Source organism: Lytechinus pictus, chromosome 4, assembly GCF_037042905.1.
Source record: "Lytechinus pictus isolate F3 Inbred chromosome 4, Lp3.0, whole genome shotgun sequence".
Taxonomy (NCBI): Eukaryota; Metazoa; Echinodermata; class Echinoidea; order Temnopleuroida; family Toxopneustidae; genus Lytechinus; species Lytechinus pictus.
In genome coordinates, this window is record NC_087248.1 from 32,342,995 (window position 1) to 32,415,083 (window position 72,089).

Genomic DNA, 72,089 nt, shown 5'->3' on the forward strand with positions numbered 1-72,089 from the left:
CTTGAGGAGAAAGTGTTTAAATTATTTAAAAAAGAAAGTCTCACAATTCACAAGATATTGCAGGGATATGAATTCAGCCACGAGAGGATTTGGATAAATCTTGCTCAATTGCTCATTAGCATAGGGACCTGCAGACTGACTGGAAAGCAAATTAGCTACAAAGGTTTCAAAGATAGAAAGCAAGCTTGACAGCTTTGCTTAGTCCTTAAACTTCCTTTGTAAAGAGATTGAAGAAGTGAAAAAGGTAGAAATACACAGAATCCAAAATAAATTGGAAGAGGAAAGACTGAATCGTGAAAAGGAGAATTTCATCTTATATTACGTTTGCAGGGAGGATCTTGTAACAATGGGGATCCTGGAGCTCAAAGAGAAGGAGGATACAGACAAAGTGGTCAGAGAATTCTATCGAAGAAGCCTGAAAATAGAAGGAGTGATACAAGAAATAGAGCATCAGAGAGTGCATCGAGTACCTGCTGTGACAAAGCCACGCCCTATCAAAGTGCGCTTTTGTACGTTATAGTGATTAAGTGAAAGTTCAACAGAATGGCCGTCAACTGAAAGGCACATCTTTCTACATCTTGGATGAACTTCCAAAGAGAGTCTGCCTGGAGCGTAGCCGCCAACTCCCAGCTCTTCGAGCCGCTAAAGAAGAAGAAAAAATTGTGTTTTTCTCATGAGCATAACCGTGGAAGCTGGTCATCATCGAGAGGGAAGACGAGGGAAGGAAAGTGACGGGAGATACAAGTAGAAATACCAACGCGAAAAAGGAGTCTGGAGATAATCGAGCAATTGGTAATGTTAAGCACTTAACGGAGGAAGGATTAAAAGCAACAACAAAAATTTGGCAAATGTGAATATGAATCATATCGCAGAGGAAAATCAAGGGAAGAAAATAATGTTATGTTAGTTTTTTTCTTTTCAGTTAACACAGGCCTCTCGAGTATAGACAAGAAGAATGTTTGTTTTAAGTTGTTTATACAGGTTTTGGAAAAAAAAGGATGAGAAGAATCAATTCTGTCGGGGTATCTGAGAGTATTTTAATCTGTTTGGAAGGTTATTAGTGTTTATTTAAAACAGCTTTAACAACAAAAAAGATCATTATTTCAAGCGATGATGAAATTAGGAAATGAGTATTTTGAATATCTGTTGGCAATGAGAAGTTATTTTGCAAAATCTCCCTGAAGAGAATGATAGTAGAGTTGATAACTTTTAAAAAGGAGAGAAGTGCATGTTTTAAAGATTGTTGATTAATTTGCAAACCAAAAAGAAACAAAGAGGAATATCAGGAGTATGTTCAAAATATTGATCTATGTAAAATCATTTCAGATATTACAGGCTTTTCAAGTATAAACAATAAGAATGTTTGTTTATACTGGTTTTGAAGAATAAAAGATTTGAATCATTATTTGAGTGATGATGAAATAAGGATATGACCAGAATTACCAACATTCCAAAGGTTTGAACACTAAGGGCAGCTTTTTTAAACTTGAAGTGAAAAAAAAGGTTTATCAGAGAAAGCCTTGTTTATTTGTTTTTGTTAGTGTGCATACACTAATACTTATTAGTACTTATATGAGATGTTACTTTTGGATTAACTCAAACCAGAATAAATTTATGATAACCTTCTGTTGACGATTTGAGAATTTAATAATATCTTGTAATGATCTAGATTAACGAAATATCATCAGTGAAAACTTTGACAAAAATGGATGTTTAAGTAAAACTTACAAAAGATTGCTATCATTGTGCAGTGAACATGTGTACTGAGTAACAAGAAATAGCTTAAGTTTGTGGATTCTTGAAATATTGGCATGTTTGGTTTTTTTTCTGCATATTCTGATTATACATGTAGATGCGAAGAAAGTGCTTTTATGATACAAATCTTCAAGGAAATTTCATATCACAACAGGATGTTAGGTTATCTTTGGAAAAAAAAAACATTTTTTAAAATCTCATATTTATGGAATGCACAGGACTTTATGAAAATCAATTTATGAACATGCTGAAAATGGGTATACACAAACATCTGAATATTGGGAGGGTTGACATGCCCTAATTTTCTTTGATATATGCAAAGTAGATATGAATAGGAGGTGGAGTCAACCATTTTTTTTTCTTTGTCCAAGTTAAAAGAAACAATTTGTTCTTTGACATGTTTTGGACACCTACCTTGCATATAGTTCAACGTCCCCATCATTCATTGTTTAACGAGCCATAGAAATTACATTCACTGAATTAATTTGAAATTACCAATTGGTATGTTAAGGAGGCCTTGGTGAGAATCAACCTTGCAATAGTGACCTTGACTTAGTTTGCATGTCTCTATACATGAAAGTTGCATTGAATTTTAACGTAATTAACAAACTGGGCGTGGTAACTTTTCCCAGAATAGATTTAGACAATGCATCACGTCTATTAGGGGTGATTCATCATTCTCTTTTCTTTCCAAAGAACCGAAAATATCTTGGATTTCTGTGTGTATGTCTATTTCGTCTTCCTCTTGTTGATTGGTTGATCTTTTTTTTCTTTTTAATCAATACATGGTCTGTTTCCAGTGATTCATGTATGTAGCGCACTAATAAATTGCAAGAATCATTTGCATAAATGATCGGTTGCGGGTTCTTTAGATGATCAAGTTTTTTTTCCCCTCTCTTTCTCTTTCCGGCTCTCTCATTCTGTTTTTTTGTCTTTTGGAGAGCAATCAAAGCATTGACATTTTTTCGAAAAGATATTCATCGTTGTACAGAAGATGTTGCAACAATCATGTCCAATGCTATTGGCAATTTGAAAGGATTTTTCTTTTTTTAATGGTTTTGGCTGCTGTGAAGTAAGTATTTTTTTTCCAGAAAATAATCTATTTCTTGTTCATATCTATTTCATTATGCCTTTTTTATTAAGGCAGATAAGAATGAATCAGGTTTATTGTATTCATGGTCAATAACCAAGAGCATTGGGTGTTAAGGTATAGGGAGGGTGGGCATTATACAATTTAGAGTGTCCAATATGTTTGAGTGAGGTACGTCTTTTTGTGGTCACTTTTCCTCTGCGTCGTTTTTCTTTTTTATTGTCATCAAGACCTAAAAAACAATGAATACAAATCTAGACAAAACACAGTACACTGTAGGCCAGAGTCGGGCAAAATGATTACACATGCAGGCTCGCACTGACATACTACCTTCAGTGAATGGGGATGATACTAGTAAAATGTCAGAAATTGTTAAATAAATCCCCTGAAACAACGGTTATTCCTGTCTAGCGCTAGCCATGCATGGAGCGGCTTCTAACTTAGCTATATGTAGTGAGTTGTGAAGCCATACGTACGTAACGTGCATCTCTCACATGTGGTGCTCTCGCTTGACAATTTTGGCGCGGCTGGGGAACTGAAATGTCTCGTAACAGGGGTCTTGCGAGTGGGGCTGGGCGGCTTCTAAACTGAACTTTTGTCATTCAGAGTATCTAGAGAACTGAAAATTAGGTATGAAAAGGGGGACATCAAAGCGACACGTCACTGTACCACCAATATATGTGAGTGCCCCCTCCCCTAGGACTTTAAGCAACTGCATGCAAGAGGGACTGCAGGGTTAAGAACTCAGGCAGCGCCAATTTTTCTTTACCGGTGCCGATTTATAACCAGATGGCGCTGATTATTCTTGCCCGGCGCCGATTTAGATTTATGTGGAGCTGATTATTCTTGATCGGCGCCGGTTTAGCCTCTGGCAGCGCCGATTTATAACCAGATGGCGCTGATTATTCTTGTCCGGCGCCGATTTAGATTTAGGTGGCGCTGATTATCCTTGATCAGCGCCGATTTTTCTTGACTGGCGCCGATTTTTCTTGATTGGCGCCAGTTATATGCAGGCAGCGCACTGCTACCGGCGAAGTTGTTGGGAAAAAAGTAGTTAAAAGAAAAGATAACGAAGATGATATGATTGTGCTTTGCTGGGGGATAGTCTTTCCTTTACTGTTGCTAATGTTATATCAGTGTATATTTTCTTTTAAGCGGCGCCTTTTCTTTTCTTTTATTTTTATTTTTATTTTATTAGGGGGGGCGCGCGCCCCCTGTGCCCCCCCCTGGATCCGCCGATGTACGCCGACAAGATTTAAACATGATAGCTGTCGCCAAGCGGAAGACAAAGAAATCAAGATGGCGACGTAAACACGGCCGTAAGCTCTTTTCATAACATTTTTCTCGTTTTTTTTATTGAATTCTTCTTTAAAAACGAAAACGATATTGCAGAAATGTTGGAAATGAAGTTGAACCCCAAGGGCCCATGTACATGTTTTGGGGCTAGATCTTTTAGAGGGAAAGTAGAAATCTCGGGGAGTCAGGGGCGAAAGTTTCAGGTTTTGTGGCCGTACGTGCCTGAATATACCTTGGTGTCCCAGGTGTCAGTGGGGAGTAAGCCTACGTAGATGACTTTTACTCCCCAGACGCCTCCTCCAGACTAGGTCATGCATGATACATTTAACTTTATTTTTTTATTTATACATAGAGATCTATTTGGAACATCATGGGCATGGCCTTGCCTTGCAAGGGCCTAGTCTGGTAAGACTGGTATTGGTAACAAATAGTTGTCTAGAAAGTTTAGAACCCTAATGGCGTAAATTCAAATGAAAAAAAATCACCTCTTCTTGATTTGCCTTCTCCAACATTGTCTGATAAATACGGTATACTCTCATGTCTGACAGGAATTTCAACTTCAGTATTTTGGCGATAACTATCTGCAATGAAATCATGAAGCGTTGGTCCGCTCCTCTGTGTTTGCAGCTTTCGTTTGACTTTGACCTGCTGGTCTAATGTAGAGCTAGCACCACCGAGGGTATCCGTCACTCCACAATCCTTACCGCCGGAATTGAGGGGCAGTCCAGACGCAGACTCCGTACAAACATTTTGACGCGGAGTACCATAATCATATGGTACAAATGAATGTTGTCGCAGTAAATGCTGAGTTCTGGAATGTCTCGAAATATCAGAAACTTTAAACAGATTTGATAGGTCTTGTTTGCGATTACAAAGACGGCAAGAATTACCCCGATGAATGATTAAATTACAAATACTACTAGTAGTTCTCAACGCCATGCCCATAGTCGACAGCAAGCTATACACCTATAATACCGGTACTTAAAGGAGAATGAAACCCTTGAAACCTATGAGGCGCCGAATGTACCAATATTATATAGAACAATTATTTGTTATATAATCATTATTTATTAAATAATAACTATTGTTTATATATAATTTACATTTTATTTGTAAATAACTACTATTATATAAAATATCATTTCTAATTATTTATATATAATTCCAAGTAATACTTCATTATTTGTAAATAATAATAGTTCGACATTCCATTATTTATAAATAATGATTATTTGTTTTTCATTATTTATAAATAATGATTATTTGTTTTTCATTATTTATAAATAATGATTATTTGTTTTTCATTATTTACAAATAATGATTATTTGTTTTTCATTATTTATAAATAATGATTATTTGTTTTTCATTATTTATAAATAATGATTATTTGTTTTTCATTATTTACAAATAATGATTATTTGTTTTTCATTATTTATAAATAATGATAATTGGTTTTTCATTATTTATAAATAATGATTATTTGTTTTTCATTATTTACAAATAATGATTATTTGTTTTTCATTATTTATAAATAATGATTATTTGTTTTTCATTATTTATAAATAATTTGTTGAGTTTTCCATTATTTATAAATAATGATTATTTGTTAAATAATGAAAACGTCTACTTCATTATTTATAAATAATTTTTTCGAGTGCACCATTATTCTCATTATTTATAAATAATCATTATTTAATGTTCGAGTTTTCCATTATTTATAAATAAAGATTATTTGTTAAATAATGAAATATCTACTTCATTATTTATAAATAATAATTTTGTTTCAATATCCCATTAATCATTATTTATAAACAATTTTTACAGTTTGCCATTATATACAAATAATCATTATTTATATACAAATAACCATTATTTATTAAATAATGCCATTATTTATTAAATAATGCCATTATTTATTAAATAATGGAAAACTCGCTATAACATGCAAATGTGGGACCGCCCATGATATGAATATTCATGATGCGATTTCCTTTTTCGTGATTTTTCTTCACAAATTTTTGTCCATTTCCTCTTCATAATGACATTTCTTGAAGCAATTTTCTAGGGATATGGTCTGATTGTAATATTCTTCATTTTCTATATAACTTCGTCTTCGTAGAAATATCAAAAAGTGTAATTTTATACGATTTTTCCTACAGTTCACAATCCCCATAGGCGCGCGTGTACGGTAGGGACAACCGGTGAATCGACGGAGTGCTCTTCATCGAAATACTACGTTGGTTGGTCCCCGGAAGTGGCGGGCGGAATTTAGCCCGAATCCTCGATGGAAGTCGATCAAGTGCATATGAGCTGAGAGAGTGAAATATCAGTGTACTTGTACAGGCCCTTCTACTTTTTATAAATATTTCTTGTTGCTTTTTTTGTTAAGTTAATTTTTCCTGGTGTAGAGATAAGTTTCAGTTCTAATAATGCACTTCAAATACATTTTGGAGTGTCTGTTTGAGGCGTTTGGGGCGATTTCACCCTGGCCCCAAAATGCTCGCAACGACAATACGGGGGCATGATGACCCCTAAATTTTTAAAAACTTATTTTTCTATTGAAAATTATCACAAAATTCACCAAAAGTGTGCACGAAAGCCTTCGTATTTCACTTTTAAAACTCCAAAAAGTGCCCAAATGACAAGCTTGGTCGCTTCGCTGTGTCGCTTTCAACTTGAGAAAGTTTACGCGTCTGCTTCCCCCCCCCCCCCTCCTCCGAAAGAAATTATGTATACGGCCATGCTCTAAAGAGCCTGGCACATTGATTTATGTATACTTTCATTTTCATTATTTTTATCTCATTATCAACATGGCCTTACGCAGAATTTTTTCCAGGGGGGCCGGGGCCGGAGCATGACGCGCGTAAACTTTCTCAAAAAAATCTTGAAAGCAAAACAGCCACGGGACCAAGCCCAAATGACAAGCTTGGTCGCTTCGCGCTGTCTCGCTTTCAACTTGAGAACGTTTACGCGCGTCTGCCCCCACCCCCCGAAATAAATTCTGTGAACGGCCATGCTCAAAAGAGCATATGGCACATTGATTTATATGTACTTTTCATTTTCATTATTTTTATCACATTATCATCATGGCCTTACACAGAATTTTTACGGGGGGGGGGGGGGGGGAGCAGCTAGGACGCGCGTAAAGTTTCTCAAAAAAATCTTGAAAGCGAGACAGCGACGCGACCAAGCTCAAATGACAAGCTTGGTCGCTTCGCTTTTTCAAGATTTTTATGAGAAAGTTTACGCGCGTCCTGCTCCCCCCACCCCCCCCCCCCCCCGGAAAAAATTATGCGTAAGGCCATGATGATAATGAGATAAAAATAATGAAAATGAAGTATACATAAATCAATGTGCCAGGCTCTTTAGAGCATGGCCGTATACATAATTTCTTTCGGAGGAGGGGGGGGGGAAGCAGACGCGTAAACTTTCTCAAGTTGAAAGCGACACAGCGAAGCGACCAAGCTTGTCATTTGGGCACTTTTTGGAGTTTTAAAAGTGAAATACGAAGGCTTTCGTGCACACTTTTGGTGAATTTTGTGATAATTTTCAATAGAAAAATAAGTTTTTAAAAATTTAGGGGTCATCATGCCCCCGTATTGTCGTTACGAGCATTTTGGGGCCAGGGTGAAATCGCCCCAAACGCCTCAAACAGACACTCCAAAATGTATTTGAAGTGCATTATTAGAACTGAAACTTATCTCTACACCAGGAAAAATTAACTTAACAAAAAAAGCAACAAGAAATATTTATAAAAAGTAGAAGGGCCTGTACAAGTACACTGATATTTCACTCTCTCAGCTCATATGCACTTGATCGACTTCCATCGAGGATTCGGGCTAAATTCCGCCCGCCACTTCCGGGGACCAACCAACGTAGTATTTCGATGAAGAGCACTCCGTCGATTCACCGGTTGTCCCTACCGTACACGCGCGCCTATGGGGATTGTGAACTGTAGGAAAAATCGTATAAAATTACACTTTTTGATATTTCTACGAAGACGAAGTTATATAGAAAATGAAGAATATTACAATCAGACCATATCCCTAGAAAATTGCTTCAAGAAATGTCATTATGAAGAGGAAATGGACAAAAATTTGTGAAGAAAAATCACGAAAAAGGAAATCGCATCATGAATATTCATATCATGGGCGGTCCCACATTTGCATGTTATAGCGAGTTTTCCATTATTTAATAAATAATGGCATTATTTAATAAATAATGGCATTATTTAATAAATAATGGTTATTTGTATATAAATAATGATTATTTGTATATAATGGCAAACTGTAAAAATTGTTTATAAATAATGATTAATGGGATATTGAAACAAAATTATTATTTATAAATAATGAAGTAGATATTTCATTATTTAACAAATAATCTTTATTTATAAATAATGGAAAACTCGAACATTAAATAATGATTATTTATAAATAATGAGAATAATGGTGCACTCGAAAAAATTATTTATAAATAATGAAGTAGACGTTTTCATTATTTAACAAATAATCATTATTTATAAATAATGGAAAACTCAACAAATTATTTATAAATAATGAAAAACAAATAATCATTATTTATAAATAATGAAAAACAAATAATCATTATTTGTAAATAATGAAAAACAAATAATCATTATTTATAAATAATGAAAAACCAATTATCATTATTTATAAATAATGAAAAACAAATAATCATTATTTGTAAATAATGAAAAACAAATAATCATTATTTATAAATAATGAAAAACAAATAATCATTATTTATAAATAATGAAAAACAAATAATCATTATTTGTAAATAATGAAAAACAAATAATCATTATTTATAAATAATGAAAAACAAATAATCATTATTTATAAATAATGAAAAACAAATAATCATTATTTATAAATAATGAAAAACAAATAATCATTATTTATAAATAATGGAATGTCGAACTATTATTATTTACAAATAATGAAGTATTACTTGGAATTATATATAAATAATTAGAAATGATATTTTATATAATAGTAGTTATTTACAAATAAAATGTAAATTATATATAAATAATAGTTATTATTTAATAAATAATGATTATATAACAAATAATTGTTCTATATAATATTGGTACATTCGGCGCCTCATAGAAACCAGCTGAATCCATATCAAAGAGAAAAATAAAAGGAACACATTGTTGAAAGTTTGAGGAAGATTGAATGAATAATAAGAAAGTTATGAGCATTTGAATATTGAGATCACTAGTGCCATGTAGATCCTCCCATCGACAATGCGACCAAGATCTGTGATATCCACACACGTACAACTCCCTCATTACTTTAGTACTTATTTCACTTATATTCTCACTTCCCAGAAGGAAAAACCAGTTCCACTGGACCAGTTAGACCAGTACAATTTTTACTGGTAACTCTGGAAATTGGAACATCGGTTTAATGGTCTAACTGGTCATACTGGTCCAGTTAAAATTTTACTGGTCCAGTTAAAAATTAAACTGGTCTTGAATTACTGGAATTTTATACTGGTCTTGTTTCTGGTGGTTGTTGTTACTGGTCTCACTTGTCTCCAATTCAAGCTGGTCTTTACTGGTATTTTCTACTGGTCTGACTGGTCCTCGAACTGATCGAACTGGTCATCGTATTGGTCTTAACTGGATCAATTTATTACATGCATGTGGTTTGTTATATACCATGGTCAGTGAAATGTGATAGAAAAGATGGTTAGTAAATTAATCTTTCAGCTGTTATTTTAAATGTGATATATAAAATTACACATTTTCATTGTGAATTAGTTCACACACTTATTTGGAAAGTTTTTAAACAACAATGAGTGCCATTGCAAGGATATTCCATTCTAAATCCTGATTTTTTTTTTAAAATAGGAAATATGCAAATGAGGAAAGCCACGTGATCAGCATCATCAGAATTACTGGTATTACTGGTCTTGACCAGTTCAATTTCAAACAATGAATTACTTTAGACCAGTTGACTATATCAGAGGAATACATCTTGCTTTGATCATAATCATGATTAAAGGAAATAATTATTTTAATGATAATGTTAATACTTGATAATCATGATAATATTAATAACAATAATTACAATATCAATAACAATGATAACAGTAATAAGAATGATAACAACAATGATCATAATAATCACGATAATTATAAGAAGAATGATGATAACAATAATAACGATAATAACTTTCTCTAAATTGCAAGATTCATTTTCCATAATTCGTCAAATGATCTGACTTGAAATAAAGTCATTATTTATTGGACCAGTAACACCAGTTTGATGAAAAACAATTTAACTGGTATTACTAATTTGCTTCAACTGGAATGCAATTGTTGGAACTGGTCTCCAGATGATTTTTAATGGTCCAGTTAAAAATCAACTGGTCCAGTAAACATATACTGGAAACCATTTATTGGACCAGAAACACCAGTTTGATGAAAAACAATTTAACTGGTATTACTACTTTGCTTCAACTGGAATGCAATTGTTGGAACTGGTCTCCAGATGATTTTTACTGGTCCAGTTAAACATATACTGGCCCAGTTAAAATATACTGGAAACCAGTAAAATTATACTGGAAACCAGTAAAAATTCTTACTGGTCTTACTGGTTTTTCCTTCTGGGTTTTATAGAGTCTATCACAAGGTGAGGTGTTCTCTTTATGAGATGACAAGTACAGAGGTTTCACAACATTATATCATTGATGAATCGTTTGTCATATGATTAGAATGAGCAAAAAGAAATGTTTTGGGGTATATTTTCAGTGTCCAAATGGGAGAGTTGTACGTGTGTGACATCACATATCTTGGTCGCATTGCCAATGGGAGGATCTCCATAGCATTAGTGATCTCGACATTCAAATGCTCATAACTCTTTTATTGCTAGTCCTATTTTACTCAAACTTTTGTTGATCTTATTTTTTGATTTTTCTGCTTTCACAAAAGCTAACTTGCTCCAAGAGTTTCATTCTCCTTTAAGTACACGTACGGTACGTACGCGTAGTACCGGTACACGCACGTGTGGAATTGATTGATTGATTGATTGATTTTATTTGGCAAGTCACCATAACATATATACAGTAGCATTAAAACAACAGGCTTGCACAGGATGACCCACGAAAGCTCGAAAGCTTATTTCCAGTGGGGTCCTCAATATACAGAATTAAGATAATAAAATGTTAAAATTATACTATTTACATATTAAAAATGAAGAAAAAAAATCAGAATTTACTATTACCAATAAATAAGATATATAGACAATAAATAAGATATATACAAGAATATAACGAAGAAGAAGAAGAAAAGAAGGAGAAGGAAGAGGAGGAACAGAAGAAGAGAGGGGACGAGGAGTAGAAGGAGACGGAAGAAACTGATAACGAAGGGAAATAAATAAGGAGAAGAACAACAGCATAAACGTGACGACAATAACAACAAGAAGAGGAGAATAGGAAGAAATAAAAGAAATAGAAAGAATAGAAGAAAGGACATATCGAAGCTTCAATCAAACTATGTAAAATACATAATAATACCTAGTAGAGAAGAGAAAAGAACTAGGTCAGTATTCAGGCTAAATCAACCGTACAACATATCATTTGCATCTTCTTTTTGACTCTCAAGTGAAAGATATTCTTTCAATTTCCTCTTAAAATGCAAAAAGTTTCCTATTTCCTTTATATCATTGGGAAGGGAATTCCAATGTTTTATAGCATTGTAATAAAATGAGTTACCAATACTACCTACCCTTTCTGGTAAGCAAAAATTGAAATGGCTGTTTCTTGTATTATAGTTATGTATTTCGGTAACTAGATTAAAGTTTGATCCAATGTAATGATTCGATCTATTGTGATAGATTTTATGCACGTGGTGCAAAATAAGCTGTTTTGATCTTTTGTTGACTTCAAGAAAACCTGCTCCAGAGAGTTCGGTGTAGCCAACATGGGTTCTGGGACCAGAACAGCTAATGAATCTAATCATTTTATTCTGTATAATTTTCAACTTCTTTTTATCGAGTTCGCTTATGTCTCTATGAAGGGGAATCACCCACTGATCTTAGTGGAGAGATCAGTGGAATCACCTCGCCTCACCCGATCGAGCTCAATTCAAGTGCAAGTGCAGCGCCCGCTTTGCGCTTCCTTTTGATGGACATAATAAATGTAAGCTTCAGTTCAGCTCATCTCAGCGTTGGTTAAATGCTTTTTTTTTATCTAAAAGAATATGTCAAGTGAGGATCCAGTACCATGCACATGTCTGTACAGCAAAACGTTGAGATGGGAATAATGCAAGGGAGTGTTATAAGTCCTTTATTATTCAACTTTATGATTAATGATCTGCATAAAATACAAGACATATCTAGATTTCAGTTTTTGCAGACGATATTATGTTTATGGTTTTCCCACACGAACCCCTCTTTCATTATACAGAAACTGCAGACAGCAATTATTAATACAGGAATGGTGTAAAACATGGGGGATGCATATTTCCTCCTCCAAATAAGTAGCAGTTTTCTTTTGGTAGGAAAAAAAGATTTCAAATTTGACCTAAGAATCAATAATGAAAAAAATCCAATAAATAAAGAACACATGCAGGTTCTTAGGCAGTGGCGTACCTAGGATTTTCCACAGGGGGGGGGGGGCAAAATCGGCCGCCAAAAAATTTGACAAGCAAAAAAAAAAAAAAAAAAAAAAAAAAAAAGGTCTTCAATAAAAAAAAAAGGTTTTCGTACCAGAAAAAAATTTGACAAGCAAAAAAAAAAAAAAAAAAAAAAAAAAAAAAGGGTCTTCAACCTCGTCAGGGGGGGGGGGCAATAAAGGTCTTCAAGCTCGTCAGGGGGGCAAAAAAGGTCTTTTAAGCTCGTCAAGGGGGGCAGGTATATGTCTTTTGTATGGGTTGTGGCTCGTCAGGGGGGCAGAGTGCCCCCCCTGCCCCCCCCCCCCCCCGTAGGTACGCTAGTGTTCTTAGGAGTATGGTTTTGACTCGAAACTGACTTGGTCAAAACAATAAACGAAGTAGTAGTAAAATATAAAAAAGACTCAATCTTTTAAAATGTATAGCTGGCACCGATTGGGGCCAAAAATCTGACATCTTATTTTTGGTGGATAAATGAAGGTTTAATTAGATCAGTAATGGACTACGGCCTATGACGGAGCTTGTGGTAATCTGAAAATGAAATTTAGACTGTATTCAATATCAAGCCTTAAAAATTATCACGGGAGCAGCAGCATGCACACCAAACATCTCATGTTTAAGTGGAATGCAATTAAATTTCAATACAGGCGCGAAGAAGTAGGCCTATGCTTATAGATAAGTATAATTATTACCTAAAGGCGGCAAAAGAAACGCATCACACAAAAAGAATATTATTGCCATGTTGGCAGTACGAATTATACAGGAAAAACAGGAGAATGTCCGTTTGTCAAAAGGGAATTATACAGGAAAAACAGGAGAATGTCCGTTTGTCAAAAGGATAAGAAATCAAATAAATGATGATATTGAAAAACAGGTAGACTGTGCTACAAAAACACCTTTTCGGCACTACAAAACACCAAATGTTTCTACGATTATCAAAGAACATATTGATAAGAAATTCACATCACCGATAGAGTCTAAAACACATTATGCTAATCAGTGGCGTACCTAGGATTTTCTACAGGGGGGGCAAATTCGTCCGCCAAAAAATTTGACAAGCAAAAAAAAAAAAAGTCTTCAACCACAAATGGATTTCCTACCAAAAACAAAAATTTGACAAGCAAAAAAAAAAGTCTTCAAGTTCAAGACTTCAAGGGCAGGGATATGTCCCTTGCATTGGATTGTGACTCGTTAGGGGGCAGTCCGCCCCCCCCCCCCGTAGGTACGCTAGTGATGCTAATGAAATAATTACTAAGATATGGTCTCATGTCCTCAGAATCGAGATGCTTCTATTTAGGTTACAAGATGGAAGAACGGGTTCAGCTTTTTACATACCGAAGCTACAATAAGAAAGAAGTTCAGATATGCAAAGTAAATATTATGAGAGCTGAATGGCAGCGATTATCATGGATAGAGGAATATCCCCCAATAGCAGTAGTAATTTTATCTGACTCAAGTTCTGCATTAGAAGCCATAAAAATTTCCAGGAAAGTAGTATGATAGTTGAAACTATAAATTATGAAAAATGAATGATGATGTATGTACAGATTTGGAATAGAAGTGAATTTCGAATGGATACCAGCAAACTGTGGCCTAGCAGGCAATGAGGAATTCACAGTAAAAAAAAAACACGTTGTTTAAGCCTGTCACTCTAACAACAGGTTGTTTAAACTTTTTTGTAATTGATTAAACTTTTTAAACAACTTGTTTAAAAAGTTTAAACAGCTGTTAAAAAAGTTTAAACAGCAGTTGTTAGAGTGACAGGCTTAAACAACGTGCTTATGATTTTAAGCAGCGCTTTTACAGTGACGCTTTAGTAAAACAAGCGGCTTCAAAAAATAACATTGATGTTTACATTAACAAAAATAAACAAGCATACTTGAGTGAAAGAGTTCATGGGAAAACACGGAGAAAGGCAGGCACCTTTTTAACATACAACCAGAGGTGAAATATAAATGTATTATGAAAGGTTTTTGCAGGAAAGATGAACGAATCTTAAATCAATTCCGTCTTGCAATGGTAATTGCAGATTAAATCATTATAATTATAAAATTAATAAACACGATACAGGACTTTGTAATAATTGTCAAACTCATGAAACCATAGAGCATTTCATGTTATTATGTCCTTTATAATTATGCAAGACAAAGGGATCGACTTTATCGCAAATTGAAAGTTACGAACCCGAACCTAACGACGTTATTCGCCAAAGAAAAAAAATCCGGCCATTTTAGCCTTTATAAAAGGCAGCGGAAAATACAAAACAACTGTAGGGAATGAATAAAAATAATATGAATTGAATTGAATTTATTAGAACTTCACTGGCAATTGCCAGCATTTTGTTCATAACAAGAAGTACAAAATGATACAAGACAAATATACAATGCAAGGAATATAAGCAAATAAACAAAACCAAAATAGTATTTCGTCAAAAAGAAAAAAAAAGAAAAAAGAAACAACTTGTAAATTATATACAAATATACACAATAAACATAGGAATCATTCGGATAGATATTTTGACAATGGATATAGAGACTGATATCCAAGAAAAGATAAAGAAAACATAAAGAAAGTGAGAGAGGAAAGGGAAATAAAGAGGGAAGAAGTTCGAAAATGGAGAGAGCTGGAAAGAGAGGAAGAATGAGAAGAATGGCATTACATGTAAATTCATTGTGTAAAAATATTGCGAATATATTACTTCAAAGTGTTTACCGGTTGATATTTTTAGTACTTAGAAATCACCCCTAATAGCAATTATGTTTTGGATAAAAGAACAAAACAATTTAATCAAGGCTTCAGTTTCCAATTTCATGATGTAGATAAATTTTTCCTGGCACTCCATTTCAGTAAACCTAATATTGAAGGTAATTATCTTTTCAAAAAAAATCTTTACGCAAATCTTTATATTTGTTACATTTCATTATAATGTGGAACTCATCCCCGACAAAATTCAAATTACAATCTTTACAAAATCTCAGGTTAGGTGGTATCTTCTCCGATCTTTTGTACCTTCCTGTTTCTATTGGTAGATTATGAGCGCTCAGTCGGAGCTTGGTTATATTTTTTCTCAAATTGACATTGTGTATTGAATATAAATAATTTTCTTGTCTTATATTGAATTTGAATTGCCTAAAAGTTCTTAGTTTATTTCCTTCGTCCCTGTCGTTAAATAAATCCAATTCAAATTGTTCGTCAAATCTTCTTTCCAATGATGTTTTGCATATTGTAATAAATTCTTTTTGGGAAATTGGTATATTTTCTGGATCAAGTATGGGGGTGTCATTTTTCCGACAAATATCTAGTATGTTAAAAATATCCTGAATTGTGTATACCTAAGGCTGGTTACTTACTATTTAGTTGTTGTGTGAATTTTATATTCAGGCTTATTTATCAGGCTGATTTTGTAGTTGTTTGTCGCATTATAGACCTATGTATATTATGTTAATCGGGAGGAAAAAAGAGTAAAAAAGGACAAGCATTTATATATCTGGAGATTCTATTGGAAATTTCATGTAGATACCATTTTCTTTCTTCTTCTACTTTATATTTTTTACACGGGTTTTTAATAAACCGAAGATATGGAGTAAGGAGCACTTATAAATGCTTTCAAAAGACACATTATTTAAACCAATTAAATAACACCCACATCCATGAAAGGAAAACACAAGCACGAGTAATAATCTAACAAACGATGTTTATTAAACAAAATACTCAAAAGATTTTAATACTCCACAACGCCTTTCCTCAGTGAATCTACTCAGTGCAATTAATTTAGCAAAATCGAATGACGAGAGCGGACACAGGGGAGGGTGGAATCCCTCTCGCTTAGCCTGGCGAAAATCATCGGATATCGATGGATAGCGCCACCTCCACACTAAACTCAACCAACCAACAATCTCAGTCTCTGGCGCGCGCCCGCCCGGCGCCTGCTAAACTTTATAGCCAAGCCGAAGGGTTCCAGTATTTTCATGATTTTGCATTGCAACAACAGGCCTGCTCAACAATTAAGGGGAACGGTACAGACCTAGCAGCACATAAAAACTCCCTCATCAAATATTAAAATTAAATGCAGTTTCACTCGACAGCTTCAAAAATCACATGCAAAAACCACTCTGAAAATACAGTACCGCGGTAGGCCTATACCTTTCACTCCTCAGCTCATTCATACTATAGCTCATAAAGTTTGTTTTCATCTTCGAGATAGGCTTCATGCAGAGAGCCCTTTGAAGATTGCAGAAGAAGACCAATTGCGGAAGAAAGACTGATTAATGGTGATACGGTAAGAACTCCTACTGACTTTTATGCTTTATATATAGCTCTAATCAGATTCAATTCAATTTTCCTAGGGATTCATCATGTGATGGGGAATTTATCCAGGACTTCGGGCTCAGTTTTTATTTTTGTCTTGTATTGCCTTTCTGTTGATGCCCACAATCACGGTGTTGATTATTATATGCCAAAGTTGACTTGACCTAGTGTGATATAGATTTACTGTGTGGTTGAAATTTTCTTACTGCAAGATAAAATATACATTTTTGAGTAATTAATGGAATCATCATAATCGGCAGCATAATAGAATTAGCAAAGACCTAATGAGCTAATTAGCATCTAGATCTATAAGTGTTATAACAGACCTATTTGTGAATGAATATCTAGAGACCCCCGATAAAACTTACATAGATGATAGATCTGATACAAGATATCTATGACGAAAATTTCATTTATGACACTAGATTTCCCGTTTAACCAATGTAAACGTCGTAATTAGCATATAGTAATATGCATAATGATCTAAACATACAGTGCGTCTAAAAAAACATAGACACTCTTGAAATGGCTGCCAAACAAAACATATATGACTTGGGGGGGGGGGTTTAAATATAGAAAGCCAATATAAAGTCAACTTTCGAATGATACCAAAAAGTTTGAAAACTATTCATGCTTGAGTGAGCACTGCCCACTTTTTAGATAAAGGATACGAAAATTAGGCTGGGCATGAATTAGCCTATCAATTTCTGTCAGTTTTTGAGAGGCAAGTCCTGCTGAATTTGCAAATTTGATGGTGTTGTGATATATTAATGATCACTCAATTGTTTTAGCAAATTTCACGAGTTATTAAATTGAAATTTGATGCATGAGTGAACATGAAATGCAATGCATTTTAACTTTTTACGTGGATCTCTGCAGTGTGTTCATGGGAGTCAGGAGAAAAGGGGTGAGATAATGACTTTAGTATTTGAAGTAGGTTGATGGGATAAAGGTCAACAGAATATCCCACCGTCTCCCCTCCTGAGTGACTGCATGACAGGAATAAGCCTTCCATTTTTTGAGAGGTGAGTCCTTTGAAACTTGCACAGTGAATGGTGCTAATTAATGATCAGTCGAGATCAGTTTTGGTTTCTTGAGAAAATTTAATGAGTTACTAAATTGAAATTTAATGCATGAGTGAACAGGAATTGTATTTTTATTGTAACACAATAGCTCCATTCTTACGCAACCTCCACACAACTTCTTCATGAATGCAACTTATAGCCTTCAATGAATTGCGGCCCTTCCAACTGTGCCGTTGATCTCCGACCTTAGAAAACAGGGAGAGAGAGATTAGGCCTATGTTTTTTGGTTTACATGAAGTTAATTATAACTATTGATGAAATTTCACTTTCCCCGTTCGTTTTAAACATGGACAAAATAATGTCCCGTACGTCTCATGGGGGACATCCCGATAGACCGCGGGTCCGATAGTCCGCGGGTCCGATAGACCGCGGGTCCGATAGTCCGCAGTGCGTGTAAAATTATGATCAGATATATCAAATGTCATCGAGAGGTCCAAAGATCAAATGATACGAGACCATGGGGTTCTATCAGGTGCGGATCCATGGGGGGGGGGGGCCGAGGGGGAACTGCCTCACCCCCACCCCCAGCTCAAAAAAAGAGGGAGGAAGATGGGAAAAGAAGAGAATAGAAAAGAGAGTAAGAGGGAGAAAGGAAGAGAAGAAAAAAAAGAGAAGAAAAAGGGGGAAAGGAAAGACATAGAAAAAGGGAGAAGAAAAGGGGGAAAGAGAAGAGAAAAAAGAGAGGAGGGAAAATGAAGAGAAGAAAAGAAAGGAGAAAGGAAAAGGAGGAAAAAGAAGAAGAAAAAAAGAAGGAAGAGGAGAATATTTAAATAGAGAGGAAGATGGGAAGAAAGATAAGAACAAAAGAGAGAGAGAGAGAGGAAGAGGGGAAAAGAAGAGAAGAAAAAGAGAGAGGGGGAAGGAGAGGGAGAGAAGAAAAAAAGATAAAAAGGGGGAAAGGAAAGAAAAAGAAAATGGGGGAAAGAGAAAAAAGAGGAAGAGGGAAAAGAAATGAGAAAGAAAAGGGGAAGGAAGATAATAATATTTAAAATGAGAGGAAGATGGGAAGAAAGATAAGAAAAGAGAGAGAGAGGGGAATAGGGGAAAAGAGAAGAAAAAAGAGAGAGTAAGGGGGAAGGAAGAGAAGGAAAAAGAGAAAAGAGAGAGGAAAAGAGAGAAAGAAAAGACGGAAAAAATAGAAGAAAAGTGGGAAAGAAAAGATGGGGGAAAGAGAAGAAAAGGGAGAAAGGAAGACAAGAAAAAAGAGAAGAAAAGGGGAAAATAAAGAGAAGAAAAAGAGAGAGAGAGGAGGAAGGAAAAGAAGAGAAGAAGAAAAGGGGAGAGGAAGAGGGAGAAAGAAAGAGAGAAAGAAAGAGAAAGGAAGGAAGGGGAATGAGGATAAGAGAAAGAAAAAAAAAGAAAGAAAAGGAAAAGGGAAACGAAAGAGAGAGATGTTGACCCGGACGTCGATTTGATAGTCGAACTAGGCGGCGCCAAAATGACATTCGAACTATGGGGCGCCGAACTGATGTTTGAACGGGGAGGGGGGCGCCAAATTGATGTTCGAACTATAGGGGAGCGCCAATTTGAATTTTGACCATAATGCGACAAATACATGTTTCAGAGGGGGGGGGGGGCAAAGTATTATTTCACATGGGGGCGCCAAGTTTATGTTCAACCGAGGGCGCCAAATTGACCTTGAACTTAGGGGGCTTCATGCAAATTCTTTTTTGACCGGGGGCGCAACATTGCTCGAATTGCCTGTTTATAGTGAAATATATGTCCTGCCCAAAAAGCTTAAATTAATGCGGGTGAATTAAAATATCCCGTTTTTACGATAATAGACAAAAACAATGTTTTCGAGTTTTAAGTTTGTTTAGCGAGATAGATATCCTGTTCTGGGTCACAAAAAGGGTTATTATCAAATTCAGCTCGCGCTACGCGCTCGCAATATTTCATCAATGAGGTATCCATCCGCTGCATCAATCCTACATGTAAGTGTTAGTGTTTTTCAAGTCAACATACATAGGCCGCTCCAAGGGGCAAAGATTTTGCCCTCCCCCCCCCCCCTCATGGTGGCGCAAAAAAGGGGTAAGAAACAGAAAAAAGAAGAGAAAAAAGGACAAGCAATTAGAATAGGAATTATACCTTAGTCCTTCTTAAGTCAGTATATAGAAAAAATTGAGCTCGCGCTTCGCGCTGGCATCAATAAATTGTTTAGTTATATACGCATCCCGACCTCACGGTTTTTTTATGCGAACGAGAAGCACAAGCTGAAAATATTTGATATTCTAACCTGACAACTTTTCATTTCATCATTATAAAAGTTTTCAGCTAGCTCTTCGGGCTCGCATTCATTTCTTAATAGATATGCATCGTGTTCTTTATTACACCTACTAACATAGGCGAATCCAGGGGGCCCGGGGGCCCCTCCCCCTATTGACGGAGCAAATAAATTGGGGAAAACGGGGAAAGAAAGAAAAAAAGAAGACGAAACATAAAAGGAGGAAGACGAGTGAATAAAATAAGGTCAGGGAGAAGACTTGGAAAATATTTTTTGAAAATATTTAATGTCACTATATTAAAATTTCGCTCGCGCATCACGCTCGCATTGCCTGTTCGATGAAATACATATCTCGGTTAATATAGGCTGATATATAATTCAAAATATCAAGTCAATATACAAAACATAATCCAGCTCGGACATCGATCTTTCATTTTTTTTTTATTTGCCAATTTATTTTTTTAAGTTCTCTGGAAAATGTCCGTTTTATGCTGTAAATCAACATTTGCAACATTTTGTGCGCTCGCATTATTTTCTATGTAGGCCTACCTATTGCCTTTTTGTATTTCATATAAGATTATCTAAATATTCCTTTTCAGGTGTCTCGATTCTAAACAAAAATGAAGGCCTATGCTAACGCTGTGCTCTCGCATTTGGTGAGTTATGTACACCTATATATTAATTCTATAACAAACTACTTAAATTCCCCCCATTTAAAAATTTCGGATCGCGATTTGCGCTCGCGTTATTTGCTAAAAATATATCAACCAATGAATCCTATTCATGATTATAAAAATACTTAAAATTTTCAGTTTTCAGGCCTCATATACAGTCAACAAATTTCACACACTCATTAGGCTTATTAAATTAATAAATATGAAATAAAATTGTTATGAATTCATAATAACTAAATTGTCCCTTTTTCATAAATAAATATCGACACGTTTTAGGAAAAGAAATAGAAGATAGTCATCATTCTTATATGATGACAAAATATCCTTAGGCCTAAAATGTCTCGATCCTAGCTTAAAATAATAATACAATATCAGCTCACGCTTCGCGCTCGCATCATTTATTTAGTGCTATCCACATCGACGTCACAATTTCCCTATATACACAGTGCTGTAAATAGTGCTTAAATTGACTCATTTCATATCGGAATTTCAAATATTATTTTCAACTCGCGCTCTGCGCTCGCATTATTGATTTTCATTATGAAAAATGAAATGTATTCAGAAGCAGATTCTGTCTAACTCTAAAACACGCGCACGCATGTTTGTTTAAATACGCAGCTTGATCTTATTCAAAACGTACTAAAATTATCCAGTTTCAGATCAGAATATCAAAAAATTTCTGCTCGCGCTTTGCGCTCGCTTTATGAAGACACCAAAAATTACCCATCCTTTTTCATGATTGACAAAACATGACTCGAGTGTCCGTTGGGGGTTTGAAATCTCTTCTTTTTAGGTTGGAATATCAAAAATGTTCAGCTCGCGCTTCGCGCTCACATTATTTAATCGTTAAAATATGTATCGTCTTAATGGCTAACTGCAAAACGTCCTTAACAGGTCCCTTTTCGACTAGGCCAGAATGCATATTTAAAGGTCAAGTCCACCCCCAAAAAATGTTGATTTGAATAAATAGAGAAAAATCAAACATGAATAACGCTGAAACATCAAAATCAGATGTAAAATAGGTTATGACATTTTAAAGTTTCGCTTATTTTTCAAAAAAAAAAAACAGTTCTATGCTCGACTCAGTGTTATGCAAATGAGAGAGTCGATGATGTCACTCACTCACTATTTCTTTTGTTTTTTATTGTTTGAATAATACAATATTTCAATTTCTATGAATTCGACAATTAGGACCCCCTTGCTTGAACCACAAAATGTTAAAATAATTGAATTACATGTGTTCAGGGAGGAATGAAACTTTGTTTCACATGACAATGACGAGAAAATCAAAACATTTCATATTTCACATAACAAAATACAAAGAAATAGTGAGTGGGTGATGTCATCGGTCCCCTCATTTGCATACCGACCAGGATGTGCATATAAATGTTTTGAAAAATGAAGCAAAAATTTAAAATGTTATAACTTTCTTATTTTACATGCGATTTTGATGAAATTTTCAGTGTTATGTTTGTTTAATTGTTCACTTTCTATTCAAAGCAACTTTTTGTTGGGGTGGACTTGTCCTTTAACACTTCTGATCGCGCTTCGCGCTCGTGGTAATTATCTAGTTACATAACGCGTTCTGTTCAGGTTCACAAACATTGCCCAGAATTTTCAATTTTCAGGACAAAATACATGAAATTTCATTTTTTTTTAGCTTGCATAGGGCTTATGAGATTATTACACATTTGTGTTGTTTATAAAGTAAAGCTAGGAAATGACTGTTAGGACATGGGCGTTTTGCCCCCCCCCCCCCCAAAAAAAATAAATAAATAAAATAAAATAAATAAATAAATAAAAGAAAAAAGAATCACGACCAAGAAAAAAAGAGAGAAAAGTAAAGGGATTAGGATGAAATATATTATTTTCCAAATATTATGTCAAAATCTATCACAACCTTGTATTTTTGTAATAAAAATGTCAGCATATTTGCTTGCTTGCTTCGCTCACTGGAAACTTCTTATTAATTTTATGCGATACGCCATATCGAGCCCCCTCAAAATTGTTTGCTCATTACGCCACTGGAACAACCCCTTCAAAGAAACCAAACAAACAAAATCAACATTGAGCGGCCGATCGGGGAAAATATGGGTGAAAAAATTCGCCCCCTCCTTATTTGCGGAAGCTGGGTCCGCCCCCGGAATTAGGCTTTCATGATAAAATACATGAAAAAAAAAAAAAAAATCAGATCGCGCTTCGCGTTCTCATTATTTATTTAGGCCTTGTGAAATACCTCAATGTGTTATCTTGGTGCCCTCTACAAAAGTCCAACAAGACCCCCCACCCCCCGTGTACCCATGCTGAATAAATACGCCACTAATGAGGAGAATGAGTCGATTGCTTCGAGATTACATTATTCCCAAGAAGCTATCATTAATATTATTGAAGGCTATTCTAAAACAACTAGTAAAGAAACTACAGCTCCGTTTCACACACAATATTCTAGTAGGGCCTACTCTGGTGAGAAGTTAAACCAAATTGAAACCCCCCAAAATCGCTCGCGCTTCGCGCTCCCATTGATATTTCATTATTATATTCATGGATTTTTTTAAAGAACACATTAAAAGGGTGGTCTTTAATTGCCTTTTTTTAATGTGATTATAAGATAATTCAAAATCCATTTAAGGCACTTAAGTTTGCCTGGCTGGGAGGGAGTGGGCGCAATTTTTCGAAAAGTACACATGGGCGCCAAGAATCAGGTCAAATTTGCCTTGGGCCCCCCTTCTCACGAAATCCTGGATCCGCGCCTGGGTTCTATAAAAACTACCAAATTAGGGCAATCATCCCCTGACAACTACTTCAAGGAAAATATGATCCCCATATTTTTACCGCCGGGGACTGTTACCCCCAGAAATTTACCCTCGAGACAATTACCCCGGATAATCACCCTTAGTACGGAGCCTTTAAAATGCCATCGACGTGACGACATAGCGTGATACTTTATCTTGCCATGTATAATTAATGAGCTTATTATTTCGACATGGCGATATATTCTATCTTGTCAAGTCAATATGTCGACATGGCGAGATCTGAAGTGTACAAGTCCCGCCCAGAATCCCGATATATCGCCATGTTGACATATAACTTGTTACAAGTCGACTTGGCAAGATAAAATATCTCTTCATGTTGACGTATAACTTTTTATATGTGGACTTGGCAGGATAACGTATCTCGCCATGCGGACATAATAAGCTTATTTAGTCGACATGGCAAGATAAAGTATCTCGCCATGTCGTCAAGTCAATGTCATTTGAAAGGCTCCGTACTAGGGGTAATTGGCGTCTAGAGGGTAAATTTCCGGGGGGGGGGGGGTAACAGTCCCCGAAGATAAAAATATGGGGATAATATTTTCCTTGAAGTAGTTGTCAGGGGGCGATTGTCCTTTCGGTCATCGTTATAGAACCCCATGGACTCGTATCATTGACCGTTTGACCTCTCGATGACATTAGATCTCACTATATCCTGATAATAATTTTACACACACCGCGGACTATCGGACCCGCGGTCTATCGGACCCGGGGTCTATCGGACCCGCGGACTATCGGACCCGCGGTCTATCGGACCCGCGGTCTATTAGGCTGTAACCGTCTCATGTCCCGCCGGCGCCGCCGTATACGTCACAGCGCGGATGTTTATATTTTGAGCTATTACATAATAACAATGAGTGCTATCACTTCATTCATGGCAGAATGAAACTTGAAACAAGATGAAAATATGATGAGAGATTTCCAGCTTATTCTAATTCACAGAGTTTTAAAGGCAACCTTTTTTTTTTTATCAGCTTTTGTCTGGTCCCGCATGTCACAGCGCATATGATTAACATATTACATCGTTAATGGACTCGTAGATCACTAGTTTTTTTTCCTGAATAAAGAGGGCACAACTGGCCTTCCAAATTCCATAAAGGATTCTCTGTTGTGCATTTATTTTTTATGTTACAACTTTAAAGTCTTTAAATGTCCCATACGTCACTAGCTTGGACCTGCCCTGTATTATCCATGCTTCGGAATTTCTGGATATGCATTCACAAATGGGTATATTATATTGCACTTGCTAATGTGCTCATTATACTTATTTTGCTGATTATGATGATTGCATTACTAAAAAAAAAAAAACTGGGGTCCTGAATGAATTCCTCATCACAGGAACCCCTAGAAAAAAATGGTATACAAAACATAGCAAAAAAGCATGAGTGCGATGGTGCGAGATTTCACATGAGGCGTTAGCCGAGTTGAATAGAGCGTCTCTTTCTTTCAATGCAAAATCTCACACCATTGCACGAATAAGAATATTCGCTATTTTTTGTTGTACAATTGAAGCCTCGGATTTTAGCGAAAAAATGAAGAAAAAAAAATTTCCCTGCAGTAATCTATGGAAAGGCGCAAAAATATTGGAAGCGAAAAGTAAAATCCCACAAGCGCATAATGACCCTGGGCAGTATTGCGTATTTAGCCAGCAGGCTTTTATGCAGATTTCACCTTCCATTTTTTACTGAGCGCACTGAATTGAATCGTATTGTTATACGTCACCTAAAGCCGTGCAACGGTACATTTTGGATGGCACGTCGTGTGCTACGGTACGAAAGTTTGACATTCAGGGGCCCGTTTCTCAACACATGGACAAGTTAGTCATATCTTTATCCACCAACCACGAATCTTACTAAACCTGTTTCTCGAAAGGCTTCCTAACTAGAATACCTAGATATCGATACTATCGGTAAAAAGAGCAGACGAGACGTAGCCTTAGTCACAAAATAGCATAATTTTCATCAATTTTAATAAACTACGAAAGTAAACCATAACGGTTTTCTTTGTAAAATGATGATAATTATACGGACTTTTACGATTCCAAACGTCATCAAAATATAGTTTAACGAAACATTTTAATCATTGATACCAAAAGATACGACATTGGACAAATTATATGCATAAATTAGAGATAGAATTCATCCAACTGTTAATAGGGGTCTGAAAACAACAAATAGTACGAGTTCAGTTATGGATGGCCTGACGTGGTAGAATCTTTATCGATTAAATCATTTTACTATTTCAAAATGAATGGCGTTTACTAACAGTTTTTATAGTTTCTTTGTATTACAATTATCATTGAATGTGTTGGGGCCGAAGTCGGCCGCAACCATTCACTCATCAAGGGCGACAAGAGGACAGATGAGAGCGAAGGGACAGGCAGATGTGTTGTGTAGTGTTTATTAATCATAAACAGAAGAAAAAACGGAAAAACGGGAAAACCCCCTAGTATAATAAGGTCCCAGGAATATATGTCTCCATGGTCAGCAGCCATGAACACTCAACAGCCTCTATATCAGCGGCTGGTAAATAACAACTGCAAACCTATAGTCAAAAGCTAATGTGCAGCTTCTAAAAGGGTCAACAAGCCGCGACGACTTCGTTTTGAGTTGTGCGCGGGATAATGTCACTGCCCAGCTACCGGGCCTTGCCTAATATATCTCCGCATTTAGATATTAATGACGTCACACTCTAATGCATCAAAATATTGGTATGCTAGTGAATATTAATTTAAATCGACATTAATGTGTAATATATATATGCATATTTATATTCATGCATCTATGTCCAACAATTGTATTATAATACATGTTTTTAAAAATAATAAAGGGGAGGACTATTTTTCCTCGGCGGGATGACACTAGACCCACGTGACCCAAAAGTGATTAGGTTTCGCGGTCTGTGATAAAATTTTACCACACCCGAATTGGTCGTAGGGTGGTCAAAAATAGATAAATCAAACAAAAAAAAATAAGAAATTAGTTTGGTCACTACAAATGCATTAACCCACTTGTTTTGTGATGTAATTTCAACCTCTATGATTGAGAACGTAAGATTATAATTTTAAAATTTCTAGGCACTTTCGCATGTCATAGTCTACCCACGTGATGCCACACGTCATTAAGAAAGAAGTTATGACAGGTTCGGAGGTGTCATAAATATTTAGTGAGGTTGTTGTACCCGATCTTGGTAAAGAGGGCTTCGTGAAACGGTTAGCGGACAAGTAGCTCACTATCTCCGATTTAGTCAAGAAGTTAGACTTATGACGGTGTTGAGAAACGGGCCCCAGTCTTCCATTTGCTCGCGTACAACAAGCTAAGTAGGCGTTGTACAATATTATTTACCGGGGGGGGGGGGGCAGTCAAATATATTGCTGTACACACGCGTGACCAAAAAAAAAACGCGTTTAAAGGGGTGTTTTTTTCAGTTTTGGACGCGGTCCGCGCGTGGACTCGTTAAGGGTAGGTTTAAAAAACACCGATTTTCAAGAAAAAAAGGGTGGTTTTAAAAGACTGGTCAATGGTCAATCGCGGGTCAAACGTATTTAGGGTATGATTTTTCCCAAGCTTTTTCACCGAGGTCATATTTTGGCGACAAATTGTTTAGGGGCCAAAATGTGTAAATAAAGCCCGCGAAAAACTTGTTTAGGGGGTGTTTGGAAATTCCTTGGTCACGCGTGTGTACAGCAAAATATTTGACTGCCCCCCGGGATTGTTTATGTTTTCAATCTTTCTGGTTTAAGATTTAGCATTTACATATTTTAGATATGTACTTGTTTTTTGTGTAGTTGTAGCCACCTAGTGACCTAGTTGAGGGGACCAACAAAGCACTGCTTTTTTGTAGTAGGCCTACCTGTTTAAAAATAAAAGCATAGACAGGAATAACCATCTTCTCTGGGGATTTAATTTTTTTAACAATTAAAAAACCATTAAAAATATATATTATTCTGATTAAAGTAAATGAATCAAAGCAAAATACGGATCATTTTAAAAAGTGATTTGGATACTCACATTATTGTGTTAGGTTTGTGTAGAAAAATAACATCATAAATGATGTGAATTTTTCCCCCTAGATTCTGTTGAGTCCAGAGGCGTCGATCCTGGGTGGCAGGGGGGCGATCGTCCCACCAATGAAAATATGGAGGGAGCAAACATATCGTTTTGCCCCCCCCCCCCCCAATAATTCCGGATGTGCAATAATTAAATAAGATTGTAATGTTACACAGAATCAGCAAGCGAGATTGAGATACACAACTCGTTCTTTATTTAAAATCGTGCTCAAAATGTCCGCTTTTCAGAATAGAATATAAAAATTTTCAGCTCGCGCTTCGCGCTCGCGTCATTTCTTTAGCAAAAAATCCATACTTTTCATGATTAGATAGGTGAATAGTGTTCCGTTTTCAGTTGTAAACCTCGAAAGAACTCCCGCTTCGATTTGCAATAATCGTTTATTGGATATATATCTTGTTTTCTTTTTTAAATACGTCCTTCAAACTGAATTTCGAAATATCAAAATTTTCTCTACGGTTGTTTCATTCTCCTTGTATTTTGCTTATATATATATATATAGCTGTTCTACATGTATAACTTCACAAATTTTGTATACTCTCTCCCATACGTGTTCTGTATAAAAGCAATACCTTTGATCCAGCTGAGGCATGGCGGCTTGTCATTGTTCAAAACCCACCTTCACCCGACAAAGGAAATTATAATTGGTATAGTGTCGAAAATCTGTCTATCTGACGGTCAATCGGATCGGGGTCGCCCTATATAGCCACTAACCCGTCTCTGTGGTCTAGTGGTTAAGGCACCGGCGTTCAAAGCTGGGGGCCCGGGTTCGATTCCCGGCAGACGTATTTTCGGCATCACCAATTTTTCCAAAAGGGTAGATAGCTCTGGGGAACCTTGATTTAAGCTACGCCTACCATTGTTCTCATCATCCATTTCTTTCACACAATATATATGTATATATATATATATATATATATATATATAAAGAAATTGGACCAACTCCGAGCAGAACATTTCCACTTTGTCTATATATATGGGCCTATGTGTGTGTGAGGGTGAGTGTACAGTGTTTGTTTGTTTCGTGTGATCGAGCGCCTTTGGAAAGTTGATTCATGATTTTGCCCCCCCCCCCCAATATGAAAAATGGATCGACGCCCCTGGTTGAGTCTACTGTTAACATAATTTTGATTAATGAATTAAAGATATTGGTAAATGGGAAAATAATTATCCTATGAAATTTGTCTTTGATACATGCAGGCATTATTTTCAAATATTCTCTATTTTTCTCCTTTGTAGAAAACCAACATTTTCATGGCCAGGAATATGAAAGGCATCTTGCACTATGTAATTCTTCTAATGAGCATCTCCTTGTCTCTCTGGAGTCTTTCTACTGGATGTTTGTGTAATACTTACAAAGATATATCACCAGAACCAACATTATTTGAATCAAATGTGTAAGATTCCCCCCCCCCCCCCTCCAGGGTTTGGGCTCAATTACATTCCAAATACATTCCTAATAACATTCCAGAGATGATCCAGCTACTTACCAACTTCTAATTAACATTACAATAACCTGCTTAAGCCAGCCCAATGGAAAGTGATTGCCAAGTTGATTATAATCTGGCTTAAGCATGTTGTTGTAATGTTAATCAGAAGCTGGATCATCTCTGGAATGTATTTGGAATGTAATTGAGCCCAATCATGCCCATCCCCTCTCTCTCTTTCTCTACAGTAGAAATACTAAACAAAAAACTCTTCAATCAAGATTTCTATGTTATGATAGATTCACTCTATGAGGATAATAGAAGATTTATTCCATCATTTATTACTTCTTATGGTTTTTAAACAATTCAATTGCTCTTATTATTGTACTGTTTATTAGACAGAGGGGTGGATTTGTGTTTACAGATATTTCAGCGGTATCATACCAAAGTCCATAATCCTATATTATAATGAAATTAGAAGCCATTAAATTGAAGGTACTGTCATAAGGTCATATCAAGTATAGAATTATCATTCAAGAAAGGATTTGTTTTGTTTTATTGATCTCCTTATCAGTTATTTTCATATTGATATTTAGTATACAACGAGATTCATTTTTGTCTCGCCTGCATAGCAGAGCGAGACTATATAGGTGCCGCTTTTCCGACGATTGAAATCTTATTGAAATTGAAATCTTAACATCGAGGTTAAGCTTTGAAATGTCATCATTACATAGAAAGTATATGAACCTAGTTCATGAAACTTGGCCAAAAGGGTATTCGAGTATTACTTAACATTCTGCCCGAGTTTCAGGTCACATGATTAAGGTCAAAGGCCATTTATGGTCAATAAACTTAGACTATGTTGGGGGAATCAATTATCGAATTCTTAACCAAGGTTAAGTTTTTGAGATGTCATTATAACTTAGAAAGTAAATAGACTTGGTCAAGATAGAGCAGATGGCACCCCCCCTCTCTCTTATCCATGCCTGACTCCAAACACATTACTCTATCTCTTTTGATGCAGACTTCCAGAAGATGATTGCTGCAAAGCTTCCATTGGAAATGGTTACCTAGCAACGACAGTGTACACAGACACTATTTATAAGAATGGTCTGTACAATGGAAGGAATGGTGAGAGTGACAGGGCAAGAATACCATCTACAATCGCCATAAAGATTCAGCAATCACAACCTGAGATTAAGAACTCCTACCTTTTAGATGTATTGAATGGTAAAATACGATTCTATAGTACAAGTAGTACGTTTGAAGATTATAAATTCAAGATGAGCATTTGAAGTAAAAGACCAAACGTTTGAAGATTAGAAATTCAGGATAAGGGTTTGATGTATAAGACCAAACGTTTGAAGATTAGAAATTCAGCATGAGGGTTTGAAGTACAAGACCAAACGTTTGAAGATTAGAAATTCAGGATGAGGGTTTGAAGTACAAGACCAAACGTTTGAAGATTAGAAATTCAGCATGAGGGTTTGAAGTATAAGACCAAAACGTTTGAAGATTAGAAATTCAGCATGAGCATTTGAAGTAAAAGACCAAACGTTTGAAGATTAGAAATTCAGGATAAGGGTTTGAAGTATAAGACCAAACGTTTGAAGATTAGAAATTCAGCATGAGGGTTTGAAGTACAAGACCAAACGTTTGAAGATTAGAAATTCAGGATGAGGGTTTGAAGTACAAGACCAAACGTTTGAAGATTAGAAATTCAGCATGAGGGTTTAAAGTATAAGACCAAACGTTTGAAGATTAGAAATTCAGAATGAGGCTGAACTTACTTTGTAATTCTTCATTTTCTTGTCATAGGCACATTTTTTCACCTGATAGAGACTCCTCAAGCTTACATTGAACAGAGACTGTACGCCCATCAGGTCTTAACAAGACTGCTTGTAAATGAGATCACGATTAAAAGGAAATTTGTGAGTATGGAGCAACCAATGTTCCTGACCCTGTCTAACAATCTTGGCTTCAAAAGTGAAGATATTGAGTTCAGCATAGCACCACCATCTTCAGAACAAGGCCCATGGTATTAGTATTTCTATATTAATGATCATTTTAAAGATATGTATAAAATAATTTATTGAGGCTTTTTCTGTATTGTCTATCTGCACACTTTTCCAAACTTATGTTATGTACCTTTTATTATATCAAGGACATTTGTATTACTGAGCATGAGTCTTGATATCTTTTTTCACCCTGACAAAAATTATATCCTAAAAATAGAAGAAAAACTTATTTTGAAATATTGAAGATTTGAGGGAAATCTATCAAAAGATTTAAGAAGTTAGAATTTCATTTTTTTTTTACTTATGAGTTTACATGTATATACGAGCAACTACCCATGTATTTTTAACTAAAAAATATCAATGAAATGTCAAAAAAGAATTAAATGTTTTTGGTTAAATGGTTTTCAGTATATCAACAGACAAATTATTTCACACGAGCTCTGAGTCCTAATAGAAGACAATTTTTAGTCGTCATGAACCATTTAAAAATTGATGTATGGGGCTATAGCCTCTCTGTGAAGTGCAATCTTTTGATTATTGACATGTGCTTTAAAGATTATTGAAGATAGCATGTGTAAAAATATTGTTTATTTTGACTGAGTGGAATTTGTGCAGTGCCCTTGTAAAGTTTGATAAGTTTCCTTAGGAACCAACTTTATTATCATTCTCACTGCTAATCATTATCATCATCACCATCATCATTATCTTTCCTATGATCATTTATATCGTGAAAAGAAGAGCACTTTCACATGAGTTCATGTAATTTAAATTCAGGTCTTCATGGGGAAAGACCAAGATATCAGAGACCACAAGTAGCACCACCCAACCAGTCTTCACTTTCTGGACAACAATACCAGACAACATAACCCTTCCTTCAAATGTCTACTCCAAGACATGGACCTTCATCACTTCTGTCTCTGACAACCAAGATGATGCCGAGACCATGTATATTGTTGGTCGGGGCCAGGCACAGAATGGTAAGCTATTCAAGACACATCAGGAGGCTTGGAAGAAGACATGGAGCAAAGGACGTATTCATGTTACAGGAAATATAAAGCTCTCTAAGGCCATCTATGGAAGCATGTACTACATTTTGAGTTCACTTCCACCTGTTGATTATGCAGCAAACAATCCTTTCCTATTTTATGGCCTTAGCCCTGGAGGATTGGCTACTGGTGGCTACCAGAGAGACTACAGGTACTGTATGATCCCTTCCTATCGACCTGTCACTTTACAGGTATATTCTGATCCCTTTCTATCCACATGTGACATAGAGACTACATGTACTGTCTGATCCCTTCCTATCCTCATGTGACATAGAGACTACATGTACTGTCTGATCCCTTCCTACCCTCATGTGACTTGGAGACTACAGGTACTGCCTGATCCCTTCCTATCCATATATGACCTAGAGACTACAGGTACTGTCTGATCCCTTCCTATCCTCATGTGACTTAGAGACTACAGGTACTGTCTGATCCATTCCTATCCTCATGTGACTTGGAGACTACAGGTACTGTCTTATCTCTTCCTATCCATATATGACCTAGAGACTACAGGTACTGTCTGATCCCTTCCTATCCTCATGTGACTTGGAGACTACATGTACTGTCTTATCCCTTCCTATCCATATATGACCTAGAGACTACAGGTACTGTCTGATCCCTTCCTATCCTCATGTGACTTAGAGACTACATGTACTGTCTGATCCCTTCCTATCCTCATGTGACTTGGAGACTACAGGTACTGTCTGATCCCTTCCTATCCATATATGACCTAGAGACTACAGGTACTGTCTGATCCCTTCCTATCCTCATGTGACTTAGAGACTACAGGTACTGTCTGACCCCTTCCTATCGACCTGTCACTTTACAGGTATATTCTGATCCCTTCCTATTCTCATGTGACTTGGAAACTACAGGTACTGTCTGATCGCTTCCTATCCTAATGCGACTTGGAGACTACAGGTACTGTCTGATCCCTTCCTATCCATATATGACCTAGAGACTACATGTACTGTCTGATCCCTTCCTATCCATATATGACTTAGAGACTACAGGTACTGTCTGATCCCTTCCTATCCATATATGACCTAGAGACTACATGTACTGTCTGATCCCTTCCTATCCTCATGTGACTTAGAGACTACATGTACTGTCTGACCCCTTCCTATCCTCATGTGACTTGGAGACTACAGGTACTGTCTGATCCCTTCCTATCCATATATGACCTAGAGACTACAGGTACTGTCTGATCCCTTCCTATCCTCATGTGACTTAGAGACTACATGTACTGTCTGACCCCTTCCTATCCTCATGTGACTTGGAGACTACAGGTACTGTCTGATCCCTTCCTATCCATATATGACCTAGAGACTACATGTACTGTCTGATCCCTTCCTATCCTCATGTGACTTAGAGACTACATGTACTGTCTGACCCCTTCCTATCCTCATGTGACTTGGAGACTACAGGTACTGTCTGATCCCTTCCTATCCATATATGACCTAGAGACTACATGTACTGTCTGATCCCTTCCTATCCTCATGTGACTTAGAGACTACATGTACTGTCTGACCCCTTCCTATCCTCATGTGACTTGGAGACTACAGGTACTGTCTGATCCCTTCCTATCCATATATGACCTAGAGACTACAGGTACTGTCTGATCCCTTCCTATCCTCATGTGACTTAGAGACTACAGGTACTGTCTGATCCATTCCTATCCTCATGTGACTTGGAGACTACAGGTACTGTCTGATCCCTTCCTATCCATATATGACCTAGAGACTACAGGTACTGTCTGATCCCTTCCTATCCTCATGTGACTTGGAGACTACAGGTACTGACTGATCCCTTCCTATCCATATATGACCTAGAGACTACAGGTACTGTCTGATCCCTTCCTATCCTCATGTGACTTGGAGACTACAGGTACTGTCTGATCCCTTCCTATCCTCATGTGACCTAGAGACTACAAGTACTGTCTGATCCCTTCCTATCCTCACGTGACATAGAGACTACAGGTACTGTCTGATCCCTTCCCATCCTCCTGTGACATAGAGACTACAGATACCGTCTGATCCCGTCCTATCCTCATGTGACTTAGAGACTACATGTACTGTCTGATCCCTTCCTATCATCATGTGACTTAGAGACTACATGTACTGTCTTATCCCTTCCTATCCTCATGTGACTTAGAGACTACAGGTACTGTCTGATCACTTCCTCTCCTCATGTGACTTAGAGACTACAGGTTCTTGCAAAATTGGATTTGAGATTCTCATATTTTGCTTACGTGTAAAGTCTATGGGGAATAGTGTAGCTCAATTGGTGAGGCATCAGACTTGCGTCTCAAGGGTGCATGGTTCAAGCCCAAGAATGAACATGAGATTTTTTTTCTTTTTTCTTTTTAACATATCGCAAATGGTCCTTTATGACCATTACAAGGTATATAAATTAAAATATTGTGCAATTATATAAGAGAGTTTAAAATCCCTTTTTTATATAAGATATACCATATGACCTACACCTTTTGACACAACTTTCTCATTTCCCTCTTTTTCAAGAGTATTCAACACGTTCTTTTCGTAAGAAAAGTTCAGTTTTTATCGTGATGATCTTGTTGATCTGAATTAACATGTTAATCGTATTCATGATCATGAGAATCAGAGACAGATCACCCAATTCGTCCTTATGACGAATTAAAGTTCTAGTTATTATTATTATTATGTGTATCATGATGGCATCTTCAACTTCCCAGAAGTGTTCCTACGTGAACGGTTGGTGGTTAAACGCTTAAGTGAGCAATATTAAAACCATTCCAATTTGCCCATAGTTTGACGTAGACCCTCTTTTAACAGACTGCATCTGGAGGCATTCCGGGTTGAAAAGTTCCTCAATTATGCACCATGGATGAAAGCTTCACATGCTACTTTAACATACATTGGCTATAAGACACATCATGTGTAAAATATGTCAAGTCCCACTACATGTATGCTAGATTGAGCTGCCTTGAGAAAATAAATTACCTTTTCTATATTTTAATCAATGTGTATATTTGGTCAAACTATTTTGTGACACCCTTTCAAAGTAGTACACTATATATGTTACATGTATACGATAGAAGGATTGTATGGTGTACTGATCGACAGCATTGTGCATATGAAGCATCCATATTATGTATCTCACCCTATCATGAAAATATGTTATATTTCAGGTTGGGAAATGTGACACAATATTTGTTTAGGGTAATCTGAGATCAAAGCAAGATTACTTCTTTAGAAACCCTTTTTAACCCACTGTCCATATGAGCACGTTTTCTACCCTGTAATGACAGAGCCACCTGTAGGGGGTAATTATTGCTTGTAAACCATACATTATCCAGAAATCCTGTTGTGATTCCTACCAGCATTCTGTAGGTATCATTGATTGCATTCTGTAGGTATCATTGATTGCATTCTAAAGGTATCATTGATTGCATTCTGTAGGGGTCATGTATTTTGGGACCAAGAAACCTGGATGTATCCACCAATGCTGATACTGTATCCAGAGTTGGCTCAAGCTATGATCAAATCTAGAACTATGCATCTACAGGCTGCCAAGGAGTACGCTGTACAAACTGGGGAAAAGGGAGCACGCTTCCCGTGGGAAATGGCTTATACAGGTAAAATACAACCAGACCTTTGTATCTAACCATTTACCTATGAAGAGATGGACGATTAACGCGAGTCTTCCTTAGACTGTTAAATGCAATCATGATGGTCTTCATCGGATTATGTGCATCTCAAAGAGAACTTAGAAAAAGTAAATGGACCTAGTTCATAAAACTTGGACATAAGGGTAATCATGTATTACCAAACATCCTGCCTGAGTTTCAGGTCACATGACTAAGGTCAAAGGTCACTTAGGGTCAATGAACTTTGGCCAAAAGTGGTGGTATTTGTGGAATTGTCATAACTTTATTTTATGGATCTAGTTCATGAAACTTGATCATAAGAGCAATCAAGTATCCCTGAACATTCTGTGCGAGTTTCAGGTCACATGACCAAGGTCAAAGGTCATATAGGGTCAACAAACTTTGGTAATGTTGGGGGTATTTGTAGAATTATCATAACTTTAAAAGTTTATGGATTAAGTTTATGAAAGTTGGACATAAGAGTAACCATGTATCCCTGAATATCCTGTGCGCGTTTCAGGACACATTACCAAGATCAAAGGTCATTTAAGGTGAATGAACTTTGGCCGTGTTGGGGGGAAGTTTATTGATCTAGTTCATGAAACATAGACATAAGGGTAATCAAGTATGGATTATTGTTTTGCACACGTCTTAGGTCACATGATCATGGTCAAAAGTCATTTTAGGTCAATGGACATAGTATTATATTATCATATGAATGTTTTCTTTTGTGAATAATTATTCAATAGCTGTTTTAAAAGTCAGCACTGCTGATAAATCAAATAGCGTAATGCAGGCAAGACTGCCACAGGCAATGTGATTCGAATCTGCAAACTTCCGCTCACATAGAAAGACCTCAATAATATTGAGAGACATACAATCTCTACATGCTATTAGCCATTTATCTGGAAAGATTGGGAAAAACCTGGGAAAAAATGGGATTATAAATTAAACAATCGCAATATTGCCTCCATCTTAGAATATGCATTTTCACAAATAAAACACATGGAACTAAGATTACCAAAGGTAAACAAGGACTGCACATCAATTTTCCAGGATTTAAGTAATATGTGAATACAATTAGTGAAATTGAATTAGTGATATAAAAGTGACGTTCATCGAATCGAAGTAGACTAAAATGAAGAGAATTTTATTCAGATGACAATTACAGTCACATGTTTGTGAATTCATTACCTAACCGATAAATGTCTATTTCTTCAAAGGTCCATAATCTAACAAATGATTAAACATTTGCTCTGAAGACAAGAAAAAAAATATCGCAAGAGTTATCTCAAAAGTTTTGGCTACTGATTCCTCATCAATGTGACCCGAGTGACATAATGATTGATGATCGGGTCATAGACATTCTTGTATCACCCTTGTCCTTACTGAGATAATGTTTGAATGCCCGGATGTATATCAAACCTCACTGGAAGTACTACTGCTCCCTGTCCAGCACTCGTACCTTGTTGATGATTTCAAGGCAATTCAATGTGGATGTGCTGAGATACCTCGGAAGATGTGGCACTAGGGCGTCAATGTTATGATTCCTGACACAAACCCTAGGGCGTCAATGTTATGATTCCTGACACAAACCCTAGTTGTCTGTCCTTGACAAGGAATCAAATAAATAGGACCAGTGATATCTTTCTTCTTTGTTTTGTCCTTGGAACAATGAAGTACTGTCTTTAGTCAAATGGGTAATGTCCTAGAGAAAAAAGACAAAGTTTTGGAATTTTATACTATTTTCAACTCAAGAAATACAAAAACACGCGGAAACATGCTATCAACGATTGTAATTATGGATTAAATGACATCAAAATATGCTCAAATGATTGGAACATGATACTGATAATAATAATGATATGTCCATTTATATGGAGCAATTATGTGCATGCTACTATATGAAAAAAAGTATGGAATTACCATTGTTTTAACACTTTGCGGTTCAGTCAAGGTGGTCTTGCAAATCTTAAAAATTGAAATATTTTTAATTCGAACAATAAAAAAAAGAAATAGTGAGGGATATCATCGACTCTCATTTGAATATCATTGAATTGTGCAAATAACTCTCTTCCGAAAAATAAGCGAAAAATTTTAAATGTCATAACTTTCTTATTTTTCATCCGATTTTGATGAAAATTGTCAGCATTATGCTTGTTTGATTATTCTCTTTTTATCCAAATCAACTTTTTCTTGGGTGGACTTTCCCTTTGAAAAATAACAACCATTCATGGGCTTCATTTTTATGAATCTGAAACTGCTACAGGGCTACCAAAATACACCTCATCAGAAGAACAATGGAAGTTGATTTTCACAATGTCTGGAGCCTTATGATTCGTTGCCATTTGAATTTCAAAGAAATTGTAATAACCTTTGAGATAAACAATCCAGCCGATAAAATCTCAGTGATCAGAATAATGGTAAGGACTACTGAAATTGAAGTTTTGTCTAGATGGAGCCTCCTTGTAGGAATAGAAACAAATTCAATTTTAAATCGCAATGACGTCATCATCAGCTGCAACTTATAGCAAAATTATGATTTTATTATTCCTAACATAATGCCAAACTTCAAATAAAATGATTTTTACTTTTTTTTAACCTTAACATTAAATGCAAAATGCGATTTAGTAAAAAAAAAAAATACATCGCATAGTGTGCGCTGGTGCAATTACCATTACATTGCCTATATTTATCTAACATGTAATAGGGATCAGCATCCAATTAAAAACAAAGTTTCCATTGTTACAATAATGGCAATTAAAGTTACCATAATTCTATATGAAACCGATCCAGTTATTAGCAGATTGTAATGTATCCCTGCTCCCCCCCCCCCTGAGAAATCTAAAGATAGAACGTTTTTTTCATTTCGCAGGATTTGATGTGTGCCCCGCCCCCAAACCAGCTGAGTATGAGATACATCTTAATGGTGACATTTCATTTGCTGTGCAGCAGTATCTTTATGCAACCAATGATACTGATTTCTTGACTAATGACAAGGGATATGAGTTAGTCCAAGAATTAGCCAACTATTGGGCAGGTAGAGTCACCTATGATGACTACAAAGAGGCATATACAATATTAGGTATTACTTTTACATCACATTTTCTGACCACTCAAACCACATTTTCTGCATGGATGCAATGTGCAGAAATTGGGCGAATAGCTTTAGAATTTTAATAGCATTCTTGTTTGATTCTCTGCATTGATAAGTTAAAGGCAGCTTACTAAAAGTATATGTGGCATCAAAAGACATGAAGTTTTTTGTATACAATTGCTTTGTGCTTAATGTGCCCATTGTTTTGTCTTCAGTAAAATACGTAGATGAGTAATAAATGATTGCGGTGGGATTCCTGCATGAAAGACGTTGCTCTGCCATTTGTTCAGATTATTAACAACAATTTTGGTCTGACAATATTACAATCTAACCTGGAGTGAGGAATATAGGCAAATAAGCTCATTTTTCATTGTCCATCATTATAATGGCTGCAGTGGGATAGAAGAATAAAATGTACTATTAACTCAGTTATACATTCAAAGCATGGTGCTTGCCTTATTCACAACATCATAATATCCCGGTGAAACCAGATTTACTATTGTACTTGTAAAGAGATCCCTAAAGTTAAAAATTTGACATCTTTTCGGTGACATAGGCATATTTCTTTTGCTAGCTGATTCCAAGATTACATGTAACTTTAATTTCTGGCAGTTTGTTGGGAAATTTTGATTGCATTGCACATAGGGTTATATATATTGTAAGATTTTGGAATCCTCAGACTTGTTAGAAACTTATTTAAATCTGCATTGATTTGTTTATACACACAAAATGGAACTGCACCCAATTGTTTGGGGTGATATAATCATACCCTGGATGCGAAGGTATCTAGGTAGATTGCTGTAGGCCTTCTTAAAGCCCCTTTCACAATTGACGTACGACCTGTTTACGACCACCTGCAACAATTTTTTCTTGTTGTTGCGCGATCGATCCCTTGGTGTCTTGCGAGCACTCGCAGTCGTTGTAGACGATCGCACAAACTCGAGGTGGTCGGAGGTGATCGTGAGTGGTCGCATCTGAACTTTGAACATGTTCAAAATCCAAACGCGATCAAATACGATTGATTCACTCGCAACAAGTCGTACCATCGGTCGGGCGACCATCGTGTTAGTGTTGTTCAACGTTGTACGAGTTGGTGCGAGAGGTGGCACAACTATGTATAGTCGCATTTAGTCGACTGGAGGTCGTACAACACTTGCACATGTGCTGGAGACCTACAGAGACCAGTCTTGCGACTGGGTGCGATAATATAAGACTGTTGCAAGATCGATCGAAATTATGGCTTACAACATTCCACTACCGTTGCATTCGCTTGTATGCGACTGTTCAGCCCCTTTCACAATTGACGTCCGACCAGTTTACGACCGCCTGCAACAGTTTTTTCTTGTTGTTGCACGATCGATCTCTTGGTGTCTTGCGAGCACTCGCAGTCGTTGTAGACGGTCGCACGAACTCGAGGTGGTCGTGACTGGTCACATCTGAACTTTGAACATGTTCAAAATCCGAACGCGATCAAATACGATCGATTCACTCGCATCAGGCCGTACCCGGGGTCGTACCATCGCTCGGGCGATCATCGTGCGAGTGTTGTTCAACGTTGTACGACTTGGTGCGAGAGGTGGTACAACTAAGTAGTCGCATTTACTTGACTGGAGGTCGTACAACACTTGCACATGTGCAAGCGACCTACATGTACATAGACCTGTCTTGCGACTGGTTGCGATAATAATATGGGCCATAAGACTGTTGCAAGACCGATCGCAACGGCTTACAACATTGCACTACCGTTTCATTCGCATGTATGCGACCGTCCCACTCGCAATCCCTCGTGCAACACTCGCATGTGATCGCACGAGCACAATAAGAGCATATGCGACTTACTCGTGCAACGGGGTTTACTGGTTGTTTTTGTTGTACGACAGCTGTTGCAACTGTGAAAGCCTCTGTGCGATCTTATGAGATGACTAGCGATTGATGCCTGTTGCAGCCTGTCGCACGACCAAAAGGTCGCAAATGGTCGTACGTCAATTGTGAAAGGGGCTTTAAGCCCCTTTCACAATTGACGTACGACCTGTTTACGACCACCTGCAACAATTTTTTCTTGTTGTTGCGCGATCGATCCCTTGGTGTCTTGCGAGCACTCGCAGTCGTTGTAGACGATCGCACAAACTCGAGGTGGTCGGAGGTGATCGTGAGTGGTCGCATCTGAACTTTGAACATGTTCAAAATCCAAACGCGATCAAATACGATTGATTCACTCGCAACAAGTCGTACCATCGGTCGGGCGACCATCGTGTTAGTGTTGTTCAACGTTGTACGAGTTGGTGCGAGAGGTGGCACAACTATGTATAGTCGCATTTAGTCGACTGGAGGTCGTACAACACTTGCACATGTGCTGGAGACCTACAGAGACCAGTCTTGCGACTGGGTGCGATAATATAAGACTGTTGCAAGATCGATCGAAATTATGGCTTACAACATTCCACTACCGTTGCATTCGCTTGTATGCGACTGTTCAGCCCCTTTCACAATTGACGTCCGACCAGTTTACGACCGCCTGCAACAGTTTTTTCTTGTTGTTGCACGATCGATCTCTTGGTGTCTTGCGAGCACTCGCAGTCGTTGTAGACGGTCGCACGAACTCGAGGTGGTCGTGACTGGTCACATCTGAACTTTGAACATGTTCAAAATCCGAACGCGATCAAATACGATCGATTCACTCGCATCAGGCCGTACCCGGGGTCGTACCATCGCTCGGGCGATCATCGTGCGAGTGTTGTTCAACGTTGTACGACTTGGTGCGAGAGGTGGTACAACTACCCAGGACCAAAATCCAATTGAAACCAGTTGGATTTCCAACTGGTTTCAATTGGTTTCAATTGGTTTCAACTGGTTTCAATTGGTTTTAACTGGAATTTAACAATTTCCAGTTGAAACCAATTGAAACCAGTTGGGCAACTGGAAATCCTAACTGGAACCAGTTGGGTAACTGGAAATGACTTCCAATTGGGAATGATTTCTAACTGGAACCAGTTGAGTAACTGGAAATCCCAACTGGAACCAGTTGGGCAACTGGAAATCCTAACTGGAACCAGTTGGGTAACTGGAAATGACTTCCAATTGGAAATGATTTCTTACTGGAACCAGTTGAGTAACTGGAAATCCCAACTGGAACCAGTTGGGCAACTGGAAATCCTAACTGGAACCAGTTGGGTAACTGGAAATGACTTCCAATTGGAAATGATTTCTAACTGGAACCAGTTGGGCAACTGGAAATCCTAACTGGAACCAGTTGGGTAACTGGAAATGACTTCCAACTGGAAATGATTTCTAACTGGAACCAGTTGAGTAACTGGAAATCCTGTACCAATTGGGTAACTGAAATGACTTCTAACTGGAAAGATGGGTAACTGGAAATGAATTCTAATTGGAACCAGTTGGGTAACTGGAAATTATTTCCAATTGGTTTCCAATTGGAAATTTTCCAGTTACCCAACTGGATCCAATTGAAACCAGTTAATTTGCATATTATTTGCCAGTGTGCACAGATTAATGTTTTATGAGATTAATCATCATTAACAATGTATCTATTTAATTCTTTACAATTTCAAGTACCACACTTTTTAAAGATTAGTATTTAGAATACTTAGCAGTGAAAACCATGTTCATAAATGTTATAGATTATAATTAAAACAGATTAAAGGATAATTAGTACACCACTAACTGTTACCAAATTACATCAAATAAAAGTACATATATTTGAAGATCTTCCATATAAATATATATACATGAAAGTCTGTATTTTATCAATGCCCTTTACATTGGTATTAATAGACATATAACACTGCTTCTGTGTTGGCATGAGAAATAGTTACTGCAAATGCTAATTAATTTGTAACTAATTAAGTTCGTTCCAACTGGAAGTTCCAATTGGATCCAGTTGGAAACCAATTGGTTTCAACTGGTTCCAGTTGAAACCAGTTGCCTCCAATTGGTTTCAACTGGAACCAATTGAAACCAGTTGCCTCCAATTGGATTCAATTGGTTTTAATAGGGAAATTGGAACAACTGGAACCAATTGACAACAATTGCCAACTGGTTCCAGTTGCCCAATTGGTTTTAACTGGAACCAATTGGCAACTGGTTTTCAATTGGTTTTTAACTGGAACCAATTGGCAACTGGTTTTCAATTGGAACCAGTTGTTCCAATTTCCCTATTGAAACCAGTTGGCCAACTGGTTTCAATTGGTTTTGCCCTAATTGGTTTTAACTGGATTTTGGTCCTGGGTAAGTAGTCGCATTTACTTGACTGGAGGTCGTACAACACTTGCACATGTGCAAGCGACCTACATGTACATAGACCTGTCTTGCGACTGGTTGCGATAATAATATGGGCCATAAGACTGTTGCAAGACCGATCGCAACGGCTTACAACATTGCACTACCGTTTCATTCGCATGTATGCGACCGTCCCACTCGCAATCCCTCGTGCAACACTCGCATGTGATCGCACGAGCACAATAAGAGCATATGCGACTTACTCGTGCAACGGGGTTTACTGGTTGTTTTTGTTGTACGACAGCTGTTGCAACTGTGAAAGCCTCTGTGCGATCTTATGAGATGACTAGCGATTGATGCCTGTTGCAGCCTGTCGCACGACCAAAAGGTCGCAAATGGTCGTACGTCAATTGTGAAAGGGGCTTAAAGCTCACAATAATTGTTTTCTTTCACACAACAAGCATTCTCCTGTAATATTGTGTTTATTTATGAAGATGTGATGCCCCCTGATGAAGATCATGCACCTGTTGACAACTCTGTCTATACCAATGCGGTCGCCCAGATAGCCCTGCGTCTCCCGTACTATGCAGCCTCTCTCCTTGACCAGAAGCTACCAGATACCTGGTCTAAGATAGCTGACAATATGCATATCATGTATGACCAGGAGAACGATTATCATCCAGAGTTTGAAGGATATGAAAGAGGTATATATTGAACTTTGGATTGACTCTTTAACAGTAGGAGGACTTTTATAGATAATATAGATAATCTTACATTGTAGGTTATAACAATAATCACAGTCTATAAAGACCTACATGTAGTCCATTCTCATGCCTAGGACTATGAGGCGCCGATTGTACCAATATTATATAGAACAATTATTTGTTATATAATCATTATTTATTAAATAATAACTATTATTTATATATAATTTACATTTTATTTGTAAATTATTACTATTATATAAAATAACATTTCTATTTATTTATATATAATTCCAAGTAATACTTCATTATTTGTAAATAATAATAGTTCGACATTCCATTATTTATAAATAATGATTATTTGTTTTTCATTATTTATAAATAATGATTATTTGATTTTCATTATTTATAAATAATGATGATTTGTTTTCATTATTTATAAATAATGATTATTTGTTTTTCATTATTTATAAATAATTTTTATTTGTTTTTAATTATTTATAAATAATTTTTATTTGTTTTTCATTATTTATAAATAATGATTATTTATAAATAATGATCATTTGTTTTTCATTATTGATAAATAATGATTATTTGTCTTTTATTACTTATAAATAATGATTTTCGTTTTTCATTATTTATAAATAATGACACTACATATTTCATTATTTATAAATAATTGCAATTCGTTTTTCCATATTATTTATGAATAAGTTTTCTATTATTTATAAATGATAATTATTTATCGACAATGCCAGTGCACATTTCTTTATTTATAAATTATTTGTTGAGTTTCCCATTATTTATAAATAATGATTTTTTGTTAAATAATGAAAACGTCTACTTTATTATTTATAAATAATTTTTTTCGAGTGCGCCATTATTTTCATTATTTATAAATAATCATTATTTAATGTTCGAGTTTTCCATTATTTATAAATGAAGATTATTTGTTAAATAATGAAATATCTTCTTCATTATTTATAAATAATAATTTTGTTTCAATATCCCATTATTTATAAATAATCATTATTTATAAACAATTTTTACAGTTTGCCATTATATACAAATAATCATTATTTATATTCAAATAACCATTATTTATTAAATAATGGAAAACTCGCTATAACATGCAAATGTGGGACCGCCCATGATATAAATATTCATGATGCGATTTCCTTTTTCGTGATTTTTCTTCACAAATTTTTGTCCGTTTCCTCTTCATAATGGCATTTCTTGAAGCAATTTTGTAGGGATATGGTCTGATTGTAATATTCTTCATTTTCTATATAACTTCGTCTTCGTAGAAATATCAAAAAGTGTAATTTTATACGATTTTTCCTATAGTTCACAATCCCCGTAGGCGCGCGTGTATTTCACCTTTTCTCTCTGATCGTAGGAACAACCCAAGGGTTCATTACATGTTGTCGCGCACAGAAAAATTAATCCATAGAAGTTGCGTGTTGTGGACACCAGAAGTGAGATCCCAGCACGCGAGACCCACTTGTTAGAAATCCATTGAAAAATGCGGTTCATGGTGCGACCTTAGTATACGGTACCTCGCAATACGAAATATTACGTTGGTTGGTCCCCGGAACTGTCGGGCGGAATTTAGCCCGAAATCCGGATCCTTATAATGGAAGTGGATTAAGTGCATATGAGCTGAGAGAGTGAGTGTAAGTGCATCAGGCCCTTCTACTTTCTAAAAAAATTTTGTTTTTTTGTTTTTGTTAAGTTAATTTTTCCCCAAAATGCTCGCAACGACAATACGGGGGCATGATGACCCCTAAATTTTTGAAAACTTATTTTTCTATTGAAAATTATCACAAAATTCACCAAAAGTGTGCACGAAAGCCTTCATATTTCACTTTTAAAACTCCAAAAAGTGCCCAAATGACTAGACCAAAAGCTTCTGTCTCTGTATTTTGGTTGTTCCGCTGAACTGCGTTGGCTCACTCACCCACCAATAGATCAAAAGCTTCAGTCTCTGTATTTTGGTTGTTCCGCTGAACTGCGTTGGCTCACTCACCAATACATAAATTAATGTATTGGTATTGGTAAATGGGGATTATAGTAAAATGTCAGAAATTGTTGAATAAATCCCCAGAAACGACGGTTATTCCTGTCTACCAAATGACAAGCTTGGTCGCTTCGCTGTGTCGATTTCAACTTGAGAACGAATTTACACGCATGCTCCCCCCCCCCCGAAAGAAAGTCTGTGTACGGCCATGCTCAAAAGAGCCTCGCACATTGATTTATATATACTTTTCATTTTCATTATTTTTATATTTTTATCTCATTATCACCATGGCCTCACGCAGAATTTTTTCAGGGGGGGGGGGGGAGCATGACGCGCGTAAACTTTCTTTAAAAAAAACCTTGAAAGCGAGACAACCACGCGACCAAGCCAAAATGACAAGCTTGGTCGCTTCGCTGTCTCGCTTTCAACTTGAGAGCGTTTACGCGCGTCTGCCCCCACCTCCCGAAAGAAATTCTGTGAACGGCCATGCTCAAAAGAGCATATGGCACCATTGATTTATATATACTTTTCATTTTCATTATTTTTATCACATTATCATCATGGCCTTATGCAGATTTTTTTTCTGGGGGGGGGGGGGAACAGGACGCGCGTAAACTTTCAAAAAAAATCTTGAAAGCGAGACAGCGACGCGACCAAGCTCAAATGACAAGCTTGGTCGCTTCGCTTTTTCAAGATTTTTTTTGAGAAAGTTTACGCGCGTCATGCTCCCCCCCCCCCCCCCCCCCCGGAAATTTCTGCGTAAGGCCATAGTGATGAGATAAAAATAATGAAATTGAAAAGTATACATAAATCAATGTGCCAGGCTCTTTTGAGCATGGCCGTACACAGAATTTCTTTTGGGGGGGGGGAGCATGCACGTAAACTCGTTCTCAAGTTGAAAGCGACACGGCGAAGCGACCAAGCTTGTCATTTGGGCACTTTTTGGAGTTTAAAAAGTGAAATATGAAGGCTTTCGTGCACACTTTTGGTGAATTTTGTGATAATTTTCAATAGAAAAATAAGTTTTCAAAAATTTAGGGGTCATCATGCCCCCGTATTGTCGTTGCGAGCATTTTGGGGAAAAATTAACTTAACAAAAACAAAAAAACATAAAAAATTATAGAAAGTAGAAGGGCCTGATGCACTTACACTCACTCCTCAGCTCATATGCACTTGATCCACTTCCATTAAGGATCCGGATTTCGGGCTAAATTCCGCCCGACAGTTCCGGGGACCAACCAACGTAATATTTCGTATTGCGAGGTACCGTATACTAAGGTCGCACCATGAACCGCATTTTTCAGTGGATTTCTAACAAGTGGGTCTCGTGTGCTGGGATCTCACTTCTGGTGTTCACAACACGCAACTTCTATGGCTTAATTTTTCTGTGCGCGACAACATTTAATGAACCCTTGGGTTGTTCCTACGATCAGAGAGAAAAGGTGAAATACACGCACGCCTACGGGGATTGTGAACTGTAGGAAAAATCGTATAAAATTACACTTTTTGATATTTCTACGAAGACGAAGTTATATAGAAAATGAAGAATATTACAAACAGACCATATCCCTACAAAATTGCTTCAAGAAATGCCATTATGAAGAGGAAACGGACAAAAAATTGTGAAGAAAAATCACGAAAAAGGAAATCGCATCATGAATATTCATATCATGGGCGGTCCCACATTTGCATGTTATAGCAAGTTTTCCATTATTTAATAAATAATGGTTATTTGTATACTGATAAATAATGATTATTTGTATATAATGGCAAACTGTAAAAATTGTTTATAAATAATGATTATTTATAAATAATGGGATATTGAAACAAAATTATTATTTATAAATAATGAAGTAGATATTTCATTATTTAACAAATAATCTTTATTTATAAATAATGGAAAACTCGAACATTAAATAATGATTATTTATAAATAATGAAAATATTGGCGCACTCGATAAAATTATTTATAAATAATGAAGTAGACGTTTTCATTATTTAACAAATAATCATTATTTATAAATAATGGGAAACTCAACAAATTATTTATAAATAAAGAAATGTGCACTGGCATTGTTAATAAATAATAATTATAAATAATAGAAAACTTATTTATAAATAATGGAAAAACGAATTGCAATTATTTGTAAATAATGAAGTATGTAGTGTCATTATTTATAAATAATGAAAAACGAAAATCATTATTTATAAATAATAAAAGACAAATAATCATTATTTATAAATAATAAAAAACAAATAATCATTATTTATAAATAATGAAAAACAAATTATCATTATTTATAAATAATGAAAAACAAATAATCATTATTTATAAATAATGAAAAACAAATAATCATTATTTATAAATAATTAAAACAAATAATCATTTTTTATAAATAATGAAAATCAAATAATAATTATTTATAAATAATGAAAAACAAATAATCATTATTTATAAATAATGGAATGTCGAACTATTATTATTTACAAATAATGAAGTATTACTTGGAATTATATATAAATAATTAGAAATGTTATTTTATATAATAGTAATTATTTACAAATAAAATGTAAATTATATATAAATAATAGTTATTATTTAATAAATAATGATTATATAACAAATAATTGTTCTATATAATATTGGTACAATCGGCGCCTCATATAGGACGGGTCAAAGCCAAACGGATCGACACCTCTAGTCCAAAAACAGAAGAGAACAAAATAATAGAAAGAAAGCTCAACGCGATAAAAAAAAGATGTAACATCAGATTTCAGACCTCATTCTTACTTTTAATAATTTTGCAGGTACTATAGTCAAGCAAGCTGATGTGATTCTTCTGGGTTACCCCCTAATGTATGAAATGGATGAATCCACGCGGGTCAATGATCTTAGGTATTATGAGACATACACAGAGCACACAGGACCTGCCATGACTTGGGGAATGTTTGCTGTGGGGTGGCTGGAACTTGGGGACAAGCACAGGGCAGAAGATCTTTTCTCTGAGAGCTTCTTGAATATAAGAGAACCTTTCAAGGTACTGGTATTCATGAGGAATTATTATGATGGTGTAGATGGTGATGATGATGATGGTGATGATTGTTATCTTGATTATCCAATAATCACACCTCATGAATGACGATTTTGGTCATCATGTCTTCCAACTAATGAAAATTGGCTTGATCGCTTCGCTCGCTCGCATTTGGATATTAACTGTAGTTCAGTAGTTTATAACACAACAAATTCATTATTATAGCCATTGAAAAAAAAATCCTTAGAGGTCTTTAACTGAAAGGATTATGTACATGGTTATATCTACCCCCGTATACATAGCCTTAGGTGTTGGGATGTACCCAAAATTGTTAATTTTCATGTCAACATATTGCTTGCACCCCCCCCCCCCCCCACTGCTCGGACCGGATTTACGCCAGTGCATGGTTTAATTACATGGAGTTACCGCCACGGACTTATATATCCCTGGTCTTAATAATGACCAATGTACATGTATATTTGCATGTGTGAATCACTATCACGATAAATGTTGAGGGATTAAAACGGAACATGAGTTACATCCCGGGGGGCACTTCCATTGACGAGTGGATACCATGCGCGACCGTGGGGTCTCGCACCCTAAACACGTATTTTCCATATTCTGAAAATGCACTCCTTAACAAGTATTGGCGTGTGAAACCCTACCCTTAGCAAGTATTGGAAACGAAACGATGCTCTTGGCAAGTATTCCCTGAATTGCCCTAAACAAGTACAAGTATTTTAATAGTTATGTCACGGACGTCGGTTTTTACCGACATCATATGGTTTAACCCTTTAGCACCTGAACCGCCCGAGACCGCCCTTCCTATTACACACTGAACCGCCCTTAACCGTCCGTACGTTTTCTTTGCGCTATAGTATCTCTTGTCTATGATTTACCGTGGTAATATTGCGTGTGCATACCGCATAGGTTGGCTGCTACATAGATCTGCATAGAAAAGTGTATGCTCCTATTGAGTATAATAGAGAAAAACCGATTGACATGCATCGGTGTGTAGCAAGTTCCAGACTGTTGCGCAGTCGATCTCAGCAAAGATGGCTGCGTCCATGTTTCGGAAAACCACTTACTTCGCCGAAGAAGCTCGGGCCTTGCTATATGTTCATCAAAACGTTGGATATCACACAGAGTGACATCTAGATGTGAGTTGGAATAAATTTTTGACATATTTGATCCAAGATTTGGCGAAAACTTTAGTATTCTGTCAGTGATACTTTACATTTTTTTGAAGGCGTGGGACTGGGGCGGCTGAAACCCGAACTTTTGTTTTTTTTTTCTTCTCGCTCTGCAAACGATTGTCAAAGGTCAATATTCGTACATCCGATTGAACTTTGCCATGTACCATTCTATTCAACAGGTCCTATGCTACAAAATAAATATAACTTGTAATGAACAAAAGTAAATTTGTAAAAAAATATTTCACTTTGTTTGGAACAATGCCTACTTATTACCAGTTTTATTGTTTCTTCCAGTGAGTAATTGCCATTATGCATAGGAATCTGTAGGTGCTAGAGGGTTAATGCGGCCTCACCTCCCACACCTCGCTCAAATCGTACTCTAACACGTAGTGTTGACTGTTGCGCAGTGGCGTACCTAGGATTTTCCACAGGGGGGGGGGGCAAAACCGTCCGCCAAAAAATTTGACAAGCAAAAAAAAAAAAAAAAAAAAAAAAGTCTTCGATCACAAATAAAGGATTTCGTACCAGGAAAAAATTGACAAGCAAAAAAAAAAAAAAAAAAAAAAAAAAAAAGGTCTTCAAGCTCGTCAGGGGGGCATTGAAGGTCTTAAAGCTCGTCAGGGGGGGGGGGGGGGCAAAAAAGGTTTTTCAAGCCCGTCAGGGGGGGGCAAAGATACGTTTTTGCATGGGTTTTGACTCGTCAGGGGGGGGGGGCAGAGTGCCCCCCCTGCCCCCCCGTAGGTACGCTAGTGCTGTTGCGGCAAAAAGTACATCCTTTATAAAACATAATTTTGTTTATACCCTCGCAAATTTGACCCTAAACACGTAGCTTTCTTAGCGTAATAGATACCCTTTTTTCATTATTTTTGTGTTTTTGACACCCTTATTACGTTACATACGTAACGTGCACTATCTTGAAAAAGACATCCTTTTTAAGTGTTTTTTGGTCGCGCATGGTATCTACTCGTCAATGTAAGTGCCCCCCCCCCCGCCGAGTTACATTTATGATGAGCAGATGAGGAGACATCGCTGAGCCAGAAGCCCTGCAGTAGCATTAACAAATTGATGTCTTATTATTTTCTTATGTATATTTTAATATTCTTTATTTTGTCTTACTTTTATCCTCACCATGGTAGAAATTCTATGGCTACGTCAAATAGCTCCATGCAATTACTTAAAGATTGGAAATTGCTCGAAGTTCAAAATAATAGTCAACTATATAACAACATTCGGAAAAAAGGTTTCGAAAAAGGACGCACCCAATTTAAACTCGCTTTCCTGCTCAACGAAAATTACGATACGGATTCAGCTGCAGATTGCGATTTCGCCTCTGAAAAAATGAAGCCTAAACAGCACTCCTAGAACTATGTTTGCGATCGACGTTCTAAAACGATGTTTGAAATTGTTGATTCTGTCTCCGTAATGGAATGATAAATACACCCTAGAGGTGTGTATACATGTATATAATTATGATCAATGAAATCACACTATAGACCCAATTTAATACCTTACACCATACAGATTTGGACGGAGACCGCCCAGGGAACCGGTGCTGTTAACTTCATAACAGGAATGGGAGGATTCCTTCAGGCAGTTCTTATGGGGTATGGTGGACTTCGTCTCCGTCAGGACGGCATAACAATGAAGATTACTCTACCTCAGGACTCTCTTAAACTAAGCTTTACTGGTATCAACTATCTTGGTAACTCCCTAGATATCTCTGGTAACTCAACAGCAATGATCGTAGAGCTTACAGAGCGATTAGAGGATGCTGTTGATTTGGACTTGAAGGTTTCAAATTATACCTTCCTCAGATTATCAATCGGTAAGCAAAACTGTGTTGATTTTTCGATTAAATGTTAAGCAGTGCAGCAAAATCCTAATAAATTCATAAGAATTTCTCATTGCTCAACATTTTGTACCATTAAAAAAAACTGCCACCACCCCCTTCCCTAAGATGTTGACTGTTGCCTCAGCTGTCAGACAGTCTCTCTGTCTTCTTGAACTCTCTCTTTCATTTTGTTTTACAGGAGAGCCGATACTGGTCAGTGGTGCCTCTATCAAGATAATGCCCCACAGGAGATAAAATCTTCCTCACCAATATTAAAATTCATTATGAAACAAAAATAATAATATGGAAATACTGTGATCGCAATGTGCCCTGAATATACTACACTTCTCTACAACTTTATAAACCCCTCAAAAAAAGTTCTGCAACTCAATTTTGAGGGATGATATATTTTTTGTTACTGATGTATAAAAGATTAAACTGGTATCATTGAAAAGCGTGATCATTCCTCTTTACAATGATGTGCTATTTTCTGTGATTATCAAATCATGGATTGTGCAGTTACCCTGAATATAGGGAAAAGTCAGAAGTGGAATTTTGCAAAATGCAATATTTTCTAACAGTCTCCATTTCTACAGAATTTTGACCATGCAGGCAGGGGACAGTGAATGTTTTGCTTGGAGTGAAAGCTTTCATAAAAATTCAGTAACAATGAAACTAACATCTCATCTTTTATTTTTAAATTCAACATCCTAAAACTTTTTTTTAATGACAAGGTTCAACATTATTCCAAACACATTCAATCGATTGCGCAAATGAGAATACATAATGTGTGGATTTTCAGGCATCAATGCATCAACATCATTCAAACTCGGTCCATCCTCGAAACGATTGGAAATTCACTATTGGAAAGAACAAATTTTGCAATATTTCATTTTCGAAATTGCTGCATATTTATAATGTCTGCACATCCCATGATAACATTAGCATTACAAATGACACGATTGTAAAGAGGAATATTCATGCTTTCCAATGATACCACTTTACCGCTCAAACTTGAATTGCAGAACTTTTTTGATGGGTTTATATTCTGTTGAAATTAATGTATGAAAGGTTTTATAAAAGCGGATTATAAATAATGTCATCGAGTCAAGTTTTTTCACACAGATTTATGCAATATATTCCCCTCCCTGTGGACTTACTGTATTATACTTGGACATATTATTGCAACTTGGTAGCTCAGTTTAGACTGTTCTTTTCTCTCATTTCCCACCTTTTTTCACTTTAGATGATTATAATGAGATGTGTTTATCTGGGACTTCCATATTGTTTTTAAAGAACTTTGTATGTATTCTTTTTGCAACATCACTGCTCATCTGTATTCTATCATATTGTGACGTTGCTTTTCAATGCAAAACTGAAATATTCAGCAACATGCAATCTTTGTTACATCGGTTTTTTTTCTGCCTATATATATATATATATATATATATACTTGAAATTATGTATTTAAATATTATTATTCATATTGTTTTGCAAACTGAAATGTATGATTATGATCCTGAGATCCCATTTGCCATTATTTTCATAGTTTACAATGTACTGTACCTCAATACCAAAGATTGTACCAAATAAATGAGCATTGTACATGTATTCAGTTGTTGCTATATATACCGAGTCTACCTTAAAATATATAAGAAAATATCATTATCTTTCCTCATAATTTGTCCACCAAATACTTTATATGGATTTAATCTTCTACATTAAATTTAAATTTAAATTTTTGCTATATAAGATGGACATTGAAGTCCTCTTTCGAAATGATTTCACTTTGTTGTAATGTCTTATGCATAAATATGTTTTCATTTTTAAACACTAGGTTATTGCCATGCATTTATAGACCGAAGTAAAATTTTTTATGAAAGTGCATGAAAATTGTTTTCTTTCTAAATCTGTTTGTTACAAACAAGTTGGATAGTAATGTAAACATAATGCCAAATTTAACATCCTTGTGTAATTGAAAGTGTAAAATTAAACCTAAAATCTAATACATCATAATATCATCGATATATACAGGATAATCCAAATTAATCCACTTATACCCCATTCCGGGTTTTCAGTATGGAGTACCACCTCTTCAAATTTGGGCTACTTCAGGTTCAAAGTCTCTCGATGGGTGTCGCCATTTTCGCGGGGTTAGTTCAAAATTGAGACGTCAACGACGAAGTAATGTATATCTTTAAGTATACAGTGCGTCCCACAAAAAACGAAACCGAGATTTATCGATGATTTATCATAATTTAATCACAAATACAATAGACAAATGACCTACCATTGTAAAGCTTAGAATCTCCTCTTTCATCTGAAATCACTTAGACTATTTCTCATTCACGCATGAGTGAGCAAAAACAATTTGAATAGGGGATACCAAAGTCATTTGGCGGGCTGTGTCTGGGTTTCAAAAAGAAAACCACATTTTTAAAAAGTTCAATATCTGCTCTTTAATTTGATACCTCAATTACAGAAAATGGTCAAGAAATAACAAAGTTCTGGTTATTTGAAATAAGGCTTGAATTTCAACAATTTCATAAAATTAAGAGTTTCTCCAGGCTGGCGTTCAAACTCACTTGACACTCCGTTTTGTTGATGATCAGCCATGCATTAAGTCTTTTGTTAACCATGCGATAGCTTCTGTGGGTAACCGGTGAAAACACGTTTATTTAATGAAATTATGGAAATACAGGCATTGTTTCGAGGGAACATAACTTTTTTACTTCTTGACCATTTTTTGTGATTAAGGTATCAAATGAAAAAGCAGATATTGAACTTTTTAGGCATGTGATTTTCTATTTGAAATTCAGATACCCCCCGCCAAATGAGTTTTTTGGTATCCTTTCTTCAAAATGTTTATGCTCACTCATGCGTGAATGGGGAATAATCTAAGTAATATCAGATGAAAGAGGAGATTCTAAACTTTACACTGGTAGGTCAATTGTCTATTGTATTAGTGATTAAGTTATGATAAATCATCGCTAAATCTCGGTTTCGTTTTTTCTGGGACGCACTGTATATATACGTTTGCCTATTATAGATTCTATTTTACCAATAACAAATCAAATACACACATAAGCTCATAAAATGATTATTCAAAATTTGTTTGATATTGTTGTTTCAAAATACAGATTGTGAATTTTAATGATTAAAGGGGTACTCCATGCTAACAATAATCTGATTTGAAATGATACAGAGAAACAAATCACTGAAAATTTGATCAAAATTGGACAAGGAATAACAAAGTATTTTAAAGATTTGCATTATTCCGGTGAAGCACTTCTATGCACGTCTTCACGAATATTCAATGAGCAAACTGATGATGTCATATTCCTAGTTGTTCTTTTCAAAAGATTGTATTTTATATTGTATGAAATTAGGTTTATTCAATTTTTTTCCTTCAAGAACCAAAACAAATGGACTGATGTAGTGGATTAGATATTTTCATTGCTGCAACTTATCTCTTTATAAAACAGACATATCATTCACACATGTGTGAAAAAAAATGAAACAGTAATGTAATACCATAAAAAATAGTAAAGTGGGGATGTGACATCATCAGCCCACCTATATTCATGACAACGTGTATATGACTGTTTTCACAATATATTGCTAAACTTTAAACAGAGTGATGAAATTTTCAGCATTTTGCTCTGTGAAGTTTGCTCTATTTATCTAGATATGAATATTTTCAGCCTGGAGTACCCCATTAATTTTACACCCTTATCTACTTTTTCAAAATTGGCAAATTAGCTATATTTTTTTGCATGTAGCCTCGCAGTCTTGCATGATTTCTGTTAAATTTTCTTTAGCAATAACATGGATAAATGACCATTGCATTACAACTTTAAACATCTGTTACAAAATCATTTGTAATCTGCATGATATATTCTGGAATGGGAGCTGCGACTTTTCATCTTGTGTACATGTAGGTGTGGGACCATGAGCCAAAAGATTCAAGGATTCAAAAAAGAGATAATGCAGAACACTACAGAAGAGGTGACATCCTAAATCATTGGATGTGGAATTAATGATGTTCCACAGTTAAAATAAAATCCATGTCATTTTTCACCAAATTTTGCACAGAGTTAATCAGCACCTGAATATTTCAAATATATGCAAAAAATAACAGGTTCACATGCTTGATTTTTTGGTATTGAGCTTTGAAGTTCACCCAATTGGAAGCATTTTTTGTTGGAGCAAGTGTGATATTGTTGGAGTAAGTGTGCACCAAAACCACTCTACCATTTATTTGAACTCTACAGTTCATCATACAGTTCATCATACTTTGCAGCACTTCAAAGTTTGTGGTATTTAAAAAGCATTGGTCCATGGATTATTTTCAGCTTCATAAAATAATACATCACATCTGCAGTTAGAATGCAGATCATGTGAAAAATCAGCCAATACAGGCTATAGATGATTAATCACCTGTTCATCCATTGTGACATCAATTTGCATTGCGTAAAATATGCGCAGATCATGATTGGCACAAACATACAGTGGAACGTCCTTAAAGGGGAATCCAACCCAAATAAAAACTTATTTTTATAAGAAAAAGAAAAATCAGACAAGTTGATAGGTGAAAGTTTGAACAATATTGGACAAACAACAAGAAAGTTATGAATTTTTAAAAGTTGTAAATATTGGTCATCACTATACCCATGGAGACTTCAAATTGGCCGCATATGGGATGTCATATGATGTAAGGCAAGGACTACTCTTCCATGTACTCCAATACATATTATGGCTAAAATGTCATTTTTCCCAAAAGTTTTATTTCAAATTATATTTTTCTTTCATGAGGACATAAAACAATATACTACCTGGGTTATATTTATATTACTGCCCCAGGGAAATGGGTACTTAGGAGAAAACCACAAATCCCTGATAATAAAGTACATGGCCTATGGGAAAGTTGTCCTTGCCCCTTGTCATAATTTACTTACCCACTTGCCAATTTGAAATCTACATAGTATTAGTGATCTCAATTTTAAAGCAGCTATAACTTTCTTATCGCTTGTCCGATTTCTTTCAAACTTTCACTATTCTGTTTAATTTATTTTTCTCCTTCCCAACACATCATTCAATGGCCAAGGCTGGATCCCCCTTTAAGAGGAATAAATCTCTCTGGATCTACAACTGGCAGATACTAGCTAGCACAGGGTAAATGCATCCGATTATGCTTGATATAGCACTTACATATGTAGCAGAAAATTTCAGGGCTAGTTGTTACTGTACGTGATTTGCATTATGAAGATAATTATTAATCATAATAATGAAAATAAAGTAAAAATTTCAGATCAAAATGAAGAGACCTTTGAACAATTACTTATTAAGCTGATAGTAGTTTAATGTTGCCAATCTCAAACAATATATACATAATATAGTAACATGCATCTGTCATCAACCAGAACCCAATTTAATTATCGATTATTCAGTTCATTTTAAATAACATTTTATATTAAGATCATTTCCTCTTTATTCATCTGAAACATATTTTTCAAAAACAAGATTATACACAATAAAACTGGGACCACCAGCTAGATGTAGAAGGTAATGGGTTATATCAACTATCATCAAACACTCCATTATCAAGTCTAGATATGTAAACCTCAATCCCTGACTACCCTGCCAAGACATCATTTAAACACAATGCTATTTTTGTGTCTCCTTGCTTATTTAAAGATAAACTATGGCAACTGTGGCAGCAGAACATGAAATGTTCACAGAATAAAAAAAAACTTAATATCTGCCAAAGAATTTTTTAGTAAAATCTAAAATTAGAAATTAGCCAATGAAGATCTGAAAACTTATTGAGAAATGTCAGTTAGTTTACAGTGTGGTCCTGCTTGTTTCCTGTGTTAGCTACACAGGGAAAACCATGTGGTAATGAAAGGATTATGATTTCAACCAAGCCTTAATTATTTTAATTCAACTTTGTTCTAAATAAGCATTCAAGCATATGATTACAACATTTGAATTTGGTATATTTTTCTCTTTCATTTCAATCATTTTTTTTCACAAGCTTGACACACCAAATAATAATACTAATAGCCAATTTTTATAGAGCGCTTTTCCCAGAATGGCTCAAAGCGCGTTACATCATATTATTACCCCGGTCATTGGATTCATTTCAATCCCGCACGAAAAGTGCACAATTTCCACTCCCTGGGGAGCATTCCTTGCATTCATCGCAGCCTCTTTATGGCGCTGGCAAAATCAAACACAATATCTTTCGCATCCTACCAAAAAGAAACCTTACATGATGTCAGAAACCTTGTCAATATCTCTGAGTCTATGATATTAATATCAGATCACCTCAATGGATATGATCATATCTGTGTATTTCAAATAGCACTGAAATCAGTCAAGTAATCTGTCATATCTTTGCTCTAATTGCCAAACCATTAGTGTTCAAAGGAAAAAATATGGTATTGTGCATGAATCAGCCGAACATGCTTGATGAGGGTTTTTTGTTTGTCTTAAACTTTGAGATACAAGGTTTCATCAACCCACTTAATATGATATATGTTCACATTCATTGTCTGCTGAGAAATAAGACATTTAAACAGTTGATGGAAAAGAATAAACAGTTCATATGACAATATATTTTTTTACATAATATCATTTGAAATCAGCTATTAATGAAGTTTGAATGAATTATTTTGGTAGAAGATGAAATCTTACAATTATCTTCATCATTGGCCAAGTTGTGATTTTAAGAACAATCTACCTGAAAATTGGATGCGGATTCATAGGTGCACTGTAGAACAGAAACAAAATACAAACAAAATGCATGCATAACTGTGTTGGATGGAATGCCTGAAAAAATATAAGAAATGGCTAATAAAAGAAGGCCTCAAAAAACAGTAATTCAGAGAAAAGTAATGATTAATGATTTTTGTTTTCCTGTTAGTGTGCTTTAGTGTGATGTTATATTTTTTGTCATTTATTTTTTCATTATAGTAATTGTTTTATTCATTTATATGTTTTTTTTCTTAAATTTCAAGGTGCTTTTATTTGAATATTAAGTTGAATTAATTGGATGCTTTAATGATTTCAATAATCTATAGGTATGATACTAAAACCTCACAATGACAAAATGGTGTATGTAGGTCCTGTCAACTCAATGTAATATCACACATCACACACTCTACAACTTACCTGGCTTGGAATGTACATTCAAATTACATGTATAACATGTACAAAGGATAATAAGAGCAAAACACACATATTATACACATAGCTGATAACAGAGTTTGGAATTATTTAAGGAGGATACTCTTTTATGAAGACCCAATGGAGACTATAAAGTCTGGGCCCTTTCAGGCAGTATACCTATAAATACATTTTTTTCTAATCTGTTATGTCAATCATACTTTGATTGGCCTGAACACTTTCACAATAATGACTATTAGTATTATAATAATTCCTTTATTTGACTTTAAAAAATATATACATACAAATTGTATATTTGTGGGTCACAAAAGGGAAGTTGTTCCCTGTTGCTAACAAGCATACTGTACATGTAGGAACCCTTGATGATTTAAATACATGTTAACTAAAGAAAAAATGAAAATAACATGATTGTCTTGCCAAAGTGAGCATTAATTCATATCTTTAATGACGTTTTGACAATAAGATTGTGTTCTTTACATTTTGTACTTTTCAATATTTACATAACAGTAGTTTTTAATGCCATGCTTTTGACAGTTATATCGTGATCCTCTAACGGTTGTATTTTCTGAAGTTTGGTCATATTTGCTGGACCATTGAAATAGCCAGAATCAACCCCTTTATCACAGGAGACAATAATACAGAAAGAATACGCTGCATACTTCCTCCTAAAAATTAATTCAGCAGTTGTACATATGACAGATACACAGACATAACAATTACATGTACTATGCACCTCAAAGTTAATTCAGCCAACTATGTAAAATACATTTAGATGACAAACAGAATTTAAAATAAAAAACAGAATTCATTTTTTTTTATTCATAATGCATTTACAGTGTATGTATTAAAAATAAAAAGAGATGAAAAACAAAATATTTCATTAAATCTTGTGTAATGCAATAAGCCACAGTTCGTTCATGATCAACTTTTCTTAAATAACCCTTCCCATTTTTCATTAGTTTCAGCACTAACACATTTAAATGAAGATATTGCATAAGCTTTCCCGACATATAGTATACTGTGGTATTGAAATTTTATGAAAGAAGTGACTCGAATAGTACGACGGTGACCAAGTTTGGATATTGTGGTATTGTCCACCCTTTGCTCAGTGATTGTTATTTGGGCTACTGTCAAATAACAACGATTGTGAACATTTGAAACCCTTTGCTCATTGATTGTTATTTGGGCTACTGTCAAATAACAACGATTGTGAACATTTGAAACCCTTTGCTCATTGATTGTTATTTGGGCTACTGTCAAATAACAATGATTGTGAACATTTGAAACCCTTTGCTCATTGATTATTTGGGCATCTGTCAAATTATATAACAATGATTGTGAACATTTGAAACCCTTTGCTCATTGTTTGTTATTTGGGCTACTGTCAAATAACAATAATTGTGAACATTTGATTACTCTTTCAGTGGATGTGATTAATGTTTTAAAAGGAATACATGAATAATCATCAAATTACAAACACTATGTCAGTGAATTTGAAAATCAACTTGATGGGTGTATCTTAAATAACCTTTCACTGCTCATGCGCTCTTACAAAGTTCTGTGAAAAGGCATATTAAAAGTGATTATAAATGAAGGAAAGTTGCCTAAGAATAGGTACCCCATCCAGTAGTATCCATGGTATAAATTCCTCAGTAGTAGTAAAAATATTAAGAAATTCCGGGGGGGGGGGGGGGGGGGGGGTTACTGCCATTGAAGAGTGGCCAGCATCCACAAAATCGTCCTGAAAAAAGGACTCTAAATGAGGATTCGAGGGAAGGACATTCTAAGTTACAGATTTTATGCAGATGTGCCAGATTTGCACACTATAAACAAGGAGTGTTTCATTTAATGTTTTGGGGCATATTTGACACCCTCCCGCCAAAACATAGGAAAAATACAGTCTATGCAAGACTCAACATGTGATCAGGTGCTCAGCAATCAAAGTCAGCATTTTCATTGGATAAAAAGTTTTTTCTGTGTCTCACTCTCATTCAATGGCTTGACTTGGGAGCAATGATTAGGGGAAACTGCTCCAAGCACTAAACGTATGTTGGGTTTTGATATTTTCCAGTGTTTGGCACAGTTGATATTGGGAGATTCAAGAATGAATGGGCTTCCTGTCGCAGTCAGTGCAAATGACATACTCTATTCGTGATTTAGGTTTTTTTCTCTCATTTTGTGCGTTCTTGACACTTTTTACGTTCTGCGCCTACCAATGAAAAACACCCCCTTTTCCATGTTTTCTTTGTTGCGGATGCTGTCCAATGACAGTGACCCCCGTGAGAGATTGCAGAACAAAGCAAGATGGTATTCTTAAATAATTTGTACAAACTCATTGCTTGTTAAACAATTCTGTGACCATATTTAGTTATGTAATGCATGCAAATTCACAACAGACACTGTACATAAACATACCAATAGAAATCTACATGAAAAGCACTTCAAACTGTCACAGACATTTAGTTAAATATTTCATTTGATTAAATACATGTACATTATTACATTTTCATTTTATGTATAAATATCAATAGTTAGTCCTTATCAAAAGAAGGAACATTTTTAATCAAACATAATTATATACTCTCACAAAAATATAACTATCAAAATATGTCAAGGTGAATTAGTGACTGAAAGAAAGAAAAACTTAATAAAATATGTGTTTATTATAGGGCATTACCAATTCCACCCTGAAATTTGATTGAAAAGACAATCAACATATCTGCAGAACAGGGACAAAGTATCAAATTTCAGATAAAAATTATCAAAGCAATAGCATGTTGAGTTTTCATGTTTTTTTTTAATCATAAAACACTGACATGCTTATTCACATGGTTGGTATGCTAATAAGATAAACAGTGCTGGCACAATCACATTGATGTGTAATTTACCAGTCACAAACTTCAACTATTTCACCATCGTAGATTTCAGAAATAAAAAGCATTTGATGGTTTTAAAACATTTATGAGATTTAGAGTCATAAAACAAAAATATAATGAAATAGACAGAATAAGACCATGATCACTTACATACTATCCATCACATATGGGTTTTTAAAATTATTTTACATCAAATTTTGATACATTTTTCACTGATTTGGTTGTTACCATTACTACTTATATTAATTGATTTCATTTATCATAAGGTTGAGTACCCTTTCAATCAGGTTGAATTCATTACTTGACAGGCCCCCCCCCAAAAAAAAATCAAGCCTCATTCTAACTATAGACAAGACATTGATTTAAAGTCCCTACCATCAATTGAGTTCTGGAAAGATTTTATTTCATCACAAAGCTGCAATTAATAGACTTACTAGATCAATGTACAACCGTATTCAATATTCAAAGTGACATAAAGTGTAACATGTGACCCTGCCTTATTAACATTTGACAGTCTTTTAAATAATTTTAAAATCACAGTTTTTCATTGTTTTTTCATTGATCTTGAGAACCTTAATGAAATTGGTGATTGATACATGTATGCGAGGCTGAAATGTATTATAATTGTTGCAAAAACCTATCAAATGTGGAGATCGTAACTGCCCCAGACAATTCTCAGATGAAATAAGTCATGAGGTATATATCATCTCTCTGCATATTATATGATATATAAATAATGCATACTTAGGAGTGTATTGTGGCGATGCAACGCATTCACGGATATTTGTACATTGCAAATACCTGCATCATCATCAACATCACAAATTTAAAAATCTGCTTAATCTGTTTTATAAAATAGGCCAATGGTGTTAATCTATAGTGGAACGGTTGTTTGAATTCCTTCAAATTTTACAGGGATCGCACAGATGAAGTGGTCACACCTGTTCCTGCTTTCTATTATGATATCACAGGTGTATCTAGTTTGCGCACCTATTAAAGTACAGTACCAATAGCCTTTTCTTTGAAAGAGTGCATATTGCAGATGGCTTCTCAATTTTTATGTGCAACAGGTAAAATGATGCACGAAAACTGTAGTACAGCTGGAAGATTGCATAGAATTAAAGCATTAACACGTGACTCGTATATGCACTCACTATTGCTACATCCTTAAACCTATTTTATAATGGATGATGGAATAAGCGATTCAAAGGAATAAAACTGATAGAAGAGACTTACCCCCGATCTTCCCCCATTCATTTAAAAAAAAATTATTTCAAACAATATACACAGTTGAGGCCAAAAGTTTACATACACCCATGGATTTCAGTGAAATTTGTTCTCTTGCCAAATATTGTAAAATTTACTATATCTTCAGAAATATAAATACTACCATGACTAATTTGGTGTCGAACGATAGAACGTAAAGCTCTTTTACATAATTGGGATGCCCTTGGGATTGAAGTATAATTCAGGTGGAATTTTCTTTGAAGAAAAAAAGTAATATTTGTGCTAAATGTATTCTATTGTTTGTTATATTTTCAAACAATCGTTTCATAGAAATATATAAATGTCAAATCTATGATTTATATTACATTTTCTATCATGATATGTCACCACTGAACAAAAAAGTGTAGTCTGAAATGTTTGTGTTGAGAAGTAACTAGCACAAATATGAAATGTTTTTGTCAAGTTTTTATTTTTAATTTGTCTAAAATATGAAGATTTTTGGGGGAAAAATGACACCTAAATATTTTTCAGCTCCTGATGACAAAGCAATGTGATGAAGGGTCATGACATACTCATTTGTTTGATATCAAATTCATAATGAAAGCACAAATATTTTATAAGATACAGTAAATTTCATGTTTGGCAAGTGTCAACTTTTCTTTGAGTTTCCTGAGTTTATGTAAACTTCTGGCCTCAACTGTGTACGTATATATATATATATGTATGTATATAATAAAAAAAAACAAGGAAGACACTTTAATGCTTATTCCAACATAATTTTTTTTGAGTTGATGTCTTACGTTGGAATAATCATGAAAGTTTCTACCTTGTTTTTATTAATATTGATCCAACGCATGGACTATCTACTGAATATATATTCAGCCATGTGCAAGTGAATCATTCAAATTAAATAAACTGTCACATCAAATATTCATATAAGTTGTTTCAATATAATAGGACATTTTAAATTGGCAAAAAACTTTTGAAGTTTTCTATTCTCTGGGTGCCAATACGAGTTGTTAGTATTCTTGCATGTTAGTTGAAATATTATTAAAGGCATCTCCTTGTTGAGACTTTGTGTCCAAACTCACTGCCAGATATGTTTCTCTCTGATAATGATAATTCTTTATTTATCATTGACAGTGCAAAGATTTAAAAAAAATACAAACTTATTAACTACAAATATTTTGTATTACTTTCAAACAATGGGATCATGGTCCTATTTTCTCATAATACAAAATGATTGACATTGATAGAATTCAATTCACTTGAATTTAATTATTACACATTCTATGAAAAAAAATCACCATCTTCCTTGTGTCTTGTGTTCCCTTTACTGAAATTACTGTTCATACATCTCTTCTCTTCAGCCTTCACAAAAGGTTCATCCTTGCGTAAAACAGTGTGTTCCTCAAAATGTTAAAATGTCAGCTTATAAATGGCTTATTCTTGTGATTTCTTCACTACAATATACAACGTAACACATTAATTTTCATTTGAACATTGTTACACAGTTATCTTGTTTGTAGGTTGTTTTATTTCATCAGGGGGTTTTCATAACAAGTTTCAATAGAATAGTATCCGCACTGCTAACTTTTTGCAAGCCAGTACAATTATTATCATTATTTGGCATCACCAGTGCCTGGAAGGTAAAAAGCAAACTGAATAACTCCGACCTGCATGTCATTCCTCCCGATATAACTGACTGTGTGCAGGTGGACTTCTATAGTGGGGTGTACCCCTAATCTTATACAAATCATGCAGTGGGTTCTTGACGTGTGCAGGTGGAGACTCTCCTCTACACAGATCCTCCATGTAATGTTAACATGGCTTTCTTTTATGAAACGGGAGGGGCATGTTAACAGACAATGCAGGCTTCAGTCATCCACCCTAGGTAGACATAAACCCAAGATCTTTGATTCAACAGGCATACACATGACCAACTGAGTCAATTGAGTACATCCTTACCTACATTCATTGCATCAATGTTCATCCTGTAATGGTTAAAAGAGCAGTGCAAGACATGCAGCTTCATTCACAGCTTTGTGTCATCAGGGGAGATAGACACATCTAAGGTATTGGTGTATGAACAATGTACAAACCAGAGATTGCAGCAAGACAGTGAATATTACAGTCAATCACAGCATTGCATTAAAACTAGGTGTAAAAAAAATATAATGAAACAAAAACAATTTGGTATAATACTTTCTAATCCAAAAACTGATCCTAACAATGGTCGCGTAAGCAATTTGTCAAATTAAGCTGATGAGTTAATTACTCTGTATTGTAAATATTTACCAAGAATAAACCATCCATTCTTAAAAGAGCCGACTGTTGATATTCTGTGACTTTTTTTAAGAACACACTGTGTATCACTTCAAAGACTTCCACTATTCATCCAGGTTTATAAAGTTCCTATATGATCTAATATTGATACCTCATCCAATAATTTTTTTTGTCAAAGCTGATCCAACTACCACCCTTCCTCCCTCCAAATTTGTAACTTTGGATTGGTTGATGATGTTTGTAATACTGAGATGGATCAGAAGCTGCTCCATCCATCACTGCCTCTCCCTCTGCTGTACTGTGACTCCAACGATCGACTTGTATTCGAACGGGTGGGGGATCTATTGCCACTTACTAATGGGGGACCTAAATATGAAAAATAATGATAAGAAATATACAATAAACTGCATGGAAAATCAGCATTGACTTTGTGCAGAGAAACCTCTCTTAAGTTCAGTACTTTACTTTGGAAAAAAGAATTAAAGGGTGGTTCAATTCCAAAGGAAAAGTCGTTATAACCATAACTAGCTTTATGGTGCTCTTAACTAACAAAATTATAAACATATATCTTTTTCTCTCTCTCCATTTTAAGGGTTAGATTACTAAATTTGAGATCAAAATTCACTTGGGTATCATCAATGTACCATAATTTTTCATGTATTTCTTTTCTTTTTCTTTTCACTTTTATTTATTTTTGGGACAAATTTGTCAGTAACAATATTCCTGGGATAAATATCACCAAATTATATGACTGTTGTCAATGAAAGTAAAAATAATCACACATTTATGAATTTCAGGTGGAAACACATTTATGAATTTCAGGTGGAAACACATTTTGTATGGACTTTGTACATGAACTCACATTTTTGAGCAATTTTGTGTCTGACATGCACTTACATAATGTTGCGTAATAGCATAAACGCGTACTCGGCTGTCACAGATTTGATCTCAAAATTTGGGCAAGACTTCATGTGTATATATATACGCAGCATAAAATGAAAGGTGTGAGCCAGACTTAAGGGAGTCATATGCAACCAAGCAAGAAAATTATCAAATTTGTAGAGAAAAAATTGCATTGTACCATCAATTTCTCTATTTACATTGGATTCTTAACTGTAGTTTTCATTTACATTAGTTTTGCTGAATATGTACTAAATATACTATATAAGACTGCCAAGAGATTTTTCACATCAATTGAAATTCCTTTGTTGTACATTTTAAAATGTTTTCTGAGGTTAGATGGGGTCCTTTGTGCTGAACATTGAATAGATGAAATTACAAATCAATGTATTTAGTAGTCTCTTTCCATATCTATCCTAAATTGCTTGATTCTTCCTTTCATATTTTGTTTCTTTCACACGTGCCCTCCCTCTCTCTAAAGAAATAATTACTTTGTTATACAATAAGTATTTATGATATAATATCTAGTCATTTTCTGAGATGGATTTGTGTATGTTTAGTGTATGCCACATTTTTAATTGAATTTGAATTTTGAATTTATTAACAAACTTCATTCATATGGCATGAATATTTTGTTTTAAAATATATACAATGATAGCATAAACAAAAACATTCATAACTGTACATGTATGTTGTATAAATCAGTAATACATCAATACATAGATTTCGAATTATTATAAAGATATACATCTATATATACAAAGAGAAATGACGAATTGAAATTTAACATAAAGGTGGTGTAGCATAATGCAATATACATAAGTTATCTAATTATCGAATACAAATCAGGAAGTAAATAAATGTATAACGTTAGAGACATATCTTTGGTAATGGTGGCTTTGGTGGATTTTAGATATTTTGAATGAAATTTAAAAAGAAAAAATGTACTTGAAGTTTAAAACTCACCCCTCTTATTTATAATCGCTTTGAAGAACTTACAAAAATTATCAATTATGTTTTCATTATCAAGTTTCATTATGAATATAAATTTGTCTTCATTGCTAAGGTTCTTAAACTGTTTATACATTTCAGCTATTTTGTCAAAAACACCACCCTTTCAGTTGTGTGTACATTACATTCTATTATCGTGTGATACTCATCCCCAACCCTTCCTGAATTACAATTATTGCACGTTCTTAAATGTGAGGTTATTTTATCTGGACATCTATGTCTTCCAGTTTCAATGGGTAAATTATGGGAACTTATTCTAAATCGACAGATGTTTTTTCGTATTTTCTGATTTTTAACAGTTAATAGATATTTCTCTGTTTGTATATTCTGTTTAAAAAGTTTATAAGTTCTCAATTTATTTTGTTCAACATCATTTGCTCGATCATTACGTAAATCCAATAAGAACTGGCGATTGAAAATATCTTCAACTTTGTTTTTTATTTCTTCTTCTACTACTCTATCACTATCGACTATCTCACCTAGTTCTAAACAATTCTTATTCACATCCAAATGTATGTTAAATCCCTCAAAAAGGTGTTGCAGTTTTCCTAGCCAGCATTCGCAATTATTCTCAATTATCTTTTTGTTTTCTTCAAAGGAGTGATGTAGCAAAGAATCTTCATCTATACTTCTCATTCGAGCATAATATTTTCCCAAGTTTCCGCTAATTTGTGTTATCAGTGGATACATTCCAACTTCTGCAAGTATTGCTAAGTGGCTGCTCCTTTTGTTAATTCCTAAGACATTTCTCAACCATTGAAACTGGACACATTGAATTTCATTTCTCAAATACAACTTTGAATTACCATTTGCAAGCTCCGCTAACTTTTTAAAGTTGACGGTAAAAGCGCCCCATACCTCCGAACCACATAAGAGTAGTGGCTTTATTAAAGAGTCAAATATTCGTGACGTGGTTTTTATATTTGGAAGATTGTAACCAAAGGATTGAAATAATTTGAATAATACTCTCTTGGCTTTATCTGCCAGATTAAGTATTGTATCTTTGAATGAACCGCAGTTATTGAAAACCAAACCTAAATATGTTGCATGTTTAACAACTTCAATGCTCTGACCGTTTACTTCGAAAGCCTGATCTTTCAAATTTTTTCCATTCTTGTTACAAATCATCATTTTTGTTTTGTCAGTATTAACATTCAATAGCCATTTATCACAGTAAATACCAAGTCTATCTAACAATGTTTGCATTCCACACCTTGATTTTGATACCAATACAATGTCATCTGCATACATTAAACAGTTGACTAACTTTCCATTCAACTCAACTGGATCAGTGTCAGTAATTCCAAACTCATGAGGCAAGTTATGAAAATACTTGGTACTTGATTTTCTGATTTACGAGATAACTGATACATCTACTTGATTTATGCTAGTTCAGCCCTTGAACAAGCCATACCCAAATAGTACTCCCAAAGATTTTTGCGCGATAGCGCCATCTCCCGTTAGTGCTTACTACCCATAGAACATCGCGCGATGTGCGACCATCTTCCTCGTACTGCAAGCCTATACGTTGAAACATGTTACTACGCAAGGCGGAGGGTTGGTGGGTGAGGATCAAGTAGATGTATCAGTTATCTCGTAAATCAGAAAATCAAGTAAGCATTTTCATACTTTACTTCAATATCTGCATACATCTACTTGATTTATGCTAGATCAACACGGAATCACCCGTGGGGAGGCATGTTTTCAAAGGGTAAGCACAAGAAAAAATTTAAATAATTTAGGGAAATGAAGATACAGCCGTCGCTGCTTTTAGCGCTGAAGAGGCAAACCTTTCCTCGCTGGACGAGATGTCCTTCAAATAAAAAGCTGTAAAAGAATTGGCAGAGCGCCAAAAGGCGGCTCTCAAGATGTCTTCGACTGGGATCCCTTGGAAGAGGGCCCACGAAGTACTAATACTTCTCGTATCATGGGCCTTTGGCCTGGCTGTATCTGCAAGCAACGCGTCCGCGCCCGCTGAGCTGATAGCTTCAACGATCCATCTAGAGATTGTATCGCGAGACGCTGCAGAAAACGGCTCGCGAGAGATTACAAACAACTGATCTGATTTCCTGATCGACTTTGTACAGTCGATATACCACTTTAACGCTCTCACGGGACACCACAATTTATCCTCAAGAACAGAGGAAAAATTTGACAATGGTGCAAGGAAGACTTCGACTGAAACAGAAGACATCGTCTGATTCTTGGCAATAAAAGAGGAGGTCGGAATTAGCCTAACACCCCAACGAATATGTCCCGGAGAAATACATAGAGCGTGAATAGAACTCCGCCTCTGCCCCGAGGCGATAGCTATTAAAAACGCCGTCTTAATAGCTTAATTATGGAGCCTCCGCTAGAGGCTCAAACGGTGGCTTCGCAGGGGCCCTAAGTACCGCAGACAAGCTCCACGATGGAGCTAATGATTTGACTGGCGGACGCTTCAAAAAGAAGGACTTCAGTAAACTCGAAATGACTGACGAGTCGGATACCGAAGAACCGTCCGAGAAACCGCGATGCGTCGCCGCAGTCGCGGACCGATAACCCCTGATAGTTGCAATTGCTTTGCCTTTATCAAAAAGGCCAACGAGAAACTCTGCAACCGAAGCAGTGCGAGGATTGAGTGCGCGTTGATTGCACCACTCCGAAAAAACACCAGCGTATAAACCCAGCGTAGAGCTTCGCCTGCTTTCCGAATTAGACTTAGCTGCCCGAACGAAAAGGCCTAGGGCCCGAGCATCCTCCCCAAAAGCGGCCATGCCATCAAGTGAAGTGACTCCGGCCTCGGATGCATGATCCCCGAGAGGGGTTGAGAAACTAAGTTCCGCGTCACTGGAAGAGTGAGAGGATCGCCCCTCACTAGCGCAAGCAGTTGAGGGAACCAGGACCTCCTCGGCCACCTGGGCGCTATCAGTAGCACCAAGCCCCGTCTGCTTTGATTTTGCGGAGAACCTGCGGAATCAGTGCAAAGGGAGGGAACGCATAACACCTTCGATGCCCCCACTGAAGGGAGAACGCATCGAGATGAGCTGCCTCTGTCTCGTTTACGCGAGAACAAAACACCGGGAGCTTCCGGTTCAGTGACGTGGCAAACAAGTCCATGTCGAGTGGCCCCCAATGGTGTAGGATCGACTTGAAGACCTCTGGATTGAGTGACCACTCGGAGAGTAGGCAGCGTCCCCGAGATAGAAAGTCGGCAATCAGATTGTCCCTGCCTGGAATGTAAGAGGCAATCTGAACAATCTTCACGGCACGGCACCACCTCCAGAGATCTGCGGGCATCGTATCGAGAGTGGATGACCGCTGCCCCCTTGCTTGTTGATATTTGCCGCCACGGATCTATTGTCCGTGCGGACAAGCACCGACCGCCCGATCAGCCTGGGCTGGAAGTGGCGGAGAGGACACCGCTTGCATCTCCAACACATTGATGTGAGGGAGAGCGCGCGGATAAGTCGAAACTCCCGAGACCATCTCCCCCTCGCAGTGATTGCCCCAACCTGAGAGGGAGGCATCGGTGGTCACCGAGGCAGACGGGAGCGGTGTCCAGACAGCTAGGCTGCGACGGATAGGCAGCGGAAGAGGAATCCGTAAATGCAGCGGGTCTACTCCGGGCCTGTAGTGTCGGAGGAGATGCCTCTGGAAAAGCCTCATGTACAGCCGACAGTCTTGCATTACATCGTCTAGGCTGGCCATGTGACCCAGGAGCTGAAGCCAGACACGGGCCTTCACGTGACTGCGCCCCCGGAGAGAGCGGGCGAGAGACGTGATTGACTGCACCCTGTCTGGACTGGGCTGCGCGAGCTGGTTCGGGATGTCTATTACCGCGCCGAGATAAGTGGGAATGCGGGAGGGAGTGAGCTCCGACTTCTCCCAATTGACAATGAAACCCAGCTCCTGAGTCACCTGTAGAAGGCGAGATGGGATCGCAACTTTGCTTCCGAGTCTGCGATAAGAAGCCAGTCGTCTAAGTAAACGAAGAGCCGCAGGCCTCGGATTCTTAAATGGGCCGCCACAGCGGTGACCACGCGAGTGAACACCCTGGGTGCCGGACGCAGCCCGAATGGGAGGGCCCGATAACGGTATGTTACGCCGTCTAACCGAAAGCCCAGTAGGTCCCGCGATGCGGGGTGGATGGATATGTGGAAGTACGTGTAGTGGTTTTCTTTTCATCAAACACTGATTTCAACATGATCAGAGCTTGATCACTACTTTGTTTACATTGATCATGCAAAGACAGCTGATTTACAACTTAATTAATTCTTTTGATGGAGCACTTCTCAGTTAGCCTATTCAACTTGATTCTTTTGTGCACCTACTGGCCCAGTCATCCTTTATTCAAGATGTTCACAAAACAGCCAGGAATTCTTTCATGTTCATTTTCTAAGCCATGGAATGCTCCTGTCTATT

At 36.1% G+C, this 72,089-nt stretch overlaps 1 protein-coding gene across 1 annotated transcript; it reads left to right on the forward strand.

Annotated features, from left to right (window-relative positions):
• Positions 1 to 29,200: 29,200 nt before the first annotated feature.
• On the forward strand, positions 29,201 to 52,539 carry LOC129258620 (protein-glucosylgalactosylhydroxylysine glucosidase-like). Its single transcript, XM_064098847.1, has 10 exons — positions 29,201 to 29,353; positions 30,408 to 30,613; positions 31,202 to 31,421; positions 32,176 to 32,598; positions 35,891 to 36,066; positions 38,954 to 39,163; positions 43,906 to 44,115; positions 48,944 to 49,173; positions 51,885 to 52,188; positions 52,394 to 52,539. Exons 1-10 carry the CDS (start codon positions 29,211 to 29,213, stop codon positions 52,447 to 52,449), a joined length of 2,178 nt encoding a protein of 725 aa, XP_063954917.1. The 5' UTR covers positions 29,201 to 29,210; the 3' UTR covers positions 52,450 to 52,539.
• Positions 52,540 to 72,089: the final 19,550 nt, after the last annotated feature.

What these genes read in the sequence shown, in the direction of transcription:
- LOC129258620 (XM_064098847.1), top strand. Translation starts at nt 29,211, where the DNA reads ATGGCCAGGAATATGAAAGGCATCTTGCACTATGTAATTCTTCTAATG. An exon ending in ACATTATTTGAATCAAATGT is followed by an intron (nt 29,354 to 30,407) that starts GTAAGATTCCCC and finishes CTTTTGATGCAG; the next exon opens with ACTTCCAGAAGATGATTGCT. An exon ending in GTTTGAAGGATATGAAAGAG is followed by an intron (nt 44,116 to 48,943) that starts GTATATATTGAA and finishes ATAATTTTGCAG; the next exon opens with GTACTATAGTCAAGCAAGCT.